Source organism: Hoplias malabaricus, chromosome 4, assembly GCF_029633855.1.
Source record: "Hoplias malabaricus isolate fHopMal1 chromosome 4, fHopMal1.hap1, whole genome shotgun sequence".
Classification (NCBI taxonomy): domain Eukaryota; kingdom Metazoa; phylum Chordata; class Actinopteri; order Characiformes; family Erythrinidae; genus Hoplias; species Hoplias malabaricus.
Window position 1 is genome coordinate 5,709,681 of NC_089803.1, and position 72,089 is coordinate 5,781,769.

At 40.8% G+C, this 72,089-nt stretch overlaps 1 non-coding gene, 1 pseudogene and 7 gene segments (V, D, J or C); 5 read left to right on the forward strand and 4 right to left on the reverse strand.

The window, feature by feature from the left end:
- Positions 1–9,505: 9,505 nt before the first annotated feature.
- On the forward strand, positions 9,506–12,708 carry LOC136694851 (Ig kappa chain b5 variant C region-like). The segment is given in 2 exon segments: positions 9,506–9,513; positions 12,387–12,708. Coding segments are annotated over 2 exon segments (330 nt in total).
- Positions 12,709–25,916: 13,208 nt separating this feature from the next.
- LOC136695449 (immunoglobulin kappa variable 4-1-like) lies at positions 25,917–26,666 on the reverse strand (annotated as a pseudogene).
- LOC136694852 (Ig kappa chain b5 variant C region-like) lies at positions 26,659–34,269 on the forward strand. The segment is given in 3 exon segments: positions 26,659–26,671; positions 27,460–27,543; positions 30,740–34,269. Coding segments are annotated over 3 exon segments (414 nt in total).
- LOC136694853 (Ig kappa chain b5 variant C region-like) lies at positions 34,085–36,207 on the forward strand. The segment is given in 2 exon segments: positions 34,085–34,097; positions 35,891–36,207. Coding segments are annotated over 2 exon segments (330 nt in total).
- A 2,413-nt stretch (positions 36,208–38,620) lies between these two features.
- LOC136694792 (immunoglobulin kappa variable 3-15-like) lies at positions 38,621–40,498 on the reverse strand. The segment is given in 2 exon segments: positions 38,621–40,145; positions 40,328–40,498. Coding segments are annotated over 2 exon segments (360 nt in total).
- On the forward strand, positions 40,375–42,501 carry LOC136694854 (Ig kappa chain b5 variant C region-like). The segment is given in 2 exon segments: positions 40,375–40,387; positions 42,185–42,501. Coding segments are annotated over 2 exon segments (330 nt in total).
- Positions 42,502–52,890: 10,389 nt separating this feature from the next.
- Positions 52,891–53,584, reverse strand: LOC136694855 (immunoglobulin kappa variable 4-1-like). The segment is given in 2 exon segments: positions 52,891–53,228; positions 53,536–53,584. Coding segments are annotated over 2 exon segments (387 nt in total).
- A 3,979-nt stretch (positions 53,585–57,563) lies between these two features.
- On the forward strand, positions 57,564–57,752 carry LOC136695767 (U2 spliceosomal RNA). The gene has a single exon (XR_010802360.1). It is a non-coding gene; the product is annotated as a U2 spliceosomal RNA (small nuclear RNA).
- A 1,215-nt stretch (positions 57,753–58,967) lies between these two features.
- On the reverse strand, positions 58,968–59,471 carry LOC136694856 (immunoglobulin kappa variable 3-11-like). The segment is given in 2 exon segments: positions 58,968–59,278; positions 59,423–59,471. Coding segments are annotated over 2 exon segments (360 nt in total).
- Positions 59,472–72,089: the final 12,618 nt, after the last annotated feature.

The following is a 72,089-nucleotide window of genomic DNA, read 5'->3' on the forward strand; positions in this document are numbered from 1 at the left end:
TTCAGCCTCAGTGACTGGGTGTGGTCCAATATAATCACTAAGCAGGGTCACAGAGTGATTATCATACCACTTTACAACACGTAAGTTAGTTTCTCCAACCATGGAAGTGTTCTCTTGAAAAGACCCTTGTCCTGTTTTCTTCTGTTCTTTATCCCCCATTACATTGCTGCCTGGTAATCTGTTGCTACAGACAGTACCGATACAATGAATCCCCTGTTGAGCGAGGGGGAGTACAATAGGGACACTGGTAAATCAGTTGTCAAAGAAAAGCCTGTGGTTCTTGTGCTTTAGTACATGTTTAGCCAGCCGGAGGACAACATTGCCGCTTGCTCCTACTTCTGCTAATTCAGGGGGTTGTACAACTCTCCCTGTATAAATCCCAAAGTTGTGTGGGACACCATCAGAGCTGGCCAAGAGAAGTACCTTGTATTGCCATTTCCTTGGTTTTGCTGGCAGGTATTGCTTCAGTCTGTTTCTTCCCTTGAATGTAATCATCTGCTCATCTGCAGCCAGCTTCTCACCCATTGGAATCATGTTCAGTTTTGAGGGCAGATGAGTAACTAGTGGACGGATCTTATTCAGTGGATCAAATATTTCCTCTGTTCTATCTTGATTGAAAAACCTCAAACCTGAACTCAATAAGCAGTTACAGATAATGATTGCATGAATGAATGAACATTACAGTACCCAGAAACTGCTCCAGTTCTTTGACAGTGAGATTCAGGGGCTTGTTGAAATCACATTGCATACCATATACATTTGACTGCTCTACAATGACTTGCAAAATGTCTTCAGAAAAAAATACCTTGATGTATGTCAGGTGGGACTGGTTATCATCTGATATTGGAAGGTTGCCCTACCATTCTGGGTAATCAATAAAGTTCACACTGTGTTGGGTTCTTTGTCAGAAACATAATCAACATCATTTTCTCCATCTTCAACCTCAGGCTCAGGGTCATTATCAACAGGGATACATTAGATCTTACGTATTTCATACATATCTTATTTGTATAATTTCATTCTCATACTGGAAGCATAGTACACATTACATTTTACTAACTGACTCCTGACTTCTTAACTTCTTCCCAAACCTGATTTTGGGGTTCATTCTTCTTCCCTGTCACTTGTCTCATACTCACTTTCCTCACTGTCTGAAGGAATGACCCTAACTGCTCGATCAGGTTCCTGTCGGTCATAAAATGTCTGTGTGTCCATTTTCTGTGAGAACTGATAGATAGGACAGCAAAAACATTGAATGAGACCATTATTCTGTACCCCTCGCACATATCCAAACATTCTGCATCACTTATAGATCTAAAACGTAGTCTAATCGCACAATGCTGCAATTATAAAAACATGCAGTTTTAGCATATAAACAAATGATGTATTTAAACAATAAAATGTAGTTTATTAAATATTTATTTACATGTAGATATTTTTTGTGAATTTGTTTATTTAAAAACATGAAAAACTAATGCTTTTTCTTACACTTTGCTAGCACTGTGTCCTATGCAGCACTGCTTGATGAAAGGATTGCTCCACCCTCAGACAGACAATGACACGCACTTCAGCACCCCATGTTAATGGTCACTGACACATCATGTGACATTGGAATTATTTAAATATTTATTTTTATTTAAAGATAAGATTTTAGGGACAAAAAGGTAGTTTGTTGCCTGAGGGCAACACTATGACATAGAGGGTTAAGAAATATTGTCAACAGCCTTTGATCAGAAAATGATACTGATATAAACAGATGTCAGGTTAAAAGTTTGCATTCCAATGTTCTGAAATACATTCTAAGATCTTGTATGTCCACCCTTATTCTAAAGTTCTCCTATGAACACTCTGTTTGCTCTGAGCAGTGTTTTTATATTTCTGTGTAATTTGGGCCTTGTGTTACACATTTGCTCCTGTTCTACTGCACTGAAGGACTGTCACAGGAACTGCCTTCTTCAAACCTGCAGACTGGGAAGGCCATGGCAAAACTTTTACCCTCTTTTTAAACCATACTTCAAGGGACTTCTCTTTATGGCAGGATCCATCAACACTTCATTTGTAGCTTTTTAACTGATGGTAGGAGGCTTTGGTCTAAATGATCTTAATAAATCTTCTAGTGTGTTTACATGTTCCTTACTGGCTTTCTTCTTACTGTCATGTGTTTAGAAATGAGAAATGGAATGAAGGTTTTTCCCTTGAAGAATCCAGATTTTCCTGCTGAAGAAATAAATTTTACTTGTTCAGAGTAATTTCACAAACAAAGACATTACAGTCTCCAGTTAAAATCTCAAAGAACTGAACGGTTCTACAATCCTGAGAACTGTGTTGGTACAGTGCCTTGTGAAAGTATTCAGCCCCCTTGAACTTTTCAACCTTTTGCCACATTTCAGGCTTCAAACATAAAGATATAAAATTTACATTTTTTGTGAAGAATCAACAACAAGTGGGACACAATCGTGAAGTGGAATGAAATTTAATGTGTCAAACTTTATTTAACAAATAAAAAACTGAAAAGTGGGGCGTGCATTATTATTCGGCCCCTTGCGTTAATACTTTGTAGCACCACCTTTTGCTGCAATTACAGCTGCAAGTCACTTGGGGTATGTCTCTATCAGTTTTGCACATCGAGAGACGAATTCTTGCCCATTCTTCCTTCCAAAACAACTTGAGCTCAGTGAGGTTGGATGGAGAGCGTTTGTGAACAGCAGTCTTCAGCTCTTTCCACAGGTTCTCGATTGTATTCAGGTTTGGATTTTGACTTGGCCATTCCAACACCTGGATATGTTTATTTCTGAACCATTCCATGGTAGATTTGGCTTTATGTTTTGGATCATTGTCTTGCTGGAAGATAAATCTCCGTCCCAGTCTCAGGTCTCTTGCAGATTCCAACAGGTTTTCTTCCAGAATGGTCCTGTATTTGGCCCCATCCATCTTCCCATCAATTTTGACCATCTTCCCTGTCCCTGCTGATGAAAAGCAGGCCCAAACCATGATGCCGCCACCACCATATTTGACAGTGGGGATAGTGTGTTCAGGGTGATGAGCTGTGTTGCTTTTATGCCAAACATATTGTTTTGTATTGCGACTAAACAATTCTATTTTGGTTTCATCTGAACAGAGCACCTTCTTCCACATGTGTGGTGTGTCTCCCAGGTGGCTTGTGGCAAACTTTAAACAAGACTTTTTATGGATATCTTTGAGAAATGGTTGTCTTCTTGCCACTCTTCCATAAAGGCCAGATTTGTGCAGTGTACAACTGATAGTTGTCCTATGGACAGACTCTCCCATCTCAGCTGTAGATCTCTGCAGTTCATCCAGAGTGATCATGGGCCTCTTGGCTGCATCTCTGATCACTCTTCTCCTTTTTGAGGTGAAAGTTTAGAGGGACGGCCGGGTCTTGTTAGATTTGCAGTGGTCTGATACTCCTTCCATTTCAATATGATTGCTTGCACAGTGCTCCTTGGGATGTTTAAAGCTTGGGAAATCTTTTTGTATCCAAATCCGGCTTTAAACTTCTCCACAACAGTATCTCGGACCTGCCTGGTGTGTTCCTTGGTCTTCATGATGCTCTCTGTGCTGTGAACAGAACCCTGAGACTATCACAGAGCAGGTGCATTTATACGGAGACTTGATTACACACAGGTGGATTCTATTTATCATCATCAGTCATTTGGGACAACACTGGATCATTCAGAGATCCTGACTGAACTTCTGGAGTGAGTTTGCTGCACTGAAAGTAAAGGGGCCGAATAATAATGCACGCCCCTCTTTTCAGTTTTGTATTTGTTAAAAATGTTTGACACATCCAATAAATTTCATTCCACTTCATGATTGTGTCCCACTTGTTGTTGATTCTACACAAAAAATTTAAATTTTATATCTTTATGTTTGAAGCTTGAAATATGGCAAAAGTTTGAAAAGTTCAAGGGGGCCGAATACTTTCACAAGGCACTGTATATGTATGTCTGGAGTTGACTCCAACAGCGGGATATAACTGAAATATATCTGCAAGATTTTATCCTAGAAAAAAAAATTCAACATACTTTGGAAACCTTGAAGGGTCTACTTTCAAACTATTTATAGGTTGAAACGAAATATATTTTTATATTCTTGTGAGAGAAGCATAAACAACAAGAGGCGCATTTTTGAGGCGCAAGCTTCTTTGTTCCGCACATAGATGCATTCTGCCATTCATACGTTAAAAACATTTTAATTCGGCGGCTGTCAGTGGAGGATTAGAATTTGCATGAAAATGCTCATTTGTTCATTGTAAACACAGAGCACATGTAGAAGATTGTTTTCATTCAAAGTGTTCAGCCCATGCCATGTTTGAGGAGATAAGATAAAATGCTGCTCCAAGAAAAACATTAATTAATTCATTCATTGTCTGCAACCCTTATCCAGTTCAGGGTGGTGGTGGCTCCAGAGCAGGAACACACCCTGGAGGGGGCGCTAGTCCTTCACAGGGCAACACACACACAAACTCACACCTATGGACACTTTGGGTCGCCAATCCACCCACCAACATGTGTTTTTGGACATGTGTGGGAGGAAACCAGAGCATCTGGAGGAAACCCACGTGGACACGAGGAGAACACACCAAACTCCTCACAGACACTTGGGACTTGAACCCTCAACTTCCATGTCCCTGGAACTGTGTGAATGTGACACTACCTGCTGCACCACCATGTCTCCCTTAAGAAAACCAAATATATACATTTATTATAACTTTTGGTCTTCAAGAGGCACCAAACACATTTCAGTATGTGATGGATTTGGTACATTTTTTGTACACATTGTAACCCCCTTCAGTAACACATTGCAGTGTCAATGTATTGTGTTGGAACAGACAAGATAATCCTAGTTTCCTCATCATCATCATGATTGGACTTCCGGGTTGCGAGAGATACGCTGGCGCGTTTGGCTGCTACTTCTCCCCCGGTGATAAAGTTTTTAAAGTTTTACAGTTTGTATTTGGTTTTTCTACCCGCTGTGTGCAAAAGTGCTGTGTAACCCAACACATTGTATTGAACTTTGTACTGGATTTACTGTAATATGAGCCTTGTGGATTTCTCCTTGTGGCTCTGAGCTCTCTTCTTAGAGTTGAGCGTCTGTGACTGTGCTTAACATCTGCCGCGAGAGTACCTGTGTTGCCTGTGCTATGTGGATTATTTCGGGTTTATTTCTCTGGCTTTTACTGGGCTGTTACGGCTGCAACTTCCATTGTGGCCTTATCATGACGACAAGGAGGATAAGGTACTCTTTTGGTGAACTTTTTACATTCCGAAATGCTCAGTGTAAAATTCCTGCTCCTCTAATGATCCATCGTCACCCTGGTATTCTGCAACGACCTAAATATTGTCATCAGGGTCTTGGTCGGACTTATAACTACTATCAGCACCCCAACAATATTCCCTTGCTGTGGGCATCGTGTCGCTGTAAATCTTCCCAGGCGACGGCAGGCTCAACTGATCACGCAAACAACCGGAACCTATGTTACGTGTCTACAACATCTCTACATGCCCCGAGCACTGATCATAATCTTAAATGTGCTCTGTTTAATGTTCGTTCCTTAAATATTCGCAGATATTATCCAGGAACATGACATTGACCTGCTCTGTCTCACAGAAACCTGGCAGCGGCCTCAATCAGACTCTGCCTCCACATTATCAATACGTGGATAAACCTCGTTTAACTGGTCGAGGTGGAGGACTTGCAGTGGTGTACAGCCCTGGCCTCAAAGTTAAAACAGTTTTAATCCTAAATATGACATCGTTTAAGTGTTTGACACTGTTGGTCTCTGCTGTTAAACCTGTATTGGTTCTGCTTATCTATCGTCCCCCAAAAACCTCATCTGTTTTTATGCCAGAGTTTTCTGAGCTCATCTCCACACTTATTCCTCTTTATTCTGATTTGTTGATGCTTGGTGACTTTAATATTCACATCAATTCTGGTAACTGTTTGTTTGCTAAAAATTTACAGAGCTTTGATGTTTTTCAGCACGTTGATTTTCCTACACATAACAAGGACCACACCTTGGACATTGTTTGCTCTCTGGGTAAACCCCCTTTTAATGTGAGAGGCATTGATCTGTGTGTATCTGACCATAAAGCTGTGTTCTTTGATTTTTCGCTATCATGTCAACAGCGAGGGCAGCGTCAATCACACCAGTTTACATTCCGGAGCCTTAAAAAAATCAGTCCTCCTGCTGTTATGGAGATACTCAGTCAGAGCCCGGTATCTGATTGCTTAGATCCTGATTTGCTAGTGACCCACTATGACGAAACATTGTCACATATTTTAAACCACCTGGCACCTCTAAGAACACGCTTGGTTCCATTTTCTCAACGTGCTCCCTGGTACACTGCTGAGCTGCGCAAACTGAAAGCTGCTGGTCGTCAGCTTGAACGTCTTTCAAACAACTGGCCTGACTGTGCATGCCCTTGCTTACAGTGATCATGTCTTGTTTTATAAGGAAAAACTACAGGAAGCTAAAACACTCTATTATTCTGATGTTATTAATGGTGCCCACAGTAACCCAGAGCTCTTTTTTCAACTGTTAATAAGCTATTGAGCCCTGTGAAAAGTTTCCCTATGGTTCCTTCAGCTGAACTCTCAGTATACTCTCAGTTCCAGCCCACTGCAACCAGGCTAAACATTCCACAACTATCTTCTCAGTTCAGCAGCAGCTATTTTTCCACCTTCAATACTGTAAACCAACAGTATGTTTCACAGATTATTAATCTCTCTAGGGCAACTTCATGTCAATTAGACCCTTTTCCAACATAGCAGGTGAAAGCCTGTTCTCCATTTATCTGTCCTCTTATTACCAAAATTATCAATGCTTCACTTATTTCAGGAATTGTCCCAGCTTCTTTGAAACTGGCAGCTATTACTCCAGTTCTCAAGAAGCCTGGCTTAGATCCTGAGAACCTCGCAAATTATAGGCCCATCTCTAATCTCCCTTTCCTTGCTAAGCTGTTGGAGTGAACAGTAGCTGCTCAGTTAACAGAACATATTCAATCATGTGATCTGTTTGAGGTCTTCCAATCAGGTTTTAGGAGCAATCACAGCACTGAAACTGCTCTTGTTAGGGTTGTCAGTGATTTGCTGATGTCAGCTGACCAAGGATTGCTGAGTCTTCTTGTACTATTGGACCTTACTGCAGCATTTGATACAGTGTGTCATAGCCTTTTACTTACTCGGCTCAAAAACATGGTTGGCATAACTGGTACTGCATTAGCTTGGTTTCAATCGTATCTTTCTGGTAGGCAGCAGTTTGTTTCAATGGGAAGTTTTCGATCTGACACATGCTCCTTGTCACATGGTGTCCCCCAGTGCTCTGTTCTTGGGCCCCTGCTTTTTATTTTGTACATCCTTCCTCTTGGTGACATCATTAGACATCATGGACTGCAGTTTCACTGTTTTGCTGATGATGTCCAGATATACATTTGTACAAAGCCTTCTCACAGCTTGCCACCTAGTGCCTTGCTGAATTGCTTAACTGATGTGAGGGCTTGGATGATCGAGAACTTCCTGAGCTTAAATAATAAAAAGCCATCATAATTGCTTCTTCTGCAACAGTCAGGAGGCTTAGTGACACTACTGTTTGTATCCCTGGTTTTGTTGTCTCTACCTCAACACTAGTGAGAAATCTCGGAGTAATTTTTGACTCTACATTATCATTTGAATCACATATTAACAACACATGTAGGACAGCCTTCTACCATCTTAAAAATATCTCTAGGATTTGCCCTTTTCTCTCTTTCACTGCTGCTGAGACCATAGTCCATGCATTTGTAACTTCCAGACTCGACTACTGCAATGCTCTGTTCTGTGGCCTCCCTGCTCGGGCTTTGAGCAGGCTGCAGTATGTGCAGAACTCTGCTGCTAGGGTGCTAACCCATACAAGATCATAGGAGCATATTACTCCAGTCCTAAGTCATCTTCATTGGCTTCCAGTGAAGTTTCGTATACAGTACCAATGGCTTGTGTTGGTGTTTAAATCATTGCATGACCTTGCCCCTTCTTACTTAAGTAGTTTACTTCAACCGTACTCTCCAGTGCATACTCTTCGGTCATCACGCCTCCATTTGCTTGAGGTTCCACATTTTAAGCTAAGCACCATTGGAAATAGAGCATTTTGTGTTGTGGGTCCAAAGCTGTGGAATAGTCTTCCTGATGAACTGCGAGCTTGTTCATCTGTAGATGTTTTTAAAACCAGACTCAAAACTCATCTTTTTAAACTAGCATATGGATGATATTATGTATATGTCTCTATGGTTATGTATGTATGTATGTATGTATGTTCATTTACATTTTATTTACATTTTATTTTTTTATTTTTATTATCTATTGTACAGTGTCCTTGGATCTCTTGAAAGGTGCTTTCAAACAAAAAATTATTATTATCCATCCATTATCTGTAACCGCTTATCCAATTTAGGGTCGCGGGGGGTCCAGAGCCTACCTGGAATCATCGGGCGCAAGGCGGGAATACACCCTGGAGGGGACGCCAGTCCTTCACAGGGCAACACAGACACACACACATTCAATTATTATTATTATTATTATTATTATTATTATTATTATTACTGGACATCAATCTGCAGAAAGTGGTCAAGTAAGAGAATTAAGGTCAGACAATGGAACTAATCTGATATCTGCTGAAAAGGAGTTAAAGGAGGCACTGAAGTTTAGGAATTTGGGTCAAATTGTGAGCAGTCTCATACAGGAAGGTGTTAAGTGGACGGTCAGTCCTCCAGCCAGTGCCCATCATGGAGGCATTTGGGAGCACATTATTCAAATGGTGAACAACATTTTATCGTCTATCACAAACAAAAAATCCTTGGATGATGAAGGTCTAATCACAGAGATGTGGGAGGTTGAATGACACCAATGAGTTGGAACCAGTAACACCCAATCACCTACTGCAATTTAAGGTCCAACCCATACCCCCAGGAATATTTAGAAGGGACGATCTATATGCCAGAGGCAATGGCGACGAATGCAATACATTGCTGATGTTTTCTGGATGTGCTGGATACAGGACTATGTTCCACTCATGTAAGAATGACCTAAATGGTCCCGCATCAGGCCCAATTTCTGTGTGGGAGTCATTGCTGTGGTGGCTGATCCTACAGAACCATGAGGCTTATGGGTGATAGCAAGAGTCATTGAAGCAATAACAGATTCAAAGGGTCTTTGTCGTACTGTAAGACTTTAAACTAAATCTGGCAAGGTCTACCTCCTGGTAAAAGCTGAAAGCACAGATTGAACTGAGACTCATGAAAAGTGCACATGCTTCCTTTCGCATTACATTCATATATTTGTTTTGTAATATAAAGGATAAATTGGCTCCCTTTGTGTATAGACACACGCAGTTGCTACAAAGGGTCGAATATGTTGGAGCCTAATACAGTTAAAATTAGCTTTTTGGTTTAGACTCTTTCTTTGATTGCTGGCCTTCAGCCTGGAACTTTATTGTGATATAGCCTTAGGCCACATGTTCAGGTAAAAGATGACATCTTCCACATGTGATCGGTCTCGGGTGATGTGTATCTCTCCTCCACAGAGTGTGTTATTGTGTGTGTGGAGGTGTGTGTTAGTGAGGTGTGTATCTCTCCTCCACAGAGTGTGTTATTGTGTGTGGAGGTGTGTGTTAGTGAGGTGTGTGTCTCTCCTCCACAGAGTGTGTTATTGTGTGTGGAGGTGTGTGTTAGTGAGGTGTGTGTCTCTCCTCCACAGAGTGTGTTATTGTGTGTGGAGGTGTGTGTTAGTGAGGTGTGTGTCTCTCCTCCACAGAGTGTGTTATTGTGTGTGGAGATGTGTGTCAATGAGGTGTGTGTCTCTCCTCCACAGAGTGTGTTATTGTGTGTGGAGGTGTGTGTTAGTGAGGTGTGTGTCTCTCCTCCACAGAGTGTGTTATTGTGTGTGGAGGTGTGTGTCAATGAGGTGTGTGTCTCTCCTCCACAGAGTGTGTTATTGTGTGTGGAGGTGTGTGTCTCTCCTCCACAGAGTGTGTTATTGTGTGTGGAGGTGTGTGTTAGTGAGGTGTGTGTCTCTCCTCCACAGAGTGTGTTATTGTGTGTATCATCCTCCCCCTCAGCACCTGCAGTAGGGTGCAGCTGCAGCAGTGCAGTCTCTGACTGAGAGAGGTTTTTGTACGACTCTATTTCACTGTGTGAACACATAGCTACCACTGATAACATGAAAACTCTGACAGTAATAATCTCCTGCATCTTCAGTCTGGACGTTACTGATGGTCAGAGTGAAGTCAGATCCAGATCCACTGCCACTGAAACGATCTGAAATACCTGACGGTCTAGTGTTAGCCAAGTAGATCAGGAGTTTAGGAGCTTCCCCAGGTTTCTGCTGATACCAATGTAATCCTTCTTTTCCATTACTCCAGCGATGCACGGCAGGGCTGGTTTTACAGTTGATGGTGACTGATTGTCCTGTAGAAACTGTTTTAACTGATGGAGTCTGAGTCACAGTCACCTGACCACTGGACCCTAAAGGAAAGCGTAAATATAAATAGTATAAATAAGTTAATATGAATAAATACACTTAGAAAACTGTAAATAAAATGTTTTTTAATTGTTACAATATGCTTGTCAAATTATTCAAAATGTGCTCAGGTGTTTTAATTAATGAATGTTTTATATTATTGTTATTATTATTACTATTTATTTTGCTTGTATTTATTTAACTTTATATGTACATGTCTTCACTGTAGCTGCAAATCATAAGATATTGTTTGATCAAACATTTCTGCTCAGTGTGGAGTCTCATGTTTAAAATCCTAAACTCTAACTGTCTCTGCCTTTCATTTGAGGTTTTCTGCAGCTGCTACTGCGGCTCCATCTGTCTGGATCAGGGCTGGAGGACTTTTGGGTGGAGGAAACACAATGATAACAGTAAGAATCTTTTAAACTATTAATGAATGTTGAACAGTTTTCAACAGCAGCTCTAATTTTTACTGATTGAATTATTTATCAACACTTCTGATGAAAGTGAACATATAATCACCAACACAGAGAGTGGAGCATGTTTTTATTATTGTCATTAATTGGATCTGGTTTTAATATTAGTTGATATGATTGTATCTGTGATTGTGATTGGAATCTGAGATGAAAACATGTTTCTACATGTAGTTTTATACTTTTATATCAAGTGTGTGTCTGTTGTGGAAATACAAAAGAACAAAGTGTGTCCTGGGTTTAGATATTTTAATGTTTATAAAATAATCCTTGTTGAGAATCTGTAGCTTCTACAGTTTGGGAGTGTTTTCCATTATTAATAGCTGCAGAATCCATTAATATTGTGTTCTAGTTCAGAAATAGTGTGTGTAAAGGCTGAAGAGAGTGGTGTGTTTAGAGCAGGAGGTTTTTGTACGGCCAGTAAACGAGTTTGTATCACTGTGGTACACTTTTGGTGGAGGAACAAAACTGGATGTTGGAAGTAAGTCCACTTTTACTCTTTATTCAAAAGGAATCTTTAATTAAAATGATTCTGGACAACAGTAGAGATGCACTTGATGATCTTCTGAATAAATGATAATCCAAATGTGAATGTATTTAATTAGAACTGCTCTGAAGTGTGGAGAGTGTGGAGCTTTAGGTTTCACCACCAGCTCCTGTTTCTGAACTGGATTTCTTTTCTTTAAAATACAAATATTTCCTAAAGGTTTCCTGTGAAGTGTTCAGTGATGACATTTCTTTTTAAAAAGATCAAATGTAAAGCTGGATTGTAGAGTCAGTGTTGGGTGATTAGAGCCGTTCTGTCTCCATCTGGACGCCACAATGTGGAGGTTATTATGAGCAGTGTTTTCTGTTCTAAAGCTTTGAAGACGTAGTACATGGAGACTGCAGCTTGATTTAGTTATTGATTATTTACTGTTTTGGAGGAAATCAAATCATGTTTTAAACTTTCACATCATGGGATGTGTGTAATGTTACAATTATAATGAATTAAATGAAAGAAATAGTTTTAAAAGTATTCTGAATGAAATGTATCTATTAATGTAATTGTAAATATTAGTTCATATTTGAAGCGGTTCAGTTTAAGGTTATAATTAGAGCGTTATTTTAATGCTTCACTGAACTCAGTTCTGCTCTGTTAGAAAAACAGTTATATGCAAATGTTTGGGGACGCCTGGTGAAATCATAATGTTCTGTAGATGTTTGTAAGTGAAAACTCTGTAATATTTAATGAAACTGAAATCCTCCTCTGAATGTAATTGTAAATATGAGTTTATATGTGAAAGTGGTTGAGTTGAAGGTTGTAATTAGAGTGTGATTTTTACTGCATCACTGAAGTCATTTGTGCTGTGTTAGAAATAAGGGAAATGAAACTGTGTGTGTGTGTGTGTGTGTGTGTCCTAGCTCCGACCCGCCCCGCCCCACCCTCACAGTCCTGCCCTCCTCCAGTCTGGGGCAGGGGAAGACCACACTGGTGTGTTTGGCCAACAAGGGCTTCCCCTCAGACTGGAAGCTGAGCTGGAAGGTGGATGGAAACCCTCTGACCTCTGGATTTAGTCAGAGTCCTGGGCTTCTGCAGAAGGACACTGGCCTCTACAGCTGGAGCAGCACCCTGACCCTCCAGGAGGACGAGTGGATGAAGAAGACAGTGACCTGTGAGGCCACCAAAGGAGGCCAGACTACTGTCAGTGAAACACTGAAGAGAGATCAGTGCACTGGACAGTGAGGGTCCACACCTGTGTTGGAGCTGATAGAGCTCCTCTTCATCTTCAGTGTGTTCAAACATGTCTCTGATTAATGCTCAGATCTTCACATCAGCTTCTGGAGCAGCTCAGTACAGAGTTACACTCTCTATATATACACTCTTACACTGTTTGTTGCTTCTGTTTCTTTACTTAAATTTGCATTTATTATATAACAAAAAGCTCTATAATTCTCTTTACTGTTCTAAGAATAAAGTTTTAAACCACAAAAATTGATTGTTTGTTTTGTGAACTTTCTATATAATTTTATGTGAAAATAATTAAATAATAAAGTACATTTAATTATGAGTCATACAGAGTAACAGCACACTGCAGACCAATTCTCATGTGGTTGCTTTGGCTTTTGAAGTGGTTGCTAAAGTGTTTCCAGGTCCTTGCTAGGGAATGATATGTCATTGATCAAGTAGTGTCAGCCATAGACACTCAAGTTAAATGAGTCTGCTATCTTCCGTACATGTATCTGACCTCACTGTCTGGATTCTGCCAGTTGTATTTTGATTGGCTATATGTAGCTCGGCATATACACACTTCTGTGTGTCCTTTTGTACTGGTTCTGGTATTTGTCCAACATGAAAGACTGCCTCTATATGTGTCAGTCAAATTCCTTTTTGTGCAGCAGTAGAAAGTTCTTGGCCACGTTTTTCAGATGTTCCTGACCTGAGTTTTGAATGAACAAACCTGTGATCATTATCCCTTGTGTAAATAAACACTGTTTGTTTCGGTCTAACCTGGTGGAATTTTGCCATCTCTACACATTATTTACTGAGTGTTTTGTATTTGACTGTTTTCTTTTGCTTTAATATTGGCTTGTTGCTTCGATTCTCCCTCTTGGTTTTAGCTCTGGTTTGGTAATTTGTGTGTTTTGTTCTCCTGGATTTTGACTTTTTCTTTCTGTTCCTACCCAGGTCTGCTGTGGTTGCTATCATTGTTGTACTATAACTAACATCTAGTCCAGTTAAATCCTGTAAACACTTGTATATTAAAACCTTCTTTAAGTTTTAAGTGCATGACCATGTGGTCTATACTTGCAACGTTATATAAAGATACACCTGCATTATTTTAACCTATACAAGTTGAAATACAGTACAATAAAGACATCCTAATGTAGCTAAAAGCTGTTACTAATCATAATCTTGTCTATAGCATTTTGTACTTGTTTGTGTGCAAGTGTGTTTGAAGTCAGTGTTTCTGATGTATTAACCTTTATCTACTAAGCTTCATGAGATGAAAGATGTACAGATTTCTCCTCAACTATGTTTGGAAACATTTTTTAAGTAACATCAGGCAAACGTAAAACTTAGTTGTGTGGATTGTTGCAGGGTAAGGAGTGTTGAATGTGTTATCTTGACAGTCACAGAGGTGAGCAATAATTGCCCAGTATTTCAAGTAGTTTTTTTACATCACACAGTGAATAACAAGTACATGGGTGTAGTTGACTTCTCTGACCAAAGACTACATAGTTGTCTTATGTAAGTAGCACAATTGGTATAAAACATTATTTTTCCATTTTCTTGACATGGGTGTTGTGAACTCCTACCTGCTTTCTTTTGCTGATCTGTGCCGATCTAGTGACTTCTCCAAGTGTGCCAGTGTCTCACCACATACTGGAACAGATTGCTTGGAATTGCAGCATGTGCAAACAATGCAGCAAAGATGGGAAGGGGAGTGATACGTCATGGTAATGTGCACTGTGTAGAGATGTTACAAGGGGTTGCTTCTATAAATTACATTTTCAGGTGCCATTTCCGGAGACCTACGGAGAAGAGCAAAATATATCACACTTAGTTCTGAAAGTTTATAATTATTATTGTTTTACATAAAATATTTTATTTGTAAAGTATTTATAATATTTTATTATTTTAACATGTTATTTTTTTTAGTTTACAAGTTCATATTCATGTACATAGTTTTGCATTGTGTGAATTATAAATAAAGCAGTGTTTATTTCATCATTTTTTTGGAAAGACTATAGTAATAATGAAACATATTATTATTATTTACTGCTGATCGGCATATTGGCCCTGAACCAATTCTCAAAGGCTTGGCCTGCTATCAGAGGGTTATCAGTCATGGATCCTAGAGATGAGATTATCAAGAAAAGTAAGTCTGTCTGATGCTACTCTTAAATTTTGTTACAGCAATAAGCCGTGTAATAAATTATTTTGCCCGTTTGGTGGGAACAAATGATATGTTGAAACTCATATGCTGCTCAAATTGTTCTTTGAAGAAGGTTATAAGCTTGAGGATGTGTGTTGGTTGTCAGCCTAATAGCAAAACAAGGAAGGATGCTTTTCCCTTACCACACATTCATGAATGTTTGGATGCTTTGGCTGGAGCTTGTTGATTCTCTAATTTGGACTTGGCCGGTGGTTATAACCAAGTGCCAGTTTCAGAGTGAGACAAACCTAGTCTTCTGTATGCTGTTTGGAAATTTTGAGTGTAATCTGTTGCCTGTTGGTTTTGGCAATGCTCCCAGTACCTTTCAGAATTTGATGCAGAGAATGTATGGGGACATGCAATGTCAGGTCCTTTGCACAATTTGATGGCAGAATTGGCTGGTACAAAATCTAAAAGAGGATTAAGTAAGGCCTTGGTGTCACTTTAGATTTGTTAGATTTTTTTTTTTGTCTTTTTTTACACTATGCCATATAAATTATATTTTCTCCATATTTACTTTTTTATTGATTCCATCAATAAAATTCCATATTGTAGCCATCTATAAGCTTCTTGCACTTCTCAGCTGGTATTTTCTTTTACTCTTTCTTTGCAGTCTGGTCGAGTTCTTGAATGTTTGCAGGGTTCTTTTTCCCAGTGGCATATTTCAGCTCACCCCAAAGATTTTCAATGGGATTGAGATCAGGACTCATTGCTGGCCATTTTAAAACAGTTAATTGTTTCCATTCCAACCATTCCTGAGTGCTTTTGGGTGTGTGATTTAGGTCTTTGTCTTGCTAGAGTACCCATGATCTTAGACTCAAACCAAGTTATCTTACACTGGGTAGGACATTTCACTCTAAAATGTCTTTGTAATTCTTTCATTTCATGATTCCTGTGATACAGTTAAGGCCTCCATTACCAGACCCATCAAAGCAGCCCCACAGCATTATGGATACTCCACCATACTTAACTGCTTAACTGGAGGTAAGGTGTTCTTTTCATCATACATTTCATTGCATCTTAGCAATTAAACAAGCAATTAAGCAAGCAATTATTGCAAAGCTCTGTTTTTATTTCATCAGTCACAGAACATTTTCCCAGAAAGACTGTGTTTTATCTATGTGTTTTTTACAACCATTCCCACCAGCCTTTGAAGATATCTCTCATCAGTCTATCTATTCCCTCCACCTCCAGTGAGGTTCTTGACAGTTCCATGCTTGGCAAACTTCTTAATAATATTGGACACTGTTAAAACAGGGATACCAAGGTCTTTGGAGATGGATTTATACCCTTTGGAGGTCTTTTTGTTTTGTTAATAATAGCACTTTTGATGTTCTAAGTCAAAATATGTTTCCATACTGATTTACTGTAAAGGATGCCACATCAAGCGTTAAGTTTTTCTATTTTTCACCATCCCATAGTTTTTTAAAAATGTTTTTCATTTGCTCTTTTGTATCAAACATTATTTCTCTATAGACATACAAGCTGTTACACTTAATAATTTTTTTTTTCCTAGGAGAAATTCCACATTATCTACTTAAATGTTATGGGTGCCAATAATGATGAGCGGTACGTTGCTGTCCAATTAAAAACACATATCTCCAAAAACTTTTCAGGAACAACAAAATACCACTATATTTATCTGATGGTAAGGGTATAAATAAACCACGGATAATGCAGTTTATACACAATATGGCTCAGAAATTTAAAAACATCTTTATAGGGACCAATAGTTTCAACTGTTAAAAAAACGTTTCATATGTTAAACGGGCTTGCGTGTATTTTAGACAGCACATATTGACAAATCAGCATATTTGTTCTTTACTGTGATATATATATATATATATATATATATATATATATATATATATATATTACTCTTCTATATATTTTTTATATATCTTTCTCTCTCTGAAAACACTTTCATCTCTGCTCTGCCTCATTTACATAAGAACAGGTAGCTAATACTCCAATACTGGGCTCTTCATTATGCCTCTCATCATGGGAACAAGACTGGGCTTCTAACCTACCACAGGTTTTTTGTTATAATAGTACCCCTCATCAGAGCATGGGAGAATCTCCTTTCTGTTTGGGTGGTAGCCAAGTCCCCCTGTGGATTTCCTGCTTGGTCAGGTTTATGACCCAGTTCTGGGAGATGTATGAAAGTGGATAGTTGATCATAAGGCACAACTTTAAATGGCCTTTGATGGTGTGAGAGCTCTGTTTTAGGAGGATGCGGGATGCCAGAAAGAACGGCATAATCAGAGAATGTACAATGCACCTTTAACCTTTGGAGTCTACAGTTTTCAGCTCTGTCTGAGGTAATCTGACATAATCATCATCATTATATTTTCTGCTTATCCATTTCAGGGTCGCGGTGGCAACAGGGCGAGCAAAGAAGCTCAGACTCTCTGTCCCCTGCAACTCATATATTGACTATTCATGAGATAGGTGTGAAACACGAGAAATCCCTCCCTGCTGTCAGAGATAATGGCCCATTAGCCTCCACCCCATCAGTGAGACCAACTGAATTGTTTGTTTGTAAATTGTGATATTTTAGTTTAACAACGACACAGACTGCTTTGGAGCAACAAAGCCATAAATATGAGCTTCAGTGCTTGAAAGCAGCAGGGAGCATCCAAATTATACCATAAGCATTTTTTCCCCCCTATCAGCTGCACTCTGCACAATTACAAAACATTTACCACCAGCTTTACAAATTCCATTGCTGGATTATATACTGAACTAATGTAGCATCAATGCTAATCAGCACCAAACATGCGTTTGGTATTGACTCAAATATATTTCACTTACTCATCACAAATTTAAGCCATTCCTCCGCAGGCAGCTGAAAAGCATGACTATGCCGTCTTGAAGCTTGGCGCTCAGTGGGAAAACATGGCAATGTTTACATGACTAAAATGGGCATTTCCACATGTAGTTTTGCGGTCATAATTCTCCAATAAGAGCGGCCAGATTATCATATGAATATGAATGTGTGGGCTATTAAGGGTCACGAGTCCCAGAGAGATACATGCCTCTTGTTACTTAACATTCTATAATAAAAACAAGCTAAAATTATTATTTTTTTCTTTAAAAGTAGACCCTTTAAGGTTTCTTGGGGTATGTTTATTATGTTTCTAGGACAACAACTTGATGAGTTGCATTAGTGTTTTTGCATAAGTTTTGATTTATCCTGTCAGTGGGAGTACAGACTCCAGAGGTTTAAGCATGTGTATCATGAGCTGTTAAAGGCTCAGGTTTGTGCAGAGCCTCCAGTGAGCCTTTCTATGTCTTCCCCTGCAGTATTGCCAGTGTAGGATGATGGCTCCAGTGAGGGGGTTGATTGGTGGTTCTCTGGGTCCTCTGCATCCCCTCCTGTAGTAATGCTTACATGCTCAGATGCAACACCTCCTGTAGTTTATTCAGATGCTGTGCAGCCCCTTGAGAGTTGTCCAGTAGAGGCTGAGTCTGGCATGGGGAGTCCAGCAAGTCTGGGGACTTTGTCATCTGAAGTTTATCCTTCAGTGGTGGTGGATCAGTCTAGTTCTAATCAGTCAGTAGTGCAGCTGAATGCATTGTCCACAACAGGACAGCATAAATATATATATCATCTTTCATGTTCTGTCTTTGGGTTCCAGAACAGTTCCTCCATCCGGTCTTGTGTCAAGTGTTCAGGCTGTGTTGTTTCAACATTGACATTAGGATTTTCTTCTTTTTTTAAAAACAAATTATGGTCGATAATACAAAAGCAGGGTTAGATTGTGGCCTTGTTTGGTTCACCTGACTGTTGGCAGTTGGGGCCAATTTATGCGTAGGCTGTTTCATTGGCCGCCTGGATTCTATTGGGCTATATGTGGGCCAGGAGACTGCTACCTGTTGGCATGTCTTCTGTTGTTCCCACCCCACTTCATCGCATCTGTGCTGCCAGGATGGTGTGTATGCAGCGAGATGCAAGTGGTCTCATTCTTCAGGATGGTGAACCCCCACAACACCAAACACCAAGCCCAAACACACACAAAAAAAAACTGAAAACAACATTTAAACAACATTCAATTGCCCCCTAAACAACAAAAACGATGGCCACTGATCATGCTGGAAGCTTCCCTGTGAGCTCCTCAGCTCTTTCCCCACCACACTGTAATTAAATATCCAATTGTGTACAGTCTTAATATCATTCAAGTGTTCTATATTGAGGTCAGGGGTTCTATATAGAACCATTAACACTCAGAACCATTTGCATGCTTTAAAGTTTTCTTTGCATGATGATAAGTTTCTTCAGATAGATGGAGATTTTTTTTTTTTTTTTTTTTGTATGGCATCAAGAGGTTTGTCTGTTAAATTCATAACAATAACAAAACATATAGAGTTAAAATGATATAATAGTAACAATAATAATATTAATAATAATGGACAAGACAAAGCAGCTTCATTTATATACCACATTTAAAAGACAGTGATTTTCAACCAAAGTTTTTCACCATAAAAATGCAATCAAAGAAATGATAAAACAGGTATCTGGATGCAATTGCTAAAGCTCCTGCTTAGAGATTTATTGTGTCATACACTCTGGCCATTGTAAAACTGTGGGTAAAAACCTGGATCAAATGTCTGTCTTAGAAGTGCAGCTAGAGTTTGCAGCACACAATTCACAAGTTTTTAAAAAGCTTTTAACTTTTAACATAAGGAAATATTTCTGAAGTTTACAACAATTTTCCACACCATTGCACTATTAATAGCTATACAAAGACTAATGGGACTAACTAATGGTGACTGCAGTTAAATTAACTTAATGAGCTCAAGTAGGATTTTCCATTTGACAATGTTACATAATTAAATTAAACTAATTTAATACTTACAGGTTAAGGCTAATGACATAAATAGAGTAAATATCACAGTAAACACAAGTGCTGAACATTTTGTCACCTTACAGCCACAAATGTAAATGTATTTTACTGAGCTTTTAAGTGATAGACCAACACAAAGTAGCACATAATTGTGAAGTGGAACAAAAACGATACATGTTTTTCAAAGTTTTAATCAAATAAAAACTGAAAAGTGTGATGTGCAAAAGTATTATAATACTTTGTAGAGCCATCTTGAACGAATATTCTTAGATCTAAACCATTGCCCTGTACTTATATCCATCCATCTTCCCATCAACTCTGACCAGCTTTCTCTGCAAAGAAAACCATCCCCACAGCATGATGCTGCCACCACCATGTTTCACAGTGGGCACGGTGTGTTCAAGGTGGTGAGCAGTATTATTTTCCACCACACTGGTCTCATCTGACCACAGCACCTTCTTCCACATGTTTGCTGTGTGCCTTACATGGTTTGTGGAAAACTGCAAATGGCACTACTTATGGCTTTCTTTCAACAATGGTTTTCCTTTTCTCATTTTTCCATAAAGGCCAGATATGTGGAGTGCATGACTTAGTCGTCCTGTGGACAGATTCTTCCACCTGAGCTGTGGATTTCTGCAGCTCCTCTTGGCTGCTTCTCTGACTAGTGCTCTCCTTTCTTAATCTATCAGTTTGGGTGCATGGCCAGGTCTGGGTAGATTTGCAGTTGTAGAATACTTTTTCCAGGTTTGGATGATGGAACAGTGCTCCTTGAGATACTCAAAGCTTGGGATATGTTTTTATAACCTTACCCAGCTTTAAACTTCTCCACAATTTTATCTCTGACCTTTCTGGTAAGTTCCTTGGTCTTCATGATTCTGTTTGTTCACTAGTGTTCTCTAACAAACCACTGAGGCCTTCACAGAACAGATGTATTTATACTGAGTCTAAATTACACACAGCTGGACTTCTGAAGACTATTGATTGGACTGGATGTTATTTAGGGAAATCAGAGTGAAGGGGACTGAATACTTTTGGATGTCACACTTTTCAGATTTTTATTTGACACCTCACAATTACGTGATACTTTGTGTTGGTCTAGCAGTTAAAATCTCAACAAAATAGATAAACAATGAATCAACGTTTTATGTTTAAATTACTTATTCACCAACATTCCACCTTGCCACATTTGCCATGTGTATTGTTTTCCATAATTAATTCTCTGACTTTTCCATCATCCACATACTTCAGCAAAAAAATAAATAAAAAATCAAAGTGCAAAGTTGTACAAAGAAATCAATAATTCAATGCATGGGTTCTGAGGCCTGGTTTTAAACCATTGGTGCTGAAGCATTCAGTCAGTCAAGCAGTCTTAGCAGTTTTTGCAGTCAGTCAAATGAGGCCTTTAGTTCCTGAAATGAAATGAATTGCAGTTCTGAAGACTGAGAAAATAGGCGCAGTTACTCGGAGAACCCAGAACCGAGAAAGAAAATGTAGAGAAAGGAGCAAAGAGGGGGATGATAAAGGAGTTAAAGGCAGAAATGGAAAGAAAGAAATGAGGAAGTTCAGCTAAAAGAGCCATTGCCTCAAGACAATAGAAATTCCAGCAGAAGTCTTACTTCTATTGTCTATTATCAATATTCTATTTCTATTGTCTGTTTCCTTTGACAAATCGAGGCTGTGGTGGAAAATTGTGGCAGAAATGAAAAACTGAGTCTTTATTAAAGTGAGTAACAAATTTATTGGAGTAAGGAAATGCATTGCATAGACCCTTCTAATCTCCTTCTCCACTGGAACAGTTTCTCACAAAGCCTTTATACCCCTAGCCCCTCCCTAATTATACAACAACTATCATTCTCTAGTCTCATATGGCCATGAACAAAGTTACATTACGCAGGTGTTCACTCTGTTTCTAACTATCTGTGATGTTCTGATGTATTCCGCTCCCATAGTCCCCTTCCAGACTGTTTCAACTAGCTTCAGTTATGTCAACTCAGTACGGAGAGGAAGGGAACTGAAGGTCAAGATGTGCCAGCACACCATTATCTGACACACATACACACCTTAGCCTGCTGCCTTCACAGAGTGTTCAAGAAGGGAAAACAACGTTAGTAACACAAGCATTGTCACACCTTGCTCATTGGTGAGGGTAGTGTGTCTCGACAAGGTTATGGGTTAAGAAAATAAATAACTATAAATTAATCAAATGATGGCAAACCACAATAGCACCTTCAGCGCAAGGGTGCTTTATTCAGCGAAATGTGAGGAAAAAAAAAAAACTAATTACAAATTACATACAGAAGATTAGAGAGAACAATCTTTTCTCTTCCAATATAAAGATACTTTCTCGGCACTTCGCTTCAGCCTTCGCTTCAGCCTTCGCTCCCCCCTTCTGTCCTCAAAATGAGTCTTTATATAGACTCCTAGTGGCTTAACTAATTCAGTATGTACCACTCCTCCTCTTCTACAGGGGGAGACAGCTACAATCAGAGGAAAATAAAATAAAAAAAAAAATATGCAATTGTACTCTGCAAAACCCTTGTTCAAAAAGTGACTACTTGATACTAATCAAACTACAAACACACATCATGAACAAGGTTAAATCTAAAATGAAAATAAAAGAAAAATATTTCCAATCATACAACCCCCCCCCCCCCCCAAATGGACCAACCCAACCTGGCTCCAACAGGCAGGTCTGAATTTGCTCAGGCACTATTTAAGGACACCTAAAACTCAGTTTGGGCTTTTTTTTTTTTTTTTTTTTTTTTTTTTAACAGGAAGGTGCAGTAAGTCCTATGTAAGTATGAAATACCTGTTTTACAACTCAGTAGTATATTTTAACTGAAAGGGTGAGATTGTTTACCAAGCTAGCAATATGGATGTAAAATTGAAAAAAGAATAATGGGTGTGTGGGCTACTGGGAGATAAAACAGGAACAGAAAGGGCTATGAGGAATAAAGGGGGAACAGAAATATTTATCTAGTGGTCTTGTATTGTCCGTTCTATCACAAGCATATATGGCTTTTGCTGATAAAGATGAAACTAACAACCCTTTTAATTTATTATGAATCATTTCAATGAACAAATTCCATCACAATGGTAAAGGCCCTTTCCCCCTTAGAGTTGTCACCTGCTAAGGCTGTGTCTCTGAGCAAAACCCAAGGAATGAAGAGTAATGGAAGATGGCCGCTATGGCATCTTTGAAGTCCTTTGCATCTCTTCTCATCTCCATGGACGAAGTAAGGTCATGGTTAATTTAACTCAGAGGTTGGTTTTGAGTTGTATTGCTGGGATAAACTCTAGAGCATTTAAGAATTAAGGGTAGTTATCATTAAAAATTCCCTCTTGTATTAATCACATCCCCCCTTTGATTCTAATAAATCATATCTACAGATTATTGTCATCAAACAAACGTCCCTATGATGGCCAGCAGACAGCTCCTTGGTTGGGTGGGCCGCTGAAGGGCGAGCTAATATTTAATATGCGAGTGGGATGTTTCCTTTCAGCCTATTGTCCAGTTCCCTGAGTAGCTGCTGAACATCAGGGTAGAGTTCAGGCGATGGGGGTGGTGGAAGTGGAGGAAAGTCATCCGTTTCATCATGTCCCAATGGTTGGACGTAGGGAGAAGGAGGTTGGTCCTGCTTGCTCGTGTGCTGCTTTAGCTGGGTTCTGGTTTCTCACTGGCGCTGGTCTCTTCGGAGGGGCAGCGTCAAGGTCAGGATCAGCAGCAACTGAGACACTGGTTTAGTTTTTTCCCCTCTCCCTATTCTCTCTCTCTCTCTCTCTCTCTCTCTCTCTCTCTCTCTCTCTCTCTCTCTCTGTCTTTGAACTTGTTCAGATATTTCACACTGAGGCTCCCAGGGATCGGAAATCTGAAATAGTTTATCTACAATGGGACATACATTTAGCTCATTCCACTATATTATATGTAATGTCCCCCAACATGATGGCCTCCTTGTCCAAGCTGAGGAAAAAATGCTACATATTACAGTGTAGATAAGATAACTTATTAAACACCATATATGTGTTATAAAATGATGAATCAGATTTGTAAATATCTACTTTATGCATTCTAAGTTAATCTTTCTTGGATATACCAGTGTTTCCCATGAACTATTAATTGTTGCTCTGCCGAAAATAATGAATTTAGACCTATAGCTTTGACATCAATAGTTGTGGAATGTTTTGAAAAGTATATGGTGTCTCTTAAAAATTCAGGTAAACCAAAAATTAGATCATTGGCAGTTTGCCTATAACTGCCACAGAAGTGTGAGTAAACACCCACATAATTACATTGTTACATTTTCAGATGACACTGCCATCTTGGGCCTATTACATAGGGACCAGGACACAGCATCTTACCATTCAGAAATTAAACAGTTTGTAGACTGGTGTGATGTTTATCATCTTGTTGTCAATGTAAAGAAATTATATTTGACCCTAGAGCGGTTTCTGAATTCCTGAGTCCTGTGTGTATTCATAATACTCCCATATGTCAGGTCTCTGCATATAAATATTTAAGTGTTTTATGGACACATCCTTATAGAATGCCTTTGCACTAAGCTTCAGCAGAAGATGTATTTTTTAAAAATATTGAGACTGTAAGGTGTCAGTAGCAGGCTTCTGTTATATATTTTTTTTTTTAAATGATCTTAGACAGTGTGATACAGTATGTCATGCAGACCTGGTCTGGTAATCTGACAGTTGAATTAAAGTCCAAGTGTTTGGTCAAAACTGCACTAAAGATTGTAGGTCACCCAGACCAGGGCCACATAGAGTCTCTCTATGAAAAGTCAATATTTAGGGAGGCAATGAACATTTTAGACGACTCCACACACATCCAGTATCAGGAGTTTGCTCTGCTACTAATGCTTTACAAATGCGTAAATGTTAATCCACAAATTAAACACAAGTCACAAATATATTTCACTATTCACAAATGAATACGTCCCAATCTGTGTCTCACAGTCTGCAGTTTGTACAAATACAATTACATTCATGACTACATGTGTTGGTTTTTCAACTGAGTAAAGATGCTTGGATAGATAGGAGGCTATTTTGCTTATAATATGTTATGCAGTGTACAGTATTGATTGAGTTGTCTGCTAGTGTAACTGTGGTGAGTGGTGCTGTACGTGTTATTGTTGAGTTTTATTTATGTCTGAGCGGTGTAAGTCTGTGACACAGTGACTGTGAATTCCCCCTTGGGGGCAATAAATACTTACTTTAGATTTTATCTCTGTGTGTGTGTTGGAGGTAAGTGTTTCTGATGTTATTGTTTATTGCTTAGACTTTGTCAGTATATATATATATGAATGAGTGTCTTATTGTGTGTGTGGAGGTGTGTGTTAGTTAGGTGTGTGTGTCTCCTCCACAGAGTGTGTTATTGTGTGTGGAGCTGTGTGTTAGTGAGGTGTGTGTCTCTCCTCCACAGAGTGTGTTATTGTGTGTGGAGCTGTGTGTTAGTGAGGTGTGTGTCTCTCCACCACAGTGTGTTATTGTGTGTGGAGGTGTGTGTTAGTGAGGTGTGTGTGTCTCCTCCACAGAGTGTGTTATTGTGTGTGGAGGTGTGTGTTAGTTAGGTGTGTGTGTCTCCTCCACAGAGTGTGTTATTGTGTGTGGAGCTGTGTGTTAGTGAGGTGTGTGTCTCTCCTCCACAGAGTGTGTTATTGTGTGTGGAGGTGTGTGTTAGTGAGGTGTGTGTCTCTCCTCCACAGAGTGTGTTATTGTGTGTGGAGGTGTGTGTTAGTGAGGTGTGTGTCTCTCCTCCACAGAGTGTGTTATTGTGTGTGGATGTGTGTGTTAGTGAGGTATGTGTCTCTCCTCCACAGAGTGTGTTATTTTGTGTGGAGCTGTGTGTTAGTGAGGTGTGTGTCTCTCCTCCACAGAGTGTGTTATTGAGTGTGGAGGTGTGTTAGTGAGGTGTGTGTCTCTCCTCCACAGAGTGTGTTAGTGTGTGTGGAGGTGTGTGTTAGTGTGGTGTGTGTCTCTCCTCCACAGAGTGTGTTATTGTGTGTGGAGGTGTGTGTTAGTGAGGTGTGTGTCTCTCCTCCACAGAGTGTGTTATTGTGTGTATCATCCTCCCCCTCAGCACCTGCAGTAGGGTGCAACTGCAGCAGTGCAGTCTCTGTGCAGTCTCTGACTGAGGGAGGTTTTTGTACGACTCTATTTCACTGTGTGAACACCCAGATGCTACTGATGTAATGGTAACTCTGACAGTAATAATCTCCTGCATCTTCAGTCTGGATGTTACTGATGGTCAGAGTGAAGTCAGATCCAGATCCACTGCCACTGAAACGATCTGAAATACCTGACGGTCTACTGTTAGCCAAGTAGATCAGGAGTTTAGGGAGCTTCTCCAGGTTTCTGCTGATACCAGGCAAGATAGTTGCCATTATAAACTCCGCTACTGGTTCTACAGTTGATGGTGACTGATTGTCCTGTAGAAACAGTTTTCACTGAAGGAGTCTGAGTAACAGTCACCTGACCACTGGACCCTAATGGAAAATTAAACAAAAATTGTAATAAATAATAATAACAGAATAATTTTAAATAATGTAAGTAATATTTTTATTTAATTAAAAAGTATTTATTTAAATAATATAAAAGTTGGGAAGTTCATAAAATATATATTCTACTTTATACTATTTTTTAGACATTATTTATTAAAAACCTTTTTATTTTGGTTTAGTTCTTATCTTAATTGATATGTTCTCAGGTAAATACAAAAACTAGTTTTGATCAGATTTACAGATCTCCTAGATAATTATAATAATAATTTTAATATTTACATCCATACATTCGGATCGGCTCTAAGAGAAAAACAAAGATTCTGGAAGGATAAGTAGTTAATAAGCTGTGTTACCTCTCGTCCAGAGCGCCAGTGTCCAGATGAAGATGGAGACCAAAGTCATGGTTGCTGTGGGTGAAGTTTGTGGGGCAGCAGCTCTCAGTCATGAAGTGTTAAACTCACAGGACTATAAACACTAGCAGAGCACTGAAGCATGGGCTCATGATGCAAAGTGGAGCCTCTCTATGGAAATCATCTTTCTAACAACACTGAGGAAAGATCATCATATTTATTTGATATTGTTTGATCAAACATTTCTGCTCAGTGTGGAGTCTCATGTTTAAAATCCTAAACTCTAACTGTCTCTGCCTTTCATTTGAGGTTTTCTGCAGCTGCTACTGCGGCTCCATCTGTCTGGATCAGGGCTGGAGGACTTTTGGGTGGAGGAAACACAATGATAACAGTAAGAATCTTTTAAACTATTAATGAATGTTGAACAGTTTTCAACAGCAGCTCTAATTTTTACTGATTGAATTATTTATCAACACTTCTGATGAAAGTGAACATATAATCACCAACACAGAGAGTGGAGCATGTTTTTATTATTGTCATTAATTGGATCTGGTTTTAATATTAGTTGATATGATTGTATCTGTGATTGTAATTGGAATCTGAGATGAAAACATGTTTCTACATGTAGTTTTATACTTTTATATCAAGTGTTTGTCTGTTGTGGAAATACAAAAGAACAAAGTGTGTCCTGGGTTTAGATATTTTAATGTTTATAAAATAATCCTTGTTGAGAATCTGTAGCTTCTACAGTTTGGGAGTGTTTTCCATTATTAATAGCTGCAAAATCCATTAATATTGTGTTCTAGTTCAGAAATAGTGTGTGTAAAGGCTGAAGAGAGTGGTGTGTTTAGAGCAGGAGGTTTTTGTACGGCCAGTAAACGAGTTTGTATCACTGTGGTGGACTTTTGGTGGAGGAACAAAACTGGATGTTGGAAGTAAGTCCACTTTTACTCTTTATTCAAAAGGAATCTTTAATTAAAATGATTCTGGACAACAGTAGAGATGCACTCGATGATCTTCTGAATAAATACATACATTTTCTTTTCTGCTTCTCCATTTCAGGGTCGTGGTGGCAACAGGGCGAGCAAAGAAGCCCAGACGTCTCTGTACCTTGCAACATCCACCAATTCCTCCTGGGGGATCCCAAGGCGTTCCCAGGACAGCCGGGAGATATAATCCCTCCAGCGTGTCCTGGGTCTACCTCGGGGCCTCCTTCCAGTTGGACGTGCCTGGTATACCTCCAGTGGGAGGCGTCCAGGAGGCATCCTGATCAAATGCCCAAACCACCTCAACTGACTTCTCTCAATGCGAAGGAGCAGCGACTCTACTCCGAACTCCTCCCTAGTCACTGAGCTCCTCACCTGATCACGGCGAGTACGCCCAGTGACCCGTCGGAGAAAGCTCATTTCGGCCGCTTGTATCCACGATCTTGTTCTTTCGGTCATTACAGAGAGCTCATGACCATAGGTGAGAGTGGGGACATAGACTGACCGGTAAATTGAGAGCTTTGCTTTATGGCTCAGCTCTCTCTTCACCACAATGGTGCGGTACAGTGACCGCATTACTGCAGACACTGCACCTATCCTACGGTCAATCTCATCATCCCTCTTCCCATCACCCGTGAACAAGAACCTGAGATACTTGAACTCCTTCACTTGGGGCAGGTTCTCACCCCTTACCTGAAGGGAGCATGCCATCTGTTTCCGGGAGATAACTATGGCCTCAGACTTGGAGGTGCTGATCCGCATACCGACCGCTTCACACTCGGCTGCAAACTGCTCAAGTGAACCCCCTCTCTTTACCCAAGTGTCCAAAACATATGGCCTCAGGTCAGAAGACACAACCACAAAGTTGATCATTGACCTTTGGCCCAGAGTGCTCTGGTACCAAGTACACTAATGAGCAATCTTATGTTCGAACATGGTGTTCATTATGGACAAACCATGGCTAGCACAGAAGTCCAACAACATCACACCACACGGGTTTATATCAGGCAGTCCGTTCCTCCCAATCACTCCTCTCCAGGTTTCCCAGACATTGCCAACGTGAGCATTGAAGTCTGCCAGTAAAATAATAGAGTCAGTGCATGGAATCCACTCTAGAACTCCAATCATTGCCTCCAAGAAGGCCAAATACTCTGAGCTGCTGTTCGGTGCATACGCACACACAACAGTCAAAGTTTTCCTCTCTGCAAGCCGGAGCCGCATTGAGGCTACCCTCTCGTTTACTGGGACAAACTCCAGCTGTACAGGCACCAGCCGGGGACTTGTGAGTATCCCCACACCCGCCCGGCGCTTCTCACCCTGTGCAACTCCTGAGTAGGAGAGAGACCAACCCCTATTGAGAAGTTTGGTTCCAGAGCCTAAACTGTGTGTAGAGGTGAGCCCAACTATATCTAGCTGGTATCTCTCAACCTCACGCACCAGCTCTGGCTCTTTCCCCCCCAGTGAGGTTATGTTCCACATACCAAGAACCAGTTTCTGCTGACAAGTTCCACGACGCCAGGGGGCCCTTCGCCCCTGCTCTGTGCCCGATGGGGATTGCACCGCACCCCTACTCTGGATCTTGCGGGTGGTGAGCCCACATGATCCTCCCACGTTGCCATTTCGGGCTGAGCCCGGCCGGGTTACGTGGGCTGCCCGGCCACCAGGCGCTCACCGTCGGACACTACCCCCAGGCCTGGCTCAAGGGGTAGGTCCCGGTAACCCTTTCCCAGGCAGGGTACACTGAATTTTAATGGGTGTACTCATAGGAATGCTTTTGGATCATGTTTGTCTGGATCTTCACTCCAGACCTGTTCGCCATGGGAGACCCTACTGGGAGCTAACAGCTCCTGACGACATAGCCCTGGAGGTCATGAGACCACACAAGCCCTTCCGCCACGACAAGGCCCTGATACAGGAAGGGTCTTCTGAATAAATGATAATCCAAATGTGAATGTATTTAATTAGAACTGCTCTGAAGTGTGGAGAGTGTGGGGCTTTAGGTGTTGAGGTATATTTAATCATAAGGCCTCTTAAGGCACAGTATTAAGGAATGTTTAGTGTTTTTTATGTTCAGCCATATGCTCTATGTCTGTGCTACACAGAGAGAAATGTTTAGGATAAGCTGTCAATGAAGGCAGGAAACTATCAATTTTACACCCTCCCTTAAGAACATGCAAATGTAAACTATCCTCTATGTTTGCCTTATTTGGAGAGAAGGGAGAAGCATATAGAGCAGGGTCTGAGCCAGGAGGGGGGAGAGATTTTTAGACATGGAAGAGAGATCTTAGACATGGGACAGAATCTGAGCTCGGAATTGAACACTTCTCTCACGGGATCCTTAAGAACCTGTAAGACAGTGTTTTAACAACAGTTTCACCACCAGCTCCTGTTTCTGAACTGGATTTCTTTTCTTTAAAATACAAATATTTCCTAAAGGTTTCCTGTGAAGTGTTCAGTGATGACATTTCTTTTTAAAAAGATCAAATGTAAAGCTGGATTGTAGAGTCAGTGTTGGGTGATTAGAGCCGTTCTGTCTCCATCTGGACGCCACAATGTGGAGGTTATTATGAGCAGTGTTTTCTGTTCTAAAGCTTTGAAGACGTAGTACATGGAGACTGCAGCTTGATTTAGTTATTGATTATTTACTGTTTTGGAGGAAATCAAATCATCTTTTAAACTTTCACATCATGGGATGTGTGTAATGTTAAAATTATAATGAATTAAATGAAAGAAATAGTTTTGAAAGTATTCTGAATGAAATGTATCTATTAATGTAATTGTAAATATTAGTTCATATTTGAAGCGGTTCAGTTTAAGGTTATAATTAGAGCGTTATTTAATGATTCACTGAACTCAGTTCTGCTCTGTTAGAAAAACAGTTATATGCAAATGTTTGGGGACGCCTGGTGAAATCATAATGTTCTGTAGATGTTTGTAAGTGAAAGCTCTGTAATATTTAATGAAACTGAAATCCTCCTCTGAATGTAATTGTAAATATGAGTTTATATGTGAAAGTGGTTGAGTTGAAGGCTGTAATTAGAGTGTGATTTTTACTGCATCACTGAAGTCATTTGTGCTGTATTAGAAATAAGGGAAATGAAACTGTGTGCGTGTCTGTGTGTTTGTGTGTGTGTGTGTGTCCTAGCTCCGACCCGCCCCACCCTCAAAGTCCTGCCCCCCTCCAGCCTGAGGCAGGGGAAGACCACACTGGTGTGTTTGGCCAACAAGGGCTTCCCCTCAGACTGGAAGCTGAGCTGGAAGGTGGATGGAAACCCTCTGACCTCTGGGTTTAGTCAGAGTCCTGGGCTTCTGCAGAAGGACACTGGCCTCTACAGCTGGAGCATCACCCTGACCCTCCAGGAGGACGAGTGGATGAAGAAGACAGTGACCTGTGAGGCCACCAAAGGAGGCCAGACTACTGTCAGTGAAACACTGAAGAGAGATCAGTGCACTCGACAGTGAGGGTCCACACTTGTGTTGGAGCTGATAGAGCTCCTCTTCATCTTCAGTGTGTTCAAACATGTCTCTGATTAATGCTCAGATCTTCACATCAGCTTCTGGAGCAGCTCATTTCAGAGTTACACTCTCTATATATACACTCTTTCACGGAGGCAGGGGGCCCTGCGACGACGTCCACGGAGGCAGGGGGCCCTGCGACGACGTCCACGGAGGCAGGGGCTTGTTTTGCATGTGCTGGAGCTGTAGAGGGGTTAGGGGGCTTGACGGGCGCACTCCTGAGATCCCCTAGAGGTGTGCCCCTGTTAGCCTCACCTCCGTTGTCCTGAGGTTTGAGGCTAACAGCCCCTACCCTTAACCCCCCCCCCTCAAAAATTTCCCCGGACCTGAGGGGGTAGTCCTCGGGAGCAGAGGGTCTTGCGGAGATGTCCTCGGGAGTCGATCGGGAGAATCTGGCTCTCAATAGTTCACAAAAGTCTCCACTGTAATATGCAGGGCTCTCTCTCCCAGCACTCGATCAGCCCACTCCAATGCTCTCCCTTTGAGAAGGGATCTCATAAACATTACTTGGATAATTCCATGTGGCGCAGGAACAGTCAGGTAGTTAAAATACAGTTGGCACTGAAGCAGAAATCCCTCAACGTTTGGAGTCCCCTCAAACTCAGGGGGAACTCCCATATAGGATTGCAGGGCAGCAGGTTGATCCCCCACCTTTACCGCTGTTGGGTCGTTAATTCTGTTAGTGTGAGCTGGGCAGACTGATGGAGGCGGACGCACATGCTAATAACACAGACTTTATTTAACAAGAAATTAACAAAACAAACATTAACGAACTAGAGGGCAAACACTAAGCGGGGAAAGAACTTTCCTGAGACACAGAGAAAAAAAGTTTATAGTCCTTATGTTCTTACTGAGAGATTATCCTAAACATTTCCCCCTTTGGAGCACAGACATAGAACATACGAATAAACTCAGAACAGTTAACATCTCTACATGCTGCACTTAAGACTATATTTATAAAATATACGTCATAATTTTCCTCCCTTTGAGACTGTAAAAGTATCGTAAAATTAAACAACCCATACATGTTTATAGTTATAACATATTATCACTATACCCCTACACACAAATCTAGCATTACATGCATTATGATATATGATATAGTAAATATTCATGGAGTGTGAAAGCGAAAAAACCTGCCAGACAGCCATCTTTCTTGAAATTTCCTTCAAATATTTTAGACAGAATAAATTCTCTCACAATCCCTCTGCCCAAGGCAATCACATAAAGTACGCCTATCCAATTTGAATTTACACTATATGTGTAGGGAGTTGACATGAGTAAATGTGTGTAGAAATCTCAGAAAGTAAAATCAAACCAATGTCCAAATTCAGGCTGGTCGACCCATTGGACCTTCCTATAGACCTGTCCCTACCTGACACACCCCATGGCCGTAACATCGAGAAAAAACAAAACATCTGAGATCCCAATACACTTACACAGATTAAATTGCATCCGTCTATAAATCATCATAATAAACAGTTGTTATCATTTTAAATATCACTTGTATTATGTTTTATCAATGTTAATGATAACAAAAAATAAACAATTCAATAGAAAAAATATGACATATTGTATTATACTACAGCACTTCAGCAATATCACCTTCTGAATTTCAGCAAGTTTTCACAGTTCTGTTTCAAAGTCCTTCAGTTTTATTGACTTCTTTTGAATGTTTGGATCCCTGTAATACTTCAGGAACCTCGATCAACCATGCACCCTTACAGTGTTCTTCTTCCCTTTTTATTCTGGAAGAAAGAAACAACAACCAGTATGTTTTGCAAAAATAACAGATACAAATAGAAATATCAAATACAAATCAGTACTAGCAATATTAATACATTAGTATATTTCAAGCTACAGTTTCTACTTCACCCTATAATCATTATAATAGATTACTAAATAGTAAAATTAACAAAATAGTAGAATGTCATAACTTAATTAAAAGTATAATAGTAGATATTTAAAATGAATATTTCTCCACCAGGTCGCTTTCCAAAATTTCTTCCTCATATTTGTCTGAGTCAGTTCTAATTAATAATGGCATCTGCACTTGATCTTCAGGCATCACAACTCCAACCCATTTCAAAATCATAGCCTTTGTGCAAGTTAACGACAGTGTACAAAAACCTAGACATTAAACACAATGCTAAAAGAGCTACTCCAAAAACCTGGGCCAACATTGCTCTTAGCAGTTTGTAGTTTAGCCCTTGTGTTTAATGTCCCTCTGTCTAGTTTCCTTTAAGTTATTATTATTAAAATCTCCTGCACTTACCTCGCTCCTTGACCACTCCTACACACCCCGCTTTATTACAGATATGGAGTTCATTCACTCCACTCTTTTTAATATTTAATATAAGTTCAGTGAAATGCGGATATGGAAATATCAGGCTTTAAAAGTACAGAATTCAGCCTGTTAAATTCTGATCTGGGGACACTTATATATTGTTCACACAACAGACGTCTCTTCAGTTATTTTATGCTAGACTGAGTCTGACTGAGGGAGGTTCTTGTACAACTCCCTAACACTGTGTGAACACTCCAGCATTATGTGTCAGACAGTAATAATCTCCTGCATCTTCAGTCTGGACGTTACTGATGGTCAGAGTGAAGTCAGATCTAGATCCACTGCCACTGAAACGATCTGGAAAACCTGACTGTAACTGATTGACAAATTTAATTAGGAGTTTAGGAACTTCCCCAGGTTTGATCAGGTACCAGTGGAGCTCTTCATTGCTGCCCCAGTAGGATACTGCAGAGCTGAGTTTACAGTTGATGGTGACTGTTTGAAGTGGAGAAACAATTTTCACTGTAGGACTCTGAGTAAGAGTTACTGGACCACTGGACACTGTAGAGACAATGTTAGGTAAAATAAAAGTGGACAAGTATACAAGCAGCATTCACTCCTGTTTGCAGAAACAGGTTACCTCTCGTCCAGAGCGCCAGTGTCCAGATGAAGATGGAGACCAAAGTCATGGTTGCTGTGGGTGAAGTTTGTGGGGCAGCAGCTCTCAGTCATGAAGTGTTAAACTCACAGGACTATAAACACTAGCAGAGCACTGAAGCATGGGCTCATGATGCAAAGTGGAGCCTCTCTATGGAAATCATCTTTCTAACAACACTGAGGAAAGATCATCATATTTATTTGATATTGTTTGATCAAACATTTCTGCTCAGTGTGGAGTCTCATGTTTAAAATCCTAAACTCTAACTGTCTCTGCCTTTCATTTGAGGTTTTCTGCAGCTGCTACTGCGGCTCCATCTGTCTGGATCAGGGCTGGAGGACTTTTGGGTGGAGGAAACACAATGATAACAGTAAGAATCTTTTAAACTATTAATGAATGTTGAACAGTTTTCAACAGCAGCTCTAATTTTTACTGATTGAATTATTTATCAACACTTCTGATGAAAGTGAACATATAATCACCAACACAGAGAGTGGAGCATGTTTTTATTATTGTCATTAATTGGATCTGGTCTTAATATTAGTTGATATGATTGTATCTGTGATTGTAATTGGAATCTGAGATGAAAACATGTTTCTACATGTAGTTTTATACTTTTATATCAAGTGTTTGTCTGTTGTGGAAATACAAAAGAACAAAGTGTGTCCTGGGTTTAGATATTTTAATGTTTATAAAATAATCCTTGTTGAGAATCTGTAGCTTCTACAGTTTGGGAGTGTTTTCCTTTATTAATAGCTGCAGAATCCATTAATATTGTGTTCTAGTTCAGAAATAGTGTGTGTAAAGGCTGAAGAGAGTGGTGTGTTTAGAGCAGGAGGTTTTTGTACGGCCAGTAAACGAGTTTGTATCACTGTGGGTCACTTTTGGTGGAGGAACAAAACTGGATGTTGGAAGTAAGTCCACTTTTACTCTTTATTCAAAAGGAATCTTTAATTAAAATGATTCTGGACAACAGTAGAGATGCACTTGATGATCTTCTGAATAAATGATAATCCAAATGTGAATGTATTTAATTAGAACTGCTCTGAAGTGTGGAGAGTGTGGAGCTTTAGGTTTCACCACCAGCTCCTGTTTCTGAACTGGATTTCTTTTCTTTAAAATACAAATATTTCCTAAAGGTTTCCTGTGAAGTGTTCAGTTATGACATTTCTTTTTAAAAAGATCAAATGTAAAGCTGGATTGTAGAGTCAGTGTTGGGTGATTAGAGCCGTTCTGTCTCCATCTGGATGCCACAATGTGGAGGTTATTATGAGCAGTGTTTTCTGTTCTAAAGCTTTGAAGACGTAGTACATGGAGACTGCAGCTTGATTTAGTTATTGATTATTGACTGTTTTGGAGGAAATCAAATCATGTTTTAAACTTTCACATCATGGGATGTGTGTAATGTTACAATTATAATGAATTAAATGAAAGAAATAGTTTTAAAAGTATTCTGAATGAAATGTATCTATTAATGTAATTGTAAATATTAGTTCATATTTGAAGCGGTTCAGTTTAAGGTTATAATTAGAGCGTTATTTTAATGCTTCACTGAACTCAGTTCTGCTCTGTTAGAAAAACAGTTATATGCAAATGTTTGGGGACGCCTGGTGAAATCATAATGTTCTGTAGATGTTTGTAAGTGAAAACTCTGTAATATTTAATGAAACTGAAATCCTCCTCTGAATGTAATTGTAAATATGAGTTTATATGTGAAAGTGGTTGAGTTGAAGGTTGTAATTAGAGTGTGATTTTTACTGCATCACTGAAGTCATTTGTGCTGTGTTAGAAATAAGGGAAATGAAACTGTGTGTGTGTGTGTGTGTGTGTCCTAGCTCCGACCCGCCCCACCCTCACAGTCCTGCCCTCCTCCAGTCTGGGGCAGAGGGAGACCACACTGGTGTGTTTGGCCAACAAGGGCTTCCCCTCAGACTGGAAGCTGAGCTGGAAGGTGGATGGAAACCCTCTGACCTCTGGGTTTAGTCAGAGTCCTGGGCTTCTGCAGAAGGACACTGGCCTCTACAGCTGGAGCAGCACCCTGACCCTCCAGGGGGACGAGTGGATGAAGAAGACAGTGACCTGTGAGGCCACCAAAGGAGGCCAGACTACTGTCAGTGAAACACTGAAGGGAGATCAGTGCACTGGACAGTGAGGGTCCACACCTGTGTTGGCGCTGATAGAGCTCCTCTTCATCTTCAGTGTGTTCAAACATGTCTCTGATTAATGCTCAGATCTTCACATCAGCTTCTGGAGCAGCTCAGTACAGAGTTACACTCTCTATATATACACTCTTACACTGTTTGTTGATTATATGTCTTTCTTTATCTGCAATCATTAATTTTTCTACTTAACAAAATAATGCTACACTCTTTTGTAAAAATAAAGCATTTAAATCAACACAAAATGTGTGATTTTTCATTTTTAACTCCTCTTTAAACTTTTACTGAAACAGGCGAGTGGTAACGTCCACTTTGAACTGACAGAAGGGGGAGACTGATAAAGTTATTTCAATAAATCACTAATTAATGAAAGTTCAGAATTCCTGAATGTTCCTTAAGCATCAAAAGTGATAAATATGATCAAAAGCCAAAGACCAGAAAATAATAGTGATATAAATGAACAGATATCAGTTCAAAAGTCTGCTTCCCTCTGTTCTGAAATACATTTACTACCAGAGCCACAGGCTGTGCATTTACACAAATCTGTCTGCACACAGCTACCAGTCCTACAGCAACTACACCTTCTCACGTCAATCACAAACAGAGACTGAGTCGACTCCAAGAGTTCAGATTCTCTGAGTGATTCACCAAGATTTGATCCTGACTCCCAGACACTTGTAGGATTGATTCTTTGGGAGTCGATTCCTCTTCATTAAATCTGTTCATTTTGACTCTATTCCACCACTCTCACTGTGTACAGAGACACTACTCAGCAGGACGGCTTTAGAACAATAATCTGAATATAACTGTGGATATTTCAGAGCAGTGTCTGCCCCATGTCGTTAGAAAGAGGGGTTTAGTCGACAGAAATGAAGAGTTGACTCCAGACGTTTAAGAGCAGAATCTCCTCACACTCCTAAAAGAAAACCCTGTTTCTTCCCCATAATCCTTCAACACACTGGGGCTGGGTCTTTGTGCTGTGTGTAAAATGATTTCAGACTGTGACTCTAGAGCTGTCCTTCTTAGCAGCAGCTCTGTGAACAGAGAGAGGAGTGACCACAGCCCCAGAAACAGACGGAGCATTCTCCTGATTCTTATTAAGATTTTCTGTTTACAAATCAGAGATCAGATCACGGGTTGTTTTCCTTTTTCCTTTTTCCATTTAAACATGAAAATCAAATGTAGAAAAGGTACACAGACCCAACAAACATATAGCTATAATTTAATTATGAATATAAGGGTCACACTTGTACAGACACAGAGTCTCGGGTTGTCCAGCCCTGGTCTAATGTCCTGAATGTCCACCCTGATCCCTAAAAGACCTCCTCTGCTACATTTGTGTATGTTCTGAGCAGGGTTTTTTTCCTCTAAGGTCTCGTTTTATCCTGTTCTCTGCACATGTTCTCCAGTTCTACCAGACTGTCTCATGTCCTTTGTTTAAAGATTTTCTCTCATGTTCGAGTCTGGAGTCTGAGAAGGACATGGATAAACATCCATCTTATTTTTGAACCATGCTTCACGTGACTTTGCTTTATGGCTTGGATCATTCTCTTGGTGCAGTGTCCATCATGATGTCGTTATATTAAAATTTTTCATAAGCCCATGTTATCACACTCCTACGGAGCCCCTAAAGGGACTGAGGGGAAAATTAAAAAGAACCACTGATTCTGCGTTCCCTCGCAAATACATTGCACTCCTTTGCAAATGATTTATGTTACACAATTGTCTTCGTGGCTCAGTTAACACATCAGGACACTGCACTTTCCAGGGAAATCCAGCCACTTGAAACAGATATTATATATGTATTTATTTATCTCTACTAACACACAGTTTCATTGCCAGTGCGAATTGTTCATACATCTGTAAGGAACTGCCTCACATCAGAAGTTGTTGTGAACAACAAGTTTATATACGTTCGGTAGCATCCTGAAAGTGCTGGTAAGAACGCCTTTTTTTTCCAAGTCCCTTTAGGGGCTCCGTACACTCCAATCTTACTCTCTTGTGTCTGGAAGGAAGCAGTGGTTTACTGAGTGTCTTTAACCTAAAGAATCCAGACATGTTTACACTGTGCTTCACTGTGGAGATGTGGACCTACATTTCATTTCCCTGTTTGCTGTTTGTTTTGGATTCTGGCAGAGGTCTAAAACAGTATTTTTTTAGTTATTTTTTATTGATCTTCCACATCTTGGTAAATTTTCCATGTCCATGTTTCTTCTATGAATTATGACCTTGTTGCTGTCAGCAAACAGTTTGAGCTGCTCATTATCTACTGCAGTTATAACCTCAAGTCTACTCTAACACATCTGATGTCACTCTTTAGGGTTCAGCGCTGGCATTAATTTCAGACACACATTTATACTTAATCCACTTTAATAATTTCATTGTTTATCAGAGGGATTGTGATGTTTGAGCTAACATTTAGAGATACATTTTGACTGAAAGTGAGCTGTTAAAATTAGGATTACACAGTGAGGTGTGTGCATTGTTCCATGGTGATGTTAATTGAGAATTGTCTTGATGAGAATCTCAGCACTTGATCAGGATCATTGTCTGAGATCCAGTGTATTATCTGTATCTTATCAGTTCAATATCTGATACATCATCTACATGAGAACAATATACACAGTCTGATCAGAATAGTACGACCACCTCCTTGTTTCTACACTCACTGTCCATTCTCTCAGCTCCACTGACCACACAGGAGCACTTTGTAGTTCTACAATTACAGACTGTAGTCCAGCTGTTGCTCTGCATACTTTGTTAGCCCCCTTTCACCCTGCTCTTCAGTGGTCAGGACCCCCTAATCTTTGTTTGTTCATATAGTGACATCACATAGAAACACAGTATTGTTGTGTAGTTAAAAGCTCAATAATCTGAACTGTGCTTTAATCTTGAGCAGTGTCTTGGTGAGGAATAAATTCTCAGTGATTCTTCATCATACAGTTCACTAAAAAGTACAATCTCTGTTGTTAAAATTGGGAGTAGCTGTAGATTCAGTGCGGTGCTGAGTGATGTGCTTCAATGTGACTGACTGAAACAAGCTGAACATTTTTGGACAGATGCAGAATCATCATGAACCCCAGACAGACGGCTTTAAGGATGGATAGAAATGGACAGGTTTTGGAAGAACAATGTTTCTAATATTATACAAAAACACACAGATTAAGAAGATCTAATTGTAGAAGAACTGACATAATGTTAGACCAGAGCAAAGGTCACTGGTCAGTGGTGTAACATCATTACATTATTCGGTTAAGTTAATATTAATATTTAATTCAGTAAATTTACATAATGCAGTCAGAATAGATTAATGAATGAAGCTGAAAGTCAAGCTCTAATGTAATTAGTAACGGTGTGTAGAGCTTGTGAAGATTGTGTGTAGTGTGTACAGTGTGTAGTGTTTATCTGCTGCTGCTCCTAGTGAGATACTCCATCTCCTGATGTAAATCCCTGTTCCACAGTGAGGAAAACTCCCCAAAGAGAGAACACTCTTCACTACTGTAGTGTTCTGGTGCTGATGAGTTCAGTTGAGTGCAGCTTTAGCACCTGTTCTCAGATCAGTGAGTGTTTCTGAGTCAGAGCAGTTCCTCTACAGCTGAAGGAGGTTTTTGTACGACGCTCTAACACTGTGTGAACGGATAGCTGCTACCCTGCTGACAGTAATAATCTCCTGCATCTTCAGGCTTTACTCCAGTGATTTTTAGAGTAAAGTCTGTACCAGATCCACTCCCACTGAAACGATCTGAGACTCCAGACTGACGGGTGGATGCTCCATAGATCAGGAGTTTAGGAGCTTCTCCAGGTTTCTGCTGATACCAGGCGAGATTGCTGCCTACACTCTGATTGGCTCTGCAGCTGATAGTAACAGTGTGTCCTGGAGAAACAGACTGAGATCCTGGAGACTGAGTCATTATTATATCTCCAAACGAATCTATAATGGAAAAATAAACAGATAGATATTAATGGACACAAACATTTTTTCAAAGGGAAAGGGAAATACATGACACATAAAAAGTCTATAATGTTATTTTCAGATGAAAATGTTGATATTAAATCAATTTTTTATTTTACATCAGACATAGAATCAAACACAAAATCAATAGGTTTCCTCACCTCTTGTCCAGAGCACCAGTGTCCAGATGAAGATGGAGACCAAAGTCATGGTTGCTGTGGGTGAAGTTTGTGGGGCAGCAGCTCTCAGTCATGAAGTGTTAAACTCACAGGACTATAAACACTAGCAGAGCACTGAAGCATGGGCTCATGATGCAAAGTGGACCCTCTCTATGGAAATCATCTTTCTAACAACACTGAGGAAAGATCATCATATTTATTTGATATTGTTTGATCAAACATTTCTGCTCAGTGTGGAGTCTCATGTTTAAAATCCTAAACTCTAACTGTCTCTGCCTTTCATTTGAGGTTTTCTGCAGCTGCTACTGTGGCTCCATCTGTCTGGATCAGGGCTGGAGGACTTTTGGGTGGAGGAAACACAATGATAACAGTAAGAATCTTTTAAACTATTAATGAATGTTGAACAGTTTTCAACAGCAGCTCTAATTTTTACTGATTGAATTATTTATCAACACTTCTGATGAAAGTGAACATATAATCACCAACACAGAGAGTGGAGCATGTTTTTATTATTGTCATTAATTGGATCTGGTTTTAATATTAGTTGATATGATTGTATCTGTGATTGTAATTGGAATCTGAGATGAAAACATGTTTCTACATGTAGTTTTATACTTTTATATCAAGTGTTTGTCTGTTGTGGAAATACAAAAGAACAAAGTGTGTCCTGGGTTTAGATATTTTAATGTTTATAAAATAATCCTTGTTGAGAATCTGTAGCTTCTACAGTTTGGGAGTGTTTTCCATTATTAATAGCTGCAGAATCCATTAATATTGTGTTCTAGTTCAGAAATAGTGTGTGTAAAGGCTGAAGAGAGGGGTGTGTTTAGAGCAGGAGGTTTTTGTACGGCCAGTAAACGAGTTTGTATCACTGTGGTGGACTTTTGGTGGAGGAACAAAACTGGAATTTGGAAGTAAGTCCACTTTTACTCTTTATTCAAAAGGAATCTTTAATTAAAATGATTCTGGACAACAGTAGAGATGCACTTGATGATCTTCTGAATAAATGATAATCCAAATGTGAATGTATTTAATTAGAACTGCTCTGAAGTGTGGAGAGTGTGGAGCTTTAGGTTTCACCACCAGCTCCTGTTTCTGAACTGGATTTCTTTTCTTTAAAATACAAATATTTCCTAAAGGTTTCCTGTGAAGTGTTCAGTGATGACATTTCTTTTTAAAAAGATCAAATGTAAAGCTGGATTGTAGAGTCAGTGTTGGGTGATTAGAGCCGTTCTGTCTCCATCTGGACGCCACAATGTGGAGGTTATTATGAGCAGTGTTTTCTGTTCTAAAGCTTTGAAGACGTAGTACATGGAGACTGCAGCTTGATTTAGTTATTGATTATTTACTGTTTTGGAGGAAATCAAATCATCTTTTAAACTTTCACATCATGGGATGTGTGTAATGTTACAATTATAATGAATTAAATGAAAGAAATAGTTTTAAAAGTATTCTGAATGAAATGTATCTATTAATGTAATTGTAAATATTAGTTCATATTTGAAGCGGTTCAGTTTAAGGTTATAATTAGAGCGTTATTTTAATGCTTCACTGAACTCAGTTCTGCTCTGTTAGAAAAACAGTTATATGCAAATGTTTGGGGACGCCTGGTGAAATCATAATGTACTGTAGATGTTTGTAAGTGAAAACTCTGTAATATTTAATGAAACTGAAATCCTCCTCTGAATGTAATTGTAAATATGAGTTTATATGTGAAAGTGGTTGAGTTGAAGGTTGTAATTAGAGTGTGATTTTTACTGCATCACTGAAGTCATTTGTGCTGTGTTAGAAATAAGGGAAATGAAACTCTGTGTGTGTGTGTGTGTGTGTGTGTCCTAGCTCCGACCCGCCCCACCCTCACAGTCCTGCCCTCCTCCAGTCTGGGGCAGGGGGAGACCACACTGGTGTGTTTGGCCAACAAGGGCTTCCCCTCAGACTGGAAGCTGAGCTGGAAGGTGGGTGGAAACCCTCTGACCTCTGGGTTTAGTCAGAGTCCTGGGCTTCTGCAGAAGGACACTGGCCTCTACAGCTGGAGCAGCACCCTGACCCTCCAGGAGGACGAGTGGATGAAGAAGACAGTGACCTGTGAGGCCACCAAAGGAGGCCAGACTACTGTCAGTGAAACACTGAAGAGAGATCAGTGCACTGGACAGTGAGGGTCCACACCTGTGTTGGAGCTGATAGAGCTCCTCTTCATCTTCAGTGTGTTCAAACATGTCTCTGATTAATGCTCAGATCTTCACATCAGCTTCTGGAGCAGCTCAGTACAGAGATACACTCTCTATATATACACTCTTACACTGTTTGTTGATTATTTGTCTGCCTTAAAGTCTAGTCATTAACTTTCCCTTGTAACACAAATGCTTTATTCTTTGGTGAAAATAAAACTTTATCAACACAATGTTTCACTGCTTTCTGACTCTTCATCAAAAATAAAATCAAATCATACTTCATTTATATAGCACTTTCTATAACTGATTGTTGCAAAGCATCTTTACAGAATTGGTATCAGAGCAGATAGTGATCATGTGCATTCAATCTGACATTACAGGAGGGCTATATTTAGAAAGTCAGGAATTAATGGAAATATAGAGTCCCCAGCTGTACTTTTTTATGAAAAATATATATATTTCAGCCTACTTTTTTGGAAGACTGGTGGTCCCTAATAATGTATCAGTAATAAAATGTGACACCCCCCCACACAACCCAGTGTTACTTTGTTGCTTCAGAGCAACAGTGTGCAACAGTTGTACTACAACACCAAGGATTTCTATATGTTTAATATGTGAAATAATATAGAAACATGCAATATATGCATTAGAATGTTTTATTACAACAAGCTTCATCCAGAATCTGTTAATCACCACAAAATAAAACATATACAATTGTAACATTGGAACTCTTTCTTTACTGTAGGTATTGTGTGTGTGTGTGTGTGTGTGTTGGAATGTGTTTTTTTGTGTGGGGCATTGTTTGAGGAAATGTTCTTCTATATTTTTGAGGAAATTTTAGCTAACAGTGAATTCCTATTCTGTGTGGAACTTCAGGAAACTTTTGGTGTGCCTGTGCATCCTGGTACTTTACATGTCCCCTTCTTGTCTGACATAATCATCCAGTGTACTATGGTGTCCAGACGCACATCTGGGACTGAAATTCTTGCCGTGGGTCCTCTTTTCTTATGTGCCATATATTCACTGGCAATTGTTGAGCTTGGACAGCCTCTTTTGTGCTTGAGACTTTTTCCACTTTTGCAAAGGCCTTCAGCAATGTAAGACTTAAATGTGTAAAGCCTCATTTGCTCCTCCTTTTTCATGCCTGTGGCATCACAATCTCTTCTGTACAGCAGCTATGCAGTCACAGAGATTGTATCCAAGAAATGGAATACCAGTCGGTGTTACCACTTCTTTGGTACAGTGAGATCAATGAGTCAAGCAGATCCACCCCACCCATAAGCTTATTATACTCCTTCACCACAGCAGAACAGGGGACCTTGAGCTTTTGCTTGCTGTCCCACCTTTCAACCTCAGTGACCTCATGGGTATGGTCCAATATAATCAATAAGCAGGGTCACAGAGCGATTATCATACCACTTCACAACACGTAAGTTAGTTTCTCCAACCATGGCAGTGTTCTCTTGAAAAGACCCTTGTCCTGTTTTATTCTGTTCTTTATCACCCATTACATTGCTGCCTGGTAATCTGTTGCTACGGACAGTACCAATACAACGAATCCCTTGTTGAGCGAGGGGAAGTACAAGAGGGACAATGGTAAATCAGTTGTCAAAGAAAAGCTTGTGGTTCTTGTGCTTTAGTACAGGTTTAGCCAGCCGGAGGACAACATTGCTGCTTGCTCCTACTTCTGCTAATTCAGGGGGTTGTACAACTCTCCCCATATAAATCCCAAAGTTGTGTGGGACACCATCAGAGCTGGCCAAGAGAAGTACCTTGTATTGCCATTTCCTTGGTTTTGCTGGCAGGTATTGCTTCAGTCTGTTTCTTCCCTTGAATGGAATCATCTGCTCATCTACAGCCAGCTTCTCACCCATTGGAATCATGTTCAGTTTTGAGGGCAGATGAGTAACTAGTGGACGGATCTTATTCAGTGGATCAAATATTTCCTCTGTTCTATCTTGATTGTTGCAGAAGTGCAGTTTTTTTATGGCCTTGCACCCAATGATTCCAGGTATGCTCTGGACCCACCTTGACCCTGAACTCAATAAGCAGTTACAGATAATGATTCCATGAATGAATGAACATTACAGTACCCAGAAACTGCTCCAGTTCTTTGACAGTGAGATTCAGGGGCTTGTTGAAATCACATTGCATAGCATATGCATTTGACTGCTCTACAATGACTTGCAAAATGTCTTCAGAAAAAAATACCTTGATGTATGTCAGGTGGGACTGGTTATCATCTGATATTGGAAGGTTGCCCTACCATTCTGGGTAATCAATAAAGTTCACACTGTGTTGGGTTCTTTGTCAGATACATAATCAACATCATTTTCTCCATCTTCAACCTCAGGCTCAGGGTCATTATCAACAGGGATAAATTAGATCTTACGTATTTCATACATATCTTATTTGTATAATTTCATTCCCATACTGGAAGCATAGTACACATTACATTCTACTAACTGACTCCTGACTTCTTAACTTCTTCCCAAAACTGATTTTTGGGGTTCTTTCTTCCTCCCTGTCACTTGTCTCAAGCTCACTTTCCTCACTGTCTGAAGGAATGACCCTAACTGCTCGATCAGGTTCATAAAATGTCTGTGTGTCCATTTTCTGTGAGAACTGATAGTTAGGACAGCAAAAACATTGAATGAGACCATTATTTTGCACCCTAGCACATATCCAAACATTCTGCCTTGCATATAGCTGCTCTAAAATGTAGTCTAATTGCACAATGCTGCAATTATAAAATTAGCATATTTAGCATATAAACTGTTTTAGCATATAAACAAATGATGTATTTAAACAATAAAATATAGTTTATTAAATATTTATTTACATATAGATATTTTTGTGTGAATTTATGTTTATTTAAAAACATGAAAAACTAATGCTTTTTTTTACACTTTGCTAGCACTGTGCCCTATGCAGCACTGCTTGCTGAATGGATTGCGCCACCCTCAGACAGACAATGACACGCACTTCAGCACCCCATGTTAATGATCACTGACACATCATGTGACATTGGAATTATTTAAATATTTTTTTTTATTTAAAGATAAGATTTTAGAGACAAAAAGGTAGTTTGTTGCCTGAGGGCAACACTATGACAGAGGGTTAAGAAATATTGTCAACAGCCTTCGATCAGAAAATGATACTGATATAAACTGATGTCAGGTTAAAAGTTTGCATTCCAATGTTATGAAATACATTCTAAGATCTTGTATGTCCACCCTTATTCTAAAGTTCTCCTATGAACACTCTGTTTGCTCTGAGCTGTGTTTTAATATTTCTGTGTAATTTGGACCTTGTGTTACACATTTGCTCCTGTTCAACTGCACTGACGGACTGTCACAGGAACTGCCTTCTTCAAACCTGCAGACTGGGAAGGCCATGGCAAAACTTTCACCTTCTTTTTACACCATACTTCAAGGGACTTCTCTTTATGGCAGGATCCATCAACACTTCAATTGTAGCTTTTTTTACTGATGGTAGGAGGCTTTGGTCCAAATGCTCTTAATCAATCTTCTAGTGTGTTTACATGTTCCTTACTGGCTTACTTCTTACTGTCATGTGTTTAGAAATGAGAAATGGAATTATGAAGGCTTTTCCCTTGAAGAATCCAGATCTGTGTCACTGTGCTTCACTGTAGAGAATATGTGGATTTTCCTGCTGAATAAATATGTTTTACTTGTTCAGAGTAATTTCACCCACAAAGACATTACAGTCTCCAGTTAAAATCTCAAAGAACTGAACTGTTCTACAATCCTGAGAACTGTGTTGGTACAGTGCCATGCAAAAGTATTCGGCCCCCTTGAACTTTTCAACTTTTTGCCACATTTCAGGCTTCAAACATAAAGATATAAAATTTACATTTTTTTGTGAAGAATCAAAAACAAGTGGGACACAATCGTGAAGTGGAATGAAATTTAATGTGTCAAACTTTTAACAAATAAAAAACTGAAAAGTGGGGCGTGCATTATTATTCGGCCCCCTTGCATTAATACTTTGTAGCACCACCTATTGCTGCAATTACAGCTGCAAGATGCTTGGGGTATGTCTCTATCAACTTTGCACATCAAGAGACCCATCTTGCCCATTCTTCCTTGCAAAACAGCTCGAGCTATGTGAGGTTGAATGGAGAGCATTTGTGAACAGCAGTCTTCAGCTTTTTCCACAGATTCTCGATTGTATTCAGGTCTGGACTTTGACTTGGCCATTCCAACACCTGGATACGTTTATTTGTGAACCATTCCATGGTAGATTTGGCTTTGTGTTTTGGATCATTGTTTTGTTGGAAGATAAATCTCCGTCCCAGTCTCAGGTTTCTTGCCGATTCCAACAGGTTTTCTTCCAGAATGGTCCCGTATTTGGCCCCATCTATCTTCCCATCAATTTTGACCATCTTCCCTGTCCCTGCTGATGAAAAGCAGGCCCAAACCATGATGCCGCCACCACCATGTTTGACAGTGGGGATGGTGTTTTCAGAGTGATGAGCTGTGTTGCTTTTTTACGCTAAACATATTGTTTTGTATTGTGGCCAAGCAGTTTGATTTTGGTTTCATCTGAACAGAGCACCTTCTTCCACATGTTTGGTGGGTCTCCCAGGTGAATTGTGGCAAACTTTAAACGATACCTTTTATGGATATCTTTGAGAAATGGCTGTCTTCTTGCCACTCTTCCATAAAGGCCAGATTTGTGTAGTGTACAACTGATAGTTGTCCTATGGACAGACTCTCCCACCTCAGCTGTAGATCTCTGCAGTTCATCCAGAGTGATCATGGGCCTCTTGGCTGCATCTCTGATCACTCTTTTCCTTGTTTGAGATGAAAGTTTAGAGGGACGGCCGGGTCTTGGTAGATTTGCAGTGGTCTGATACTCCTTCCATTTCAGTATGATCGCTTGCACAGTGCTCCTTGGGATGTTCAAAGCTTGGGAAATCTTTTTGTATCTAAATCCGGCTTTAAACTTCTCCGCAACAGTATCTCGGACCTGCCTGGTTTGTTCCTTGGTCTTCATGATGCTCTCTGCGCTTTGAACAGAACCCTGAGACTATCACAGAGCAGGTGCATTTATACGGAGACTTGTTGTTGATTCTTCACAAAAAAAATAATATTTTATACCTTTATGTTTGAAGCTTGAAATGTGGCAAAAGGTTGAAAAGTTCAAGGGGGCCGAATACTTTCACAAGGCACTGTATATGTATGTCTGGAGTTGGCTATCTCACTGGCAGGATATAACTGAAATATATCTGCAAGATTTTATCCTAGAAAAAAAAATTCAACATACTTCGGAAACCTTGAAGTTTCTACTTTCAAACTATATATAGGTTGAAACAAAATATATTTTTATATTCTTGTGAGAGAAGCATAAACAACAAGAGGCACATTTTTGAGGGGCAAGCTTTTTTGTTCCGCACATAGATGCATTCTGCCATTCATACGTTAAAAACATTTTAATTCGGCGGCTGTCGGTGGAGGATTAGAATTTGCATGAAAATGCTCATTTGTTTATTGTAAACACATAACATGTGTAGAAGATTGTTTTCATTCAAAGTGTTCAGCCCATGCCATTGTTTGAGGAGATAAGATAAAATGCTGCTCCAAGAAAAACATTAATTAATTCATTCATTGTCTGCAACCCTTGTCCAGTTCAGGGTGGTGCTAGTCCTTCACAGGGCAACACACACACAAACTCACACCTATGGACACTTTGAGTCACCAATCCATCTACCTACATGTGTTTTTGGACATGTGTGGGAGGAAACCAGAGCATCTGGAGGAAACCCACGTGGACACGAGGAGAACACACCAAACTCCTCACAGACACTTGGGACTTGAACCCTCAACTTCCATGTCGCTGGAACTGTGTGAATGTGACACTACCTGCTGCACCACCATGCCTCCCTTAAGAAAAACAAATATATAAATTTATTATAACTTTTGGTCTTCAAGAGGCACCAAACACATTTCAGTATGTGATGGATTTGGTACATTTTTTGTACACATTGTAACCTCCTTCAGTAACACATTGCAGTGTCAATGTATTGTGTTGGAACAGACAAGATAATCCTAGATTCCTCATCATCATCATGATTGGACTTTCGGGTTGCAAGAGATACGCTGGCGCGTTTGGCTGCCGCTTCTCCCCCGGTGATAAAGTTTTTAAAGTTTGTATTCGGTTTTTCTACCCGCTGTGTGCAAAAGTGCTGTGGAACCCAACACACTGTATCAAACTTTGTACTGGATTTACTGTAATATGAGCCTTGTGGATTTCTCCTTGTGGCTCTGAGCTCTCTTCTTAGAGTTGAGCGTCTGTGACTGTGCTTAACATCTGCCGCGAGAGTACCTGTGTTGCCTGTGCTATGTGGATTATTTTGGGTTTATTTCTCTGGCTTTTACTGGGCTACTACGGCTGCAACTTCCATTGTGGCCTTATCATGACGACAAGGAGGATAAGGTACTCTTTTGGTGAACTTTTTACATTCTGAAATGCTCAGTGTAAAATTCCTGCTCCTCTAATGATCCATCGTCACCCTGGTATTCTGCGACGACCTAAATATTGTCATCGGGGTCTTGGTCGGACTTATAACTACTATCAGCACCCGAACAATATTCCCTTGCTGTGGGCATCGTGTCGCCGTAAATCTTCCCAGGCGACGGCAGGCTCAACTGATCACACAAATAACCGGAACCTATGTTACGTGTTACGTACATTATCAATACGTGGATAAACCTCGTTTAACTGGTCGAGGTGGAGGACTTGCAGTGGTGTACAGCCCTGGCCTCAAAGTTAAAACAGTTTTAATCCCAAATATGACATTGTTTGAGTGTTTGGCACTGTTGGTCTCTGCTGTTAAACCTGTATTGGTTCTGCTTATCTATCGCCCCCCAAAAACCTAATCTGTTTTTATGCCAGAGTTTTCTGAGCTCATCTCCACACTTATTCCTCTTTATTCTGATTTGTTGCTGCTTGGTGACTTTAATATTCACATCAATTCTGGTAACTGTTTGTTTGCTAAAAATTTACAGAGCTTTGATGTTTCTCAGCACGTTGATTTTCCTACACATAACAAGGACCACACCTTGGACATTGTTTTCTCTCTGGGTAAACCCCCTTTTAATGTGAGAGGCATTGATCTGTGTGTATCTGACCATAAAGCTGTGTTCTTTGACTTTCCACTATCATGTCAACAGCGAGGGCAGCATCAATCACACCAGTTTACATTCCGGAGCCTTAAAAATATCAGTCCTCCTGCTGTTATGGAGATACTCAGTCAGAGCCCAGCACCTGATTGCTTAGATCCTGATTTGCTAGTGTCCCACTACGACGAAACATTGTCACATATTTTAAACCACCTGGGACCTCTAAGAACACGCTTGGTTCTATTTTCTCAACGTGCTCCCTGGTACACTGATGAGCTGCGCAAGCTGAAAGCTGCTGGTCGTCAGCTTGAACGTCTTTCAAACAACTGGCCTGACTGTGCATGCCCTTGCTTACAGTGATCATGTCTTGTTTTATAAGGAAAAACTACAGGAAGCTAAAACACTCTATTATTCTGATGTTATTAATGGTGCCCACAGTAACCCAGAGCTCTTTTTTCAACTTTTAATAAGCTATTGAGCCCTGTGAAAAGTTTCCCTATGGTTCCTTCAGCTGAACTCTCAGTATACTCTCAGTTCCAGCCCACTGCAACCAGGCTAAACATTCCACAACTATCTTCTCAGTTCAGCAGCAGCTATTTTTCTACCTTCAATACTATAAACCAACAGTATGTTTCACAGATTATTAATCTCTCTAGGGCAACTTCATGTGAATTAGACCCTTTTCCAACACAGCAGGTGAAAGCCTGTTCTCCATTTATCTGTCCTCTTATTACCAAAATTATCAATGCTTCACTTATTTCAGGAATGGTCCCAGCTTCTTTGAAACTGGCAGCTATTACTCCAGTTCTCAAGAAGCCTGGCTTAGATCCTGAGAACCTCGCAAATTATAGGCCCATCTCTAATCTCCCTTTCCTTGCTAAACTGTTGGAGCGAACAGTAGCTGCTCAGTTAACAGAACATATTCAATCATGTGATCTGTTTGAGGTCTTCCAATCAGGTTTTAGGAGCAATCACAGCACTGAAACTGCTCTTGTTAGGGTTGTCAGTGATTTGCTGATGTCAGCTGACCAAGGATTGCTGAGTCTTCTTGTCCTATTGGACCTTACTGCAGCATTTGATACAATGCGTCATAGCCTTTTACTTACTCGGCTCAAAAACATGGTTGGCATAACTGGTACTGCATTAGCTTGGTTTCAATCGTATCTTTCTGGTAGGCAGCAGTTTGTTTCAATGGGAAGTTTTCGATCTGACACATGCTCCTTGTCACATGGTGTCCCCCAGGGCTCTGTTCTTGGGCCCCTGCTTTTTATTTTGTACATCCTTCCTCTTGGTGACATCATTAGACATCATGGACTGCAGTTTCACTGTTTTGCTGATGATGTCCAGATATACATTTGTACAAAGCCTTCTCACAGCTTGCCACCTAGTGCCTTGCTGAATTGCTTAACTGATGTGAGCACTTGGATGATCGAGAACTTCCTGAGCTTAAATAATAAAAAGCCATCATAATTGCTTCTTCTGCAACAGTCAGGAGGCTTAGTGACACTACTGTTTGTATCCCTGGTTTTGTTGTCTCTACCTCAACACTAGTGAGAAATCTCGGAATAATTTTTGACTCTACATTATCATTTGAATCACATATTAACAACACATGTAGGACAGTCTTCTACCATCTTAAAAATATCTCTAGGATTTGCCCTTTTCTCTCTTTCACTGCTGCTGAGACCATAGTCCATGCATTTGTAACTTCCAGACTCGACTACTGCAATGCTCTGTTGTGTAGCCTCCCTGCTCGGGCTTTGAGCAGGCTGCAGTATGTGCAAAACTCTGCTGCTAGGGTGCTGACCCATACAAGATCATAGGAGCATATTACTCCAGTCCTAAGTCATCTTCATTGGCTTCCAGTGAAGTTTCGTATACAGTACCAATGGCTTGTGTTTGTGTTTAAATCATTGCATGACCTTGCCCCTTCTTACCTAAGTAGTTTACTTCAACCATACTCTCCAGTGCATACTCTTCGGTCCTCACGCCTCCATTTGCTTGAGGTTCCACATTTTAAGCTAAGCACCATTGGAAATAGAGCATTTTGTGTCGCGGGTCCAAAGCTGTGGAACAGTTTTCCTGATGAACTGCGAGCTTGTTCATCTGTAGTAAGAGAATTAAGGTCAGACAATGGAACTAATCTGATATCTGCTGAAAAGGAGTTAAAGGAGGCACTGAAGTTTAGGAATTTGGGTCAAATTGTGAGCAGTCTCATACAGGAAGGTGTTAAGTGGACGGTCAGTCCTCCAGCCAGTGCCCATCATGGAGGCCTTTGGGAGCACATTATTCAAATGGTGAACAACATTTTATCGTCTATCACAAACAAACAATCCTTGGATGATGAGGGTCTAATCACAGAGATGTGGGAGGTTGAATGACACCAATGAGTTGGAACCAGTAACACCCAATCACCTACTGCAATTTAAGGTCCAACCCATACCCCCAGGAATATTTAGAAGGGAAGATCTATATGCCAGAGGCAATGGCGACGAATGCATTATATTGCTGATGTTTTCTGGACACGCTGGAAACAGGAATATGTTCCACTCATGTAAGAATGACCTAAATGGTCCCGAATCAGGCCCAATTTCTGTGTGGGAGTCATTGCTGTGGTGGCTGATCCTACATGAGGCTCATGGGAGATGGCAAGAGTCATTGAAGCAATAACAGATTCAAAGGGTCTCTGTCGTACTGTAAGACTTTAAACTAAATCCGGCAAGGTCTACCTCCTGGTAAAAGCTGAAAGCACAGATTGAACTGAGACTCATGAAAAGTGCACATGCTTCCTTTCACATTACATTCATATTTTTGTTTAGTAATATAAAGGATAAAGTGGCTCCCTTTGTGTATAGACACACACAGTTGCTACAAGGGGTCGGATATGTTGGAGCCTAATACAGTTAAAATTAGCTTTTTGGTTTAGACTCTTTCTTTGATTGCTGGCCTTCAGCCTGGAACTTTATTTTGATATAGCCTTAGGCCACATGTTCAGGTAAAAGATGGCATCTTCCACATGTGATCGGTCTAAAGTGATGTGTATCTCTCCTCCACAGAGTGTGTTATTGTGTGTGGAGGTGTGTGTTAGTGAGGTGTGTGTCTCTCCTCCACAGAGTGTGTTATTGTGTGTATCATCCTCCCCCTCAGCACCTGCAGTAGGGTGCAGCTGCAGCAGTGCAGTCTCTGTGCAGTCTCTGACTGAGGGAGGTTTTTGTACGACTCTATTTCACTGTGTGCACACCCAGCTACCACTGATCTCATGAAAACTCTGACAGTAATAATCTCCTGCATCTTCAGTCTGGACGTTACTGATGGTCAGAATGAAGTCAGATCCAGATCCACTGCCACTGAAACGATCTGAAATACCTGACTGTCTAGTGTTAGCATTGTAGATCAGGAGTTTAGGAGCTTCTCCAGGTTTCTGCTGATACCAGTTTAATCCTTCTTTTCCATTACTCCAGCGAAACACTGCAGGGCTGGTTCTACAGTTGACGGTGACTGATTGTCCTGTAGAAACTGTTTTAACTGAAGGAGTCTGAGTCACAGTCACCTGACCACTGGATCCTAAAGGAAAGCGTAAATATAAATAGTATAAATAAGTTAATATGAATAAATACACTTAGAAAACTGTAAATAAAATGTTTTTTTTTTAATTGTTAAATTATTCTTGTCAAATTATTCAAAATGTGCTCAGGTGTTTTAATTAATTAATGATTTATAATATTGTTATTGTTATTACTATTTATTTTGCTTGTATTTATTTAACTTTATATGTACATGTGTTCACTGTAACTGCAAATCATAAGATTTAAATAAAATTATGTGTTTTATATCAGAAACAAATATCCATAAAGAAAATCAGTTATGTTACCTCTCGTCCAAAGCGCCAGTGTCCAGATGAAGATGGAGACCAAAGTCATGGTTGTTGTGGGTGAAGTTTGTGGGGCAGCAGCTCTCAGTCATGAAGTGTTAAACTCACAGGGCTATAAACACTAGCAGAGCACTGAAGCATGGGCTCATGATGCAAAGTGGACCCTCTCTATGGAAATCATCTTCAAAAATCATCATATTTATTTTGGTGAAGGAAACTATGATAACAATAAGAATATTTGGTAAAACTTGTTTTAAGGTCTGCTTCTTAACAGTCTATTATCAAGCAGTTTATTAATGATTAATAAGCAGTTAAAAGTCACAATTAGCATATTATATGAAAGAGAATTTACAAACATTATAAAGGTATTTATACAGTGTGTTAAATACTTTTAACTTAACAGACATTCAGAGTAATCACGTTATCACAGTTATAGTTTTTAAGCTGCAAGGAATATTCACTGTTATTGTATATATCAAGGGGCACTGTGTGTTTACAGCAGTTTCTTTTACATTCATGGTGTACCATTTCACTGGATACTGGACTGAAAGTCTTTATTTAGCAATTGTAAAACTAAAGTTGAATGTACACATTCTCTATTACAAGCATTTACTGTTGTGGAAGTAGTTCATAATGAGTAACATACATGAATAAAGTATTTATTAAGGAACTTGCAAGACCGTAACTACAGTGTTACTAATTCACCCTTTATAACTACAGACTTACCCTTAGGAAGTGCTTATTAAGGCTAGAATTCATAACAAAAATGCAGTGATGAAGTTCCATCCTGACCTGCTCTTTGTAAATGTATTACTGGTTTATAGTGACTTCTGATCGACAGGACACCTGAATATACACTAATCCTACCATGTACAAGTACGGCAGATGAGTTCAATGACTACCACATTAGTTTACTAGCAATGACTACCACATTAGACCAGTCTGGATTTAAATATTTTAACCTGTTTATATTGTAGGATCAGCATGTCATATCCAGACAGTTGAAGTGTGCTTTGAACTGAATATTACAGCATAAATGTTTAGGACGTTATAATAATAATATAATATATAAACAGTTAATAACCTATTTAACCAATCTTAAAATACATTAAATAAATACATAGCATTTTACAAATGTGTGAGTGCTTACAACAGATGTGTTACTCTTGGTTTTGGTTATTTCTTTGTCATTAGTGAGTTACCTGCTTCTTAAATGTTAATTAACTGTTAAGAAGCCAACCTTAGAAATAGTCTTACCAAATCAGTAAGAACCCGTGGTGACAAATGTGTCACAAACATTTGATGAGGTCTGGAAAATTCCCTACACAGCTTTATCCTTCACTTTAAATCATGACGTCCCTAAGTGACATTTACTGAGCATCCTGAATGCAGTCACGTGACAGTGTGTGAATTTGTGTTTGTTTGACCTCATTTATAGAATGATGGTGTGATTGGTGAATACATAGAAATGTTTATTTTAAAAACATACTTGTGTTTATAAAAGGTGTGTTCCAAACCTTTTAACATTTGAACTGCTTTAGTCACCTGTCCTGTGTTACATACTGTACGACCCGCTCGGATCACTTTTCAGGGACAAAATGTGCAAATACAAGTTTAGAAAATGGTTGCTGTGATGTTTGTTATGTTGCAATTTCAACCCAAAATTTACAGCAAGAAATGTTAAAAAAATGTTCTATGTTGTTTCTTTGGCCTGTTTTATATTTCTCACAATTTGGATTTATGGTGAACTGGGTCTGGGCTGTTATGAGTTAAACTATAATGCATGTCTAATAACCCAACATTGACTCTACAATCCAGCTTTACATTTAATACAAAAGCCTGCTCTAAACACAGCTCACTTCACTCTTTACACAAACTATTTCTGAACTATAACACAATATTAATGGATTCTGCAGCTGTTAATAATGGAAAACACTCCCACACTGTAGAAGCTACAGATTCTTAGAGCAGTTCTGTCTCCATCTGGACAGTGAGTCTTCCCTTCCCAATGCACTGAACAAATTCTACACATGGTTTGAGGTGCAGAACGACACGATGCTGAGGAAGAGCACCACTCCTCCCAATGAAGAGTTAATGTGAGGAAAACTCTATGTAAAATGGACCCAGGAAAAGCTGCTGGAGCAGACTACATTCATGGCTGAGTGTTCAGAGGATGTGCAGACCAGCTAACATATCTTCACTGACATCTTCAACACCTCCCAGAGCAGCGCCATCATCCCAATGTGTTTCAAGCCAACCACCATCATCCTCGTGTCAAAGATGTCTCCTGTGTCCTGCCTCAGTGAATATTGTCCCAATGCACTCACTCCCATCATCATGAAGTGTTCCAGATGATTGTCATGAGGCAATCCTCTAGCATCTAGCGTTGTTGCACATGTTGCCCTCGAGCACTTTAGCCCTGTGTGAGATGTTCTGTGTTTGTCAGTCCTGGAGGAAACCTGTTTCGTTTCACTGTGTACTGTAAACTGTATGTCACTGGAATGATAATAACATTCACTTGACTTGACTCATATAGTTTATGGTTTTACTGCCAATAGGTAAAAATGTGAATAAAACATCTGTAATTATAGGAAAAATAAAAATATAAGTTATTTAATACTGTTGCTGTTAGCAGTGTTTTAAGAAATTGTTTACTTCTCTGGTTTTATAAAACGGTGAAACACACACATGAAGTAGACATTTATGTTCACAGTTGATTTTTTGATGTCAAGCCACTTTAAATTTGATAGAACAACAACATCAGTAAAATGAAATATAGGGCAGCAATAGAAAAACTGTGTAAACACTTTTTTCCCTTTAAAACACTATTGGTACTCGAGTATTTAAATAAGGTTTAGTTTAAAGCCTTTTCACAACTTGATGACTTCTTTGAAGAACAATAACGATGGTTACATGAGGCATGGTGTGGAAATATCATAATCTGACTTATCAGGCATTGAGAGCTCAGGGTGTGTACAAACTGTCTACATTTTTTACCTGAAAACATATAGAAATCTGCAAATAGATTTAAAGTTAAATAAGTCTGAGAACCCTCAAGTCGGACAAGTTGACTAAATGAAGCTGAACATCTGGTGAAAGTGCTGCTCTATTCTGGGAGAAAGAGGACGATTCAGGACTGTTCATGTAAATCTGAGTTTCACCTCACTGCTCTCTCTCTCTCTCTCTCTCTCTCTCTTTACTGGTGTGTGTAAAATGCTGTGTAGAGTTCAGTTGTTTGGAGCTTGTTTCAGTTCCTTAGTGCTGATGAGAACTGTCACAGTGTCATAGTCCTAGTGTTTCATTTGTTAATTCATTGTTCAGCAGGTGGTGATCAAGTCTTTCGTGGGTGACACCACTGTGTTACAGCAATGTTACAGAATATGAAAAGTGTTAATTATTCAAAATTAAATGTAACAGTGTTTTGGGTGAATCTTAGAGAATACACTATGGGAGATGCCAGCAGATCTAATGTCTGTCCAAGACTGGTTCAGAGCAGGTGGAAATAATCAGACCCTGAGTGGTTTCTTCTGCTATTGAAGCAGTGTCTAATTTAGAAAAGTTCAGTTGAAGAAAAACAGAAACAGAATCTTAGAAAATGGTGGTGCTGCTCTCACACATTGTGAAGGTGATGGAAACAGGTGATGTTTAAGCTCCATGATGAATGTATCTGTTTACACTGATGTCTGTTTGTCTCAGTGAAAAAGACTAAACAACCAGTAAAAATGCCTCCTGCTGGTCTTACACTAACACTGGACTCTGCCTAAGACTGCACCAAGAGAAACACTAGAGTGACACTAAATATACATTTCAATTTACAGGACACTCACAGTAACTGTACATTTATAATAACAATAAAATAACACTTACACCACACTTTTATTAACTCTAAGTAAAAGGACATGTCTGGGGAGGACAGAATGTAGTGGAGGAGCTGAGCAGGACAGGGGCCTGATCACAGAAGGGCTGTGTGATTATGTGTTAGATTGATATTGTCCACATTGCACCAGCTACATTTCAGTGGGAGGTTCATCACTACTCTGCCTTTCAGCTAAGATCAAGTTTAGTATCAGTTCTCTAGGTTTAATATCTGATACCTCCTCTATATTATCATTATGAAATAAATAGATTTTTAGAGCAAAGGGCAGAAGAGGGGCTTGATAAATCCACTCTTTTCATCTACAGGTAATTACAGAACCTCCAGGAACTCTGCACTTCTTTCTCTTGTGGGCAGCCATGCTGTAATGGTTAGAGAAGTGGGCTTGGAACTGTCCCTGGTTTGATTCCCACAAACATCAGGAGAACTGGGGACAGGGGGCTTGAAGGAACATCACTGTGTCCTCCCTCTAAATCACAGCTGATTTGCCCTGTACCTGGGACAGTCTTCTCCAGTTAATGGATGCAGCATGTGACGACGTAGGTGTGGATTCATATAGAGGCTGGATTCAACACGCCACAGGGTCCTTTGTCCATTTCTAATCAATGGAGAACGCTACCTGAGATGTAGAGGTCGTCCTGTGGCTTGACCCAGCCCAGAGACATGATGCTGAGGCAGAGGGAATAACTGACACAGCACACAAATAAATATAGTCCAATGTGTGTGATTCTTTAGCATTGTTTGTGGTTCTGGTAAATTGCCAATATATGTTTAGGCCCAAAATAGAAGCTTTACTTGTTGGAGAATGAGTTTAGCTGTAGATTCAGTGCTGAGTGTTGTCCTTGAGTTTGACTGAGTCAAGATGAACATATTTACACAGACGATGAAGATAATGAACCCCACAAGGATGACTTTAAAAAAGGATGAGCAGGTTTTAGAATAATAATAGTAATAACAATAACAATAACAATAATAATAATAAGAAGAAGAAGAAGAAGAAAATAATAAAATAATAATAAAACACTTCCTCTAATATGCTACACAAGTTCTGTGTAGTTTAAACTGGTCTAATCTTCGAAGAACTGACTTGATCCACATGATAGACTTAAGCAAGACACTAAAGTTCAGGGACATAGTCTTTCCTTTTTATACTTAACTTTTAAAGTTCTACTTGAAACAAATGTAGTGATTTTACTGTGTGAATAAAGTAAAATACTATTTAAACAAATTGTGTAAAGTGTGTAATTAATGTGTGGAGACTGTATGTTGAATGTGTATAGTGTGTATAAAGTGTGTATACACTGTGTTTATACTGGTTGTAAAGTGTGTAATGTGCTGAGTGTGTTAATCTGCTCCTGGTGAGATACTCCATCTCCTGATGTAAATCCCTGTTCCACAGTGAGGAAAACTCCCCAAAGAGAGAACACTCTTCACTACTGTAGTGTTCTGGAGCTGATGAGTTCAGTTGAGTGCAGCTTTAGCAGCTGTTCACAGATCAGTGAGTGTTTCTGAGTCAGAGCAGTTCCTCTACAGCTGAAGGAGGTTTTTGTACGACGCTCTAACATTGTGTGAATGGATAGCTGCTACCCTGCTGACAGTAATAATCTCCTGCATCTTCAGGCTTTACTCCAGTGATTTTTAGAGTAAAGTCTGTACCAGATCCACTCCCACTGAAACGATCTGAGACTCCAGACTGACGGGTGGATGTGCTATAGATCAGGAGTTTAGGAGCTTCTCCAGGTTTCTGCTGATACCAGTGGAGATAGCTGCTTACACTCTCACTGGATCTGCAGCTGATAGTAACAGTGTCTCCTGGAGAAACAGACTGAGATCCTGGAGACTGTGTCAGGATTTTATCTCCAAATGAATCTATAATGGGAAAATAAATATATTGATATTAATGGACACAAACATTGTATTTCAGAGGTAAAAATAAAGGAAATATCATTAAAAGCCAAAATGTTGCCTTCAAATATAAATAAAAACAATCAAAATATTAACAGCTTTCCTCACCTCTCGTCCAGAGCGCCAGTGTCCAGATGAAGATGGAGACCAAAGTCATGGTTGCTGTGGGTGAAGTTTGTGGGGCAGCAGCTCTCAGTCATGAAGTGTTAAACTCACAGGACTATAAACACTAGCAGAGCACTGAAGCATGGGCTCATGATGCAAAGTGGACCCTCTCTATGGAAATCATCAAACCTCTAGTGAGTTCAGACTGGGCTCTCTACAACTGAATAATCCATATAATGACCAACAAAAAAGTAATTAACTGAAAAGTCTGTTTATCAGTACTCACATCGCATTTATGAAACTTTACAGTTTGGATTTCGAAAACTAAATTAGGAAACAGTTACATATATATGACTTTTAATTCTGTGGAGAAGTGAGACGATGAATATCAAATTAATATGGAATTTTCTTTCCTACACTTCTTGGCAATGCACAGCATATAACACATGTCCATGTTCTAAAACAAGTCACATCATTTTTATAAAAGAAAGTCAAGATCTCAGAACATAATCAGACCTTTAGCGTCATACTCTAACTCCAACTGGAAGACTGCAGACAGGGGGCGTTGTATTTAGAAGTTGTTTGCAGTGAGTGCTCAGATTGGTCAAAAGAGAGATTTCAGTTTGAACTGCTACGACTGTCAGGTGAGAAGGCTCAGAATGAGTGGGAGGAGCCAAAGCAGCATGTTAAAATGTAGAAACAAATATCTCTATATTAAGAGTTAGTCTTGAGGAAGGAGATTATAAATGACTCTGAAGAAAACACTGGAAACATTGTTTTAACAGCTTTTACTGGTTTATTTTATATTTTAAAATGAAAGGAAAATCATATTAAAATGCAGGTATAAGTTGTACTTTCTGTGAATATTTTACTCTCAAAAAGACAATCACATCAAGTGGAGCTGTGAGTGTGGATTTGTGTCGTCACACTGAAAACTCCCACTGTTACACCAGGAAACTCAAAACATTTGTGGTGACGTTGACTGTCACTAGGTGTGGCACTATCCCACAAGTACCCAAGATTTACACTAATGTGCACACCTGAATCTGTATAAAGCATTGACTACACCACCCCTATATTATGGGGAAGGGAACCCCTCGCTAGGCCACTCAATTAAAAGAGTGTGAGAGCCAGTCAATAATGCACATGCATCAGTCAGGATATCAAGTCTCGATACAAACTTTATTTCAATTAATTAGTATATATATATAAATGTTGTAAACACTATTGGAAACTGTGTGGGGTATAAGCTGATGTACAGACACTACATAACATAGCACAGGCCCAAAACAGTGTTGCCAAGGAAGTGCCCAAACCCACGGAACCCTTTTCACAAAAACATCACTAATGGACACACAAACTACCACCGACCACGCAAAACCAAGATCACAGACTGAGGTCACCAACAAGATTACACCACCAAAATAAAAGGGCACAACCAGAGCACCAGGGTGACCCACTCCTTGACCACAAAACAAAGAAAAGAACAAACAGCAGCAGAAACGACCTGTGATATGTCATTACAATACGTTACAGATAACAGCCTTAAGGTCTAAAGCTAAACCTCAAAACAGTGTTATTAATAAAAATGTAAAATAGTAACGGGTGGCTCAGCTATAAGCTGGATGAACACAGTCCAATTACAGTCCATGTAATGCACAAGATTAAAACAATACAATACACAGTGAAGGGAAAAGAGTGGCCCACAAGTGCCCCGACTGCTGCCCCACTTCAGGTAAAACAATATGACTGAGGTATAACTGTTCTGTAGCTGTAACCCAATGAATGTGCAAGCAGCGTTGAACCAGCACCGGTTAAGTCACTGCTAACACCAATCCACACCAGCCATTAATTCAGCTGCCTGTGCTTCTCCACTTCTCAACTGGTCGGCTGCTCCCACCAGTGCACATACACAGACTAAGTTCCTCCAACAGCAACGCACCAAAAATCCCACTGTCCCTTTGTTTGACCAAAGTGGAAGTGAACTCACCTGGGTGTGCTTACCTTTATCTTCCCCTGGGGATCAATACACTCCCTACCTGGGTTCCACCCTCTCTACAGTGGGTGTGTCCCATGTTAGTGAGATCTTTCAAACCAGACAGGCACCACTTCATCAATGAACTAATCTTTAAGGTGCAGGAGTTCATGTTATTATTAACTTTAATATTAAACAATATTAGGCATTCAGCCATACCACACGTTCATCAGATTTTATGGTCTGACACAATTTAACTCATTTCAGCAGCACCTCATTCACAACATTTCATTTACAGATGCTGTTTTACTCCATAATCCTACACCACTAAGAGATTTATAGATCAGTGACAGTTTAGGAGACATAATGGATTAATTCAGCAGTCTGTGAATATTGGGGGAAGAGTGATAGCCTTCCAACCGAGATCAACCAGGTCCAAATATCCATCTGCACTCACTGATGATGACTTGAAAGCCCACTTTAGAATTGGTCCAATAAAATGAATTGAATAAAAAAAAAAAAATGTTGCTTTTCAAACCCATGTCCTCTACCAGAAATGTGAATTAATCCATGCAGCTTTCTTCTCTCTATCTCTCTCTCTCTCTCTCTCTCTCTCTCTCTCTCTCTCTCTCTCTCTCTCTCTCTCTCTCTCTCTCTCTCTCTCTCTCACTCTGTTTGTGTGTGTGTGTGTGTGCTCTCATGCTCCCTGATGACCTGTTTCCATCACACCAGTGATATACTCCTAGTGAAGGGGGGCCAGCACTGAGAGCAGGAAGAGAAGAAGAGGGACTGAAAGTGACTGTTGTTTGTTTTGCGTTAAGAAGAAAAGCTGGTCATTTGGGGTGTGTTACAGTGTGTCATTCTGGTGTGTAAATAAAAGACCATTCAGACAAACTGCTGCTGCCCCCAGAGTCCTCCTCCCTACAGAGGCTTGGTCACTGGCAAATGTATTATTTTTTATTCATAAATAATCAGTGCCTAAATATTAGTTTGCTATTCCTCAGTAAACTAAACTACCGTTATGGGAGATGTGTGATGATTTAGCATCAGATGATGAACCATGAGTTAAATATTCAGTTTGACAGAAGCTGATGAACTAGTGACCAATCTGTAGAAATGCCTTCTGAGCGTCAGACTGAGTACTTAGGTGTAACAGTCTGCACTTGGACTTTTACCATTGCTGTACAACCCCCTAAAGAAATTAGAGACCAGACCTGCTGAGAATCTGAAGGGAGAAACCCTCAGCTGAAGTCCAGGTTGTTTTCAGTCTCATGGTTCTGATGATGTGTGAAATCTCGAGGGTAGGACGAGAGAACCAGAATGGAGCCTGTATTGTGATAATGTAGACCATATTACGAGAGAAATGTACAAACAAAACAACACAAAACATGTTGGAGATGATGATGGAGACAGATTTAAACTGAACTGTGAGATTAGCAGCTATTGTCTTCTTCTCCAGACGTCCTTTAACTCAAAAACACTAATGAAAGATCACTGAAGTATTTAGACACACAACTTGGTTTTAGAAGTTCGGTCACTCCACAATGACTGTGGTGTGGTTCTCTTTTATCATCCAGTGGATTAAAGGAGCAACAAAAACAACCCGTGCTGCATCGCCTCTCAACATTAATGTTATGGTTGTTTACTTAAAGTAACTTTAGGTATTCAGTCCTTCACCAGTGACACACAGCTGCCACAGAACTCAGCAAAATAAAACACTCGCTCCTCACAGATCACACAATTAAAGAAGCTTTCCATTCCACCTTAAATGATGCGGCAGGTGTATGGTGTATGCTCTAGTGTTTAAGGTGGAACGGGACACAGGTGAATTAAAAGCTGACTGCAGCCTCATGCAGGTGTGAGAAGTGAGTGTGTGTTGTACACAGTTGTGTTGGTGCTGGGTCTGCGCTGGTGAGAGATTTAAAACTTAGACAAAACACAACTAAATTCCAACAAGAAGTTTCAGAACAGGAAGCTGTCTCAGTCTCGTCCTGAACACAGGCTTTGGCTCATAAGCCTTTTTCAGTCACATTAGTGCTTTTATTTGTCCCTCTTGAACAACAATGTTGGTATTTAATTTATGCTCCTCATGATTTATCAGTAAAAGTAACAATGATTATTGATTTATCAGCTTTATTAGTGATCGTAGAGCTCCCTGTGTATGACATCACTTCCTGTCCTCCATCTGCAGATCAGGCACTGACATGATGTCATCTGTAAACAACCTATAGGTGGTGATGAGGGATCAGAAAAGGTCAGATGGGACAGGGACATGGACTGTTTGATTCTGATTGAGTTGATTATATTGTAAATACTTATGTAAGTTTAGAGAGTGAGAGGAAATGTTGATCAGTCTCCTCTCATCAGAGAGCAGTGTGACATGAAGTTAGATTAATTATCAGTAGCTGTGGTGCTCAGGTGTGGAGCCCAGGTGTTGGAGCTGTGTAAGTTCTGTACACTGATTATAGGACAGTGCACCAGTAGGTGGTGATAGACATCTGAACAATAATGAACTGATCAGCCATTTGACGTCCCCTGTGTCGACCTGGACTGGAGTGGACAGCATGGACCCCAAGCTGGAGGGAATGGACCTGTGGTGGTGTGTTTATGATGTGTGTGTTTCTCCTCCACAGAGTGTGTTATTGTGTGTGGAGGTGTGTGTTAGTGAGGTGTGTGTTTCTCCTCCACAGAGTGTGTTATTGTGTGTGGAAGTGTGTGTTAGTGAGGTGTGTGTCTCTCCTCCACAGAGTGTGTTATTGTGTGTGGAAGTGTGTGTTAGTGAGGTGTGTGTCTCTCCTCCACAGAGTGTGCTATTGTGTGTGGAGGTGTGTGTCTCTCCTCCACAGAGTGTGTTATTGTGTGTTAGTGAGGTGTGTGTCTCCTCCACAGTGTGTGTTATTGTGTGTGGAGGTGTGTGTTAGTGAGGTGTGTGTCTCTCCTCCACAGAGTGTGTTATTGTGTGTGGAGGTGTGTGTTAGTGAGGTGTGTGTCTCTCCTCCACAGAGTGTGTTATTGTGTGTGGAGGTGTGTGTTAGTGAGGTGTGTGTCTCTCCTCCACAGAGTGTGTTATTGTGTGTGGAGGTGTGTGTTAGTGAGGTGTGTGTCTCTCCTCCACAGAGTGTGTTATTGTGTGTGGAGGTGTGTGTTAGTGAGGTGTGTGTCTCTCCTCCACAGAGTGTGTTATTGTGTGTGTAGAGGTGTGTGTTAGTGAGGTGTGTGTCATCCTCCACAGAGTGTGTTATTGTGTGTGGAGGTGTGTGTTAGTGAGGTGTGTGTCTCTCCTCCACAGAGTGTGTTATTGTGTGTGGAGGTGTGTGTCTCTCCTCCACAGAGTGTGTTATTGTGTGTGGAGGTGTGTGTTAGTGAGGTGTGTGTCTCTCCTCCACAGAGTGTGTTATTGTGTGTGGAGGTGTGTGTTAGTGAGGTATGTGTCTCTCCTCCACAGAGTGTGTTATTGTGTGTGGAGGTGTGTGTTAGTGAGGTGTGTGTCTCTCCTCCACAGAGTGTGTTATTGTGTGTGGAGGTGTGTGTTAGTGAGGTGTGTGTCTCTCCTCCACAGAGTGTGTTATGGTGTGGAGGTGTGTGTTAGTGAGGTGTGTGTCTCTCCTCCACAGAGTGTGTTATTGTGTGTGGAGGTGTGTGTCTCTCCTCCACAGAGTGTGTTATTGTGTGTGGAGGTGTGTGTTAGTGAGGTATGTGTCTCTCCTCCACAGAGTGTGTTATTGTGTGTGGAGGTGTGTGTTAGTGAGGTATGTGTCTCTCCTCCACAGAGTGTGTTATTGTGTGTGTGGGGGTGTGTGTTAGTGAGGTGTGTGTCTCTCCTCCACAGAGTGTGTTATTGTGTGTGGAGGTGTGTGTTAGTGAGGTGTGTGTCTCTCCTCCACAGAGTGTGTTATTGTGTGTGGAGGTGTGTGTTAGTGAGGTGTGTGTCTCTCCTCCACAGAGTGTGTTATTGTGTGTGGAGGTGTGTGTTAGTGAGGTGTGTGTCTCTCCTCCACAGAGTGTGTTATTGTGTGTGGAGGTGTGTGTTAGTGAGGTGTGTGTCTCTCCTCCACAGAGTGTGTTATTGTGTGTGGAGAGGTGTGTGTTAGTGAGGTGTGTGTCATCCTCCACAGAGTGTGTTATTGTGTGTGGAGGTGTGTGTTAGTGAGGTGTGTGTCTCCTCCACAGAGTGTGTTATTGTGTGTGGAGGTGTGTGTTAGTGAGGTGTGTGTCTCTCCTCCACAGAGTGTGTTATTGTGTGTGGAGGTGTGTGTTAGTGAGGTGTGTGTCTCTCCTCCACAGAGTGTGTTATTGTGTGTGTAGAGGTGTGTGTTAGTGAGGTGTGTGTCATCCTCCACATAGTGTGCTATTGTGTGTGGAGGTGTGTGTCTCTCCTCCACAGAGTGTGTTATTGTGTGTTAGTGAGGTGTGTGTCTCCTCCACAGTGTGTGTTATTGTGTGTGGAGGTGTGTGTTAGTGAGGTGTGTGTCTCTCCTCCACAGAGTGTGTTATTGTGTGTGGAGGTGTGTGTTAGTGAGGTGTGTGTCTCTCCTCCACAGAGTGTGTTATTGTGTGTGGAGGTGTGTGTTAGTGAGGTGTGTGTCTCTCCTCCACAGAGTGTGTTATTGTGTGTGGAGGTGTGTGTTAGTGAGGTGTGTGTCTCTCCTCCACAGAGTGTGTTATTGTGTGTGGAGGTGTGTGTTAGTGAGGTGTGTGTCTCTCCTCCACAGAGTGTGTTATTGTGTGTGGAGGTGTGTGTCTCTCCTCCACAGAGTGTGTTATTGTGTGTGGAGGTGTGTGTTAGTGAGGTGTGTGTCTCTCCTCCACAGAGTGTGTTATTGTGTGTGGAGGTGTGTGTTAGTGAGGTATGTGTCTCTCCTCCACAGAGTGTGTTATTGTGTGTGGAGGTGTGTGTTAGTGAGGTGTGTGTCTCTCCTCCACAGAGTGTGTTATTGTGTGTGGAGGTGTGTGTTAGTGAGGTGTGTGTCTCTCCTCCACAGAGTGTGTTATGGTGTGGAGGTGTGTGTTAGTGAGGTGTGTGTCTCTCCTCCACAGAGTGTGTTATTGTGTGTGGAGGTGTGTGTCTCTCCTCCACAGAGTGTGTTATTGTGTGTGGAGGTGTGTGTTAGTGAGGTATGTGTCTCTCCTCCACAGAGTGTGTTATTGTGTGTGGAGGTGTGTGTTAGTGAGGTATGTGTCTCTCCTCCACAGAGTGTGTTATTGTGTGTGTGGGGGTGTGTGTTAGTGAGGTGTGTGTCTCTCCTCCACAGAGTGTGTTATTGTGTGTGGAGGTGTGTGTTAGTGAGGTGTGTGTCTCTCCTCCACAGAGTGTGTTATTGTGTGTGGAGGTGTGTGTTAGTGAGGTGTGTGTCTCTCCTCCACAGAGTGTGTTATTGTGTGTGGAGGTGTGTGTTAGTGAGGTGTGTGTCTCTCCTCCACAGAGTGTGTTATTGTGTGTGGAGGTGTGTGTTAGTGAGGTGTGTGTCTCTCCTCCACAGAGTGTGTTATTGTGTGTGGAGAGGTGTGTGTTAGTGAGGTGTGTGTCATCCTCCACAGAGTGTGTTATTGTGTGTGGAGGTGTGTGTTAGTGAGGTGTGTGTCTCCTCCACAGAGTGTGTTATTGTGTGTGGAGGTGTGTGTTAGTGAGGTGTGTGTCTCTCCTCCACAGAGTGTGTTATTGTGTGTGGAGGTGTGTGTTAGTGAGGTGTGTGTCTCTCCTCCACAGAGTGTGTTATTGTGTGTGGAGGTGTGTGTTAGTGAGGTGTGTGTCTCTCCTCCACAGAGTGTGTTATTGTGTGTGGAGGTGTGTGTTAGTGAGGTGTGTGTCTCTCCTCCACAGAGTGTGTTATTGTGTGTGGAGGTGTGTGTTAGTGAGGTGTGTGTCTCTCCTCCACAGAGTGTGTTATTGTGTGTGGAGGTGTGTGTTAGTGAGGTGTGTGTCTCTCCTCCACAGAGTGTGTTATTGTGTGTGGAGAGGTGTGTGTTAGTGAGGTGTGTGTCATCCTCCACAGAGTGTGTTATTGTGTGTGGAGGTGTGTGTTAGTGAGGTGTGTGTCTCCTCCACAGAGTGTGTTATTGTGTGTGGAGGTGTGTGTTAGTGAGGTGTGTGTCTCTCCTCCACAGAGTGTGTTATTGTGTGTGGAGGTGTGTGTTAGTGAGGTGTGTGTCTCTCCTCCACAGAGTGTGTTATTGTGTGTGTGGAGGTGTGTGTTAGTGAGGTGTGTGTCTCTCCTCCACAGAGTGTGTTATTGTGTGTGGAGGTGTGTGTTAGTGAGGTGTGTGTCTCTCCTCCACAGAGTGTGTTATTGTGTGTGTGGAGGTGTGTGTTAGTGAGGTGTGTGTGTCTCCTCCACAGAGTGTGTTATTGTGTGTGGAGGTGTGTGTTAGTGAGGTGTGTGTTTCTCCTCCACAGAGTGTGTTATTGTGTGTGGAAGTGTGTGTTAGTGAGGTGTGTGTCTCTCCTCCACAGAGTGTGTTATTGTGTGTGGAAGTGTGTGTTAGTGAGGTGTGTGTCTCTCCTCCACAGAGTGTGCTATTGTGTGTGGAGGTGTGTGTCTCTCCTCCACAGAGTGTGTTATTGTGTGTTAGTGAGGTGTGTGTCTCCTCCACAGTGTGTGTTATTGTGTGTGGAGGTGTGTGTTAGTGAGGTGTGTGTCTCTCCTCCACAGAGTGTGTTATTGTGTGTGGAGGTGTGTGTTAGTGAGGTGTGTGTCTCTCCTCCACAGAGTGTGTTATTGTGTGTGGAGGTGTGTGTTAGTGAGGTGTGTGTCTCTCCTCCACAGAGTGTGTTATTGTGTGTGGAGGTGTGTGTTAGTGAGGTGTGTGTCTCTCCTCCACAGAGTGTGTTATTGTGTGTGGAGGTGTGTGTTAGTGAGGTGTGTGTCTCTCCTCCACAGAGTGTGTTATTGTGTGTGTAGAGGTGTGTGTTAGTGAGGTGTGTGTCATCCTCCACAGAGTGTGTTATTGTGTGTGGAGGTGTGTGTTAGTGAGGTGTGTGTCTCTCCTCCACAGAGTGTGTTATTGTGTGTGGAGGTGTGTGTCTCTCCTCCACAGAGTGTGTTATTGTGTGTGGAGGTGTGTGTTAGTGAGGTGTGTGTCTCTCCTCCACAGAGTGTGTTATTGTGTGTGGAGGTGTGTGTTAGTGAGGTATGTGTCTCTCCTCCACAGAGTGTGTTATTGTGTGTGGAGGTGTGTGTTAGTGAGGTGTGTGTCTCTCCTCCACAGAGTGTGTTATTGTGTGTGGAGGTGTGTGTTAGTGAGGTGTGTGTCTCTCCTCCACAGAGTGTGTTATGGTGTGGAGGTGTGTGTTAGTGAGGTGTGTGTCTCTCCTCCACAGAGTGTGTTATTGTGTGTGGAGGTGTGTGTTAGTGAGGTATGTGTCTCTCCTCCACAGAGTGTGTTATTGTGTGTGTGGGGGTGTGTGTTAGTGAGGTGTGTGTCTCTCCTCCACAGAGTGTGTTATTGTGTGTGGAGGTGTGTGTTAGTGAGGTGTGTGTCTCTCCTCCACAGAGTGTGTTATTGTGTGTGGAGGTGTGTGTTAGTGAGGTGTGTGTCTCTCCTCCACAGAGTGTGTTATTGTGTGTGGAGGTGTGTGTTAGTGAGGTATGTGTCTCTCCTCCACAGAGTGTGTTATTGTGTGTGTGGGGGTGTGTGTTAGTGAGGTGTGTGTCTCTCCTCCACAGAGTGTGTTATTGTGTGTGGAGGTGTGTGTCTCTCCTCCACAGAGTGTGTTATTGTGTGTGGAGGTGTGTGTTAGTGAGGTATGTGTCTCTCCTCCACAGAGTGTGTTATTGTGTGTGGAGGTGTGTGTTAGTGAGGTATGTGTCTCTCCTCCACAGAGTGTGTTATTGTGTGTGTGGGGGTGTGTGTTAGTGAGGTGTGTGTCTCTCCTCCACAGAGTGTGTTATTGTGTGTGGAGGTGTGTGTTAGTGAGGTGTGTGTCTCTCCTCCACAGAGTGTGTTATTGTGTGTGGAGGTGTGTGTTAGTGAGGTGTGTGTCTCTCCTCCACAGTGTGTGTTATTGTGTGTGGAGGTGTGTGTTAGTGAGGTGTGTGTCTCTCCTCCACAGAGTGTGTTATTGTGTGTGGAGGTGTGTGTTAGTGAGGTGTGTGTCTCTCCTCCACAGAGTGTGTTATTGTGTGTGGAGAGGTGTGTGTTAGTGAGGTGTGTGTCATCCTCCACAGAGTGTGTTATTGTGTGTGGAGGTGTGTGTTAGTGAGGTGTGTGTCTCCTCCACAGAGTGTGTTATTGTGTGTGGAGGTGTGTGTTAGTGAGGTGTGTGTCTCTCCTCCACAGAGTGTGTTATTGTGTGTGGAGGTGTGTGTTAGTGAGGTGTGTGTCTTTCCTCCACAGAGTGTGTTATTGTGTGTGGAGGTGTGTGTTAGTGAGGTGTGTGTCTCTCCTCCACAGAGTGTGTTATTGTGTGTGGAGGTGTGTGTTAGTGAGGTGTGTGTCTCTCCTCCACAGAGTGTGTTATTGTGTGTGGAGGTGTGTGTTAGTGAGGTGTGTGTCTCTCCTCCACAGAGTGTGTTATTGTGTGTGGAGGTGTGTGTTAGTGAGGTGTGTGTCTCTCCTCCACAGAGTGTGTTATTGTGTGTGGAGAGGTGTGTGTTAGTGAGGTGTGTGTCATCCTCCACAGAGTGTGTTATTGTGTGTGGAGGTGTGTGTTAGTGAGGTGTGTGTCTCCTCCACAGAGTGTGTTATTGTGTGTGGAGGTGTGTGTTAGTGAGGTGTGTGTCTCTCCTCCACAGAGTGTGTTATTGTGTGTGGAGGTGTGTGTTAGTGAGGTGTGTGTCTCTCCTCCACAGAGTGTGTTATTGTGTGTGTGGAGGTGTGTGTTAGTGAGGTGTGTGTCTCTCCTCCACAGAGTGTGTTATTGTGTGTGGAGGTGTGTGTTAGTGAGGTGTGTGTCTCTCCTCCACAGAGTGTGTTATTGTGTGTGTGGAGGTGTGTGTTAGTGAGGTGTGTGTCTCTCCTCCACAGAGTGTGTTATTGTGTGTGTGGAGGTGTGTGTTAGTGAGGTGTGTGTCTCTCCTCCACAGAGTGTGTTATTGTGTGTGGAGGTGTGTGTTAGTGAGGTGTGTGTCTCTCCTCCACAGAGTGTGTTATTGTGTGTTACTGTGTGTGTTAGTGAGGTGTGTTTCTCTCCTCCACATAGTGTGTTATTGTGTGTGGAGGTGTGTGTTAGTGAGGTGTGTGTCTCTCCTCCACAGAGTGTGTTATTGTGAGTGTAGAGGTGTGTGTTAGTGAGGTGTGTGTCATCCTCCACAGAGTGTGTTATTGTGTGTGGAGGTGTGTGTTAGTGAGTTGTGTGTCTCTCCTCCACAGAGTGTGTTATTGTGTGTGGAGGTGTGTTTTAGTGAGGTGTGTGTCTCTCCTCCACAGAGTGTGTTATTGTGTGTGGAGGTGTGTGTTAGTGAGGTGTGTGTTAGTGAGGTGTGTGTTAGTGAGGTGTGTGTCTCTCCTCCACATAGTGTGTTATTGTGTGTGGAAGTGTGTGTTAGTGAGGTGTGTGTCATCCTCCACAGAGTGTGTTATTGTGTGTGGAGGTGTGTGTTAGTGAGGTGTGTGTCTCCTCCACAGAGTGTGTTATTGTGTGTGGAGGTGTGTGTTAGTGAGGTGTGTGTCTCTCCTCCACAGAGTGTGTTATTGTGTGTGGAGGTGTGTGTTAGTGAGGTGTGTGTCTCTCCTCCACAGAGTGTGTTATTGTGTGTGTGGAGGTGTGTGTTAGTGAGGTGTGTGTCTCTCCTCCACAGAGTGTGTTATTGTGTGTGGAGGTGTGTGTTAGTGAGGTGTGTGTCTCTCCTCCACAGAGTGTGTTATTGTGTGTGTGGAGGTGTGTGTTAGTGAGGTGTGTGTCTCTCCTCCACAGAGTGTGTTATTGTGTGTGTGGAGGTGTGTGTTAGTGAGGTGTGTGTCTCTCCTCCACAGAGTGTGTTATTGTGTGTGGAGGTGTGTGTTAGTGAGGTGTGTGTCTCTCCTCCACAGAGTGTGTTATTGTGTGTTACTGTGTGTGTTAGTGAGGTGTGTTTCTCTCCTCCACATAGTGTGTTATTGTGTGTGGAGGTGTGTGTTAGTGAGGTGTGTGTCTCTCCTCCACAGAGTGTGTTATTGTGAGTGTAGAGGTGTGTGTTAGTGAGGTGTGTGTCATCCTCCACAGAGTGTGTTATTGTGTGTGGAGGTGTGTGTTAGTGAGTTGTGTGTCTCTCCTCCACAGAGTGTGTTATTGTGTGTGGAGGTGTGTGTTAGTGAGGTGTGTGTCTCTCCTCCACAGAGTGTGTTATTGTGTGTGGAGGTGTGTGTTAGTGAGGTGTGTGTTAGTGAGGTGTGTGTCTCTCCTCCACATAGTGTGTTATTGTGTGTGGAAGTGTGTGTTAGTGAGGTGTGTGTCTCTCCTCCACAGAGTGTGTTATTGTGTGTGTTAGTGAGGTGTGTTTCTCTCCTCCACAGAGTGTGTTATTGTGTGTGGAGGTGTGTGTTAGTGAGGTGTGTTTCTCTCCTCCACAGAGTGTGTTATTGTGTGTGGAGGTGTGTGTTAGTGAGGTGTGTGTCTTTCCCTCACAGAGTGTGTTATTGTGTGTGGAGGTGTGTGTTAGTGAGGTGTGTTTCTCTCCTCCACAGAGTGTGTTATTGTGTGTGGAGGTGTGTGTTAGTGAGGTGTGTGTCTCTCCTCCACAGAGTGTGTTATTGTGTGTGGAGGTGTGTGTTAGTGAG